The sequence below is a fragment of the Cyprinus carpio genome, chromosome A6 (genome assembly GCF_018340385.1).
Source record: "Cyprinus carpio isolate SPL01 chromosome A6, ASM1834038v1, whole genome shotgun sequence".
Classification (NCBI taxonomy): domain Eukaryota; kingdom Metazoa; phylum Chordata; class Actinopteri; order Cypriniformes; family Cyprinidae; genus Cyprinus; species Cyprinus carpio.
The window spans coordinates 16,423,051-16,483,998 of record NC_056577.1 but is presented as its reverse complement, the minus strand read 5'-3'; the positions used below and the strand labels follow the sequence as shown (position 1 = coordinate 16,483,998).

Sequence of the window (60,948 nt, the reverse complement as noted above, 5' to 3'; positions counted from 1 at the left end):
CCTTTGGATATCAGGGTCCCAGAGTCTGGAGGAAGAGAGGAGAGGCACACAATCCACGTTGCTTGAGGTCCAGTGTAAAGTTTCCACAATCTGTGATGGTTTGCGGTGCCATGTCATCTGCTGGTGTTGGTCCACTGTGTTTTCTGAGGTCCAAGGTCAACGCAGCCGTATACCAGGAAGTTTTTAGAGCACTTCATGCTTCCTGCTGCTGACCAACTTTATGGAGATGCAGATTTCATTTTCCAACAGGACTTGGCACCTGCACACAGTGCCAAAGCTACCAGTACCTGGTTTAAGGACCATGGTATCCCTGTTCTTAATTGGCCAGCAAACTCGCCTGACCTTAACCCCATAGAAAATTTATGGGGTATTGTGAAGAGGAAGATGCGATATGCCAGACCCAAGAATGCAGAAGAGCTGTAGGCCACTATCAGAGCAACCTGGGCTCTCATAACACCTGAGCAGTGCCACAGACTGATCGACTCCATGCCATGCCGCATTGCTGCAGTAATTCAGGCAAAAGGAGCCCCAACTAAGTATTGAGTGCTGTACATGCTCATACTTTTCATTTTTATACTTTTGAGTTGGCCAAGATTTCTAAAAATCCTTTCTTTGTATTGGTCTTAAGTTATATTCTAATTTTCTGAGATACTTAATTTGGGATTTTCCTTAGTTGTCAGTTATAATCATCAAAATTAAAAGAAATAAACATTTGAAATATATCAGTCTGTGTGTAATGAATGAATATAATATACAAGTTTCACTTTTTGAATGGAATTAATAAAATAAATCAAACTTTTTGATGATATTCTAATTATATGACCAGCACCTGTATATATATATATATATATATGTATTTAATATACAAGTTTCTATATATTATATATATATATATATATATATATATATATATATATATTTATATAAACTGATAAATGTAAATAAAAACTGTTAAATAAATGAACAATGGAGGTGAAAACCTTTGACAGTCTGTTTACTATGTTCCTCTGCCCTGGTGAGAGGTGTCTTCTGTCATTACCTCTAAGTTTATATGTTTGCAGTTATCTTGTTTAGCAGAACACTTCATAAGACAATCTTCAAGATCATACTGTGTGTGTACCAACAATGTACGGTGTGGACATCAACTAAACTGACTGATGTTGCTGCTTTAAGCATTGGTAAAGGTGAGCAATTTTTGGCTCAGTTACCCAAGCTCTTATCTACCTCTGGCCAAATATTCTCCATCTTATACAAGTGTTGTGGCTCACCATGGACTCCAAGAGCATTGTCAGGGGGCTAAACTGAACTGTTCAAAGTGAGGACACAAATGAAATTCAGTCAAGCTGCAGGGATCTGGACAGGAGATAGGATGGACAGGCCATACTAGCATTTATAGATCAGAAACTCCCATAGGCAGGATCTTTTGACCTAATGTGGGATGAGAGTACAGTGGTACTGCTGATGTAAAAAATGACTTTGCTTAAATATTTTGTCTACTAGACAAGTACAATACATTGTTCCTAAAGAAGCAAATATATTTTCAATGTTTCTGTTTGGTATCAATCTGAAATTCTAAGGGTCAAGTAGACATCCATGTTCAAAAATGCTGAAATTTTTTTTTAAACACACTCTTAAAACGGTAGATTCCAGATCCCAGCCTGCCACAGAAACCAGAAACTTACATAACAAGGTAAAATCAAAGAACTATCAAAGGATTCAATCAAAGGATTTTTAATCATTTTATTTTTTTTATAGAATTGGACAAAATCCTAAAATGAATCCTTACTCTGTAGGCCAGTTTTAGAAGTCATTCAACAGTGACACATGATAGTGCGTATCAGAAACAGAGGGGGAGAGTGTGGTAGAATAAAGTGTTAATAACGCCACAGTCATGAGTTTAACAGGAAAAGCACACATAATGATAAAATGTATGCCTTGAATGCACTGAAAGATGAAGTGAAAGGGATTGTTCACCCCAAAATAAAAATCTTACCCTCATGTTGTTCCAAACCTGTATGCCATTCTTTCTTTCTTTTTTCTATTTCTTTTTGTTTGTTTGGAACCATTAAGTTGTTTGGAGAAATAAAGACTGAGGCATTTTTCTAAATATATTTTATGTTCCACTGACAAAAGGTTGTTTAGATGTTGTTTGGATTGAATGAAGGTAAGTAAATAATGACCAAATTTTCTTTTTTGGGGGGTAAACTATAACTTTAAAAAGCATAAACCTTTAATATGGGCCTTAATTACCCAGATATAATGTATAGAGAGAGAGAGAGAGAGAGAGACTATATTTGGACATTCCCACCTGCAAGAAATATATCACCGTGAAACAACTATTTGGTGGGTCATGAATTATGTCCTTGACATGACACTTTGAAATGTCTGTGCATTTACAAGACTGTGCAGCTAATCAAGAACACAATGGCAATTTTATCACGCACACACACACACACACACAATCACTCACACCCACCCACCCACCCACACACACACACACACACACACACACACACACACACACACACACACACACACACACACTTGTTTAAAACATATTTTAGTCATGTACTGGAAAATGTTCTATTTAGAATTCTGTGCTTTAAATTGATTATTTCATGGCAGGAAATGTCTTTGATCTTGGATCACAAAAGTTTCCAGAAAAGCACAGAGTTCCACCACATATCAGTGTTCTAAATTATTTCCAAGGGAACCAGCTGTGGAGTCTTTCAGCAGAGCTGAAAGTGCCAGAGCCTTACAGTGAATAGGCTTTTAATTGAGGAAGACCTTCTAAAGTCTCTGCCGCCCAATGTCAAAGAGGGTTTCCGGAGAACATAGAGGGAGCGTGCAAGCAAGCGTGAGGCAGACAGTGCAGCCAATCAGACATGCTGTAATCATATGATCTAATACAGAGGCTATGGAGACAGTGGGATGACATACTCAAGTTAATGTCTGCTATGGCTGGTGTGGAGGAGGATGGCAGTAATGAATACCCTGTGTACACTGTCATGGATCATTGGCATTAGTTCCCATTCCTGATATCTTTTTAAAATAAATACTACAGAGACACCCTAAAGATACACACAGAGTTACAATACTCATCTTTTAGAACTTTTATTACATTTCTTGAATTGTTGTTCAATAGTTCCACTCTCTGTGTAGTTGGGTCATTTAACAATAAGCTAATATGGTCAGGAACCCTGTGTGAATTACAGTCTTTTATAATAAACCACTGCCCCGCATAATACATCATCTCTCCAGCTCATTATCCCATCTTTTTTTTTTTTTTTTTTTTTTTTTAAAGTTAAACAAGGACTGTAAACGGTTAAATCTATAATTAACTTTTGCGTGACGCATAGGAAATGGCTTTTTTTTAGTAGTTAAAATGCTGGGGATGTGGAGGATATGCCCCTGAGATTCGCTGTAACAATGAGGTTCTTATGGGTCATGGACAGATGTAGGCTATGTAACACGACAGAGTAACGCGCACAATCTAAACGGAAAGTGAAGAAGGCGGTTCTGGGAACGCTGTTGTCGTGAACTGAAGTCCCGCCCACGGCAGCTGGAGGACAGAACTGACTGAGAGCCGCAGCCACAAGGACATGCCACAGCGTCCGCTAGAATCTTCAGCTGTAGACGGAGAACGCGCCTTCAGTCCATTTAAAGGTGAGTCAAAACCGAGACCGTTTCCCTCGAGTTATCGGCGTTTGCGACCAGACATTAACATTGCTGATGTTTATTTTGAATAATTCATCTTCATGACGCAATTGTTGGGATAGTCGTTGAAATATTGAAACTCGCTCGGGGGCAGCGTTTAACTTTTCAAACCCCCTCAAGGAGAAAAAAATGTGGTAGCTACGTGGTAACGTTACAAACAAATTTGTTGAATTTACTAAAATAATTGAGACGAAAGAAAACAGAGGACCTCGGGGAAAGTGTCGATATAGCTCATAGAATAACAATATTTTTTATTGCGCCAGTAAAGTTATTAAATGTAAAAAAAAAAAAAAAAAATGTTTAGATTATATTATTTTACATTATGTACTTTATACCCATAGTGATCAGACAGACAGGCGTCTATTTAAAATACTTACCTTAATGTAGACTACAAGACATTCAAAACAAATGTGCAGTTTAAAATGAAATAAAAATCGCATGAGTGAACGTGCCTTGTTTTGTCCTGCGAGAGGGAATGTTGTTTATTTAGATTTCCGTTATTAGCAGTAGAGGAAATCGTCTTCACGTAACATTACAAAACGGCTGTCGAATGTTTTTACCGAGCCTTCTGGAAGTGAGCTCTTCATCCTGCTGACTGGATGTGAATCAGACGTACAAGGTTTTTTTTCCTTTTTTTTTCCTTCACGACTATATTTGAGAATCACCCCATTTCCTGGCAGGAAGAGCTGCTCCAGGAGATGATACAGATCTCTACTAAGCTGAGGTTAGTAGGATACTAGAGCTATTAGATTAAATAGCAGGTCTGCTGCAACATGCGTAGACCCCCCATCCATTTCTGCACTGCTTATTTCTTGTCTATCAGAACGCTTTGGATTTTTCCATTCAGTCTGCCAACATTTTAGTAGTTACCGTCTTGTAGCGTCTGAACATTGGATATATAGTGCAGTATTTATCTAAAATAAATGTCATGAAATTGTATCTTTTAACAATTATAATTTTTTTTTTTTTAAATGTGTTATGCTGCTGGAGGTGTAAAGGGATATGCATTTTATAAGTTTCAAATCTACGTGAGGAATATATCTTATGACAAAAGCAGCCAGTAATCAGGAGTTCAAGATACTTGAACTGCTGCAGCTGTTCACGAATGTCTAGATATTTTGCGCTGCCTGAAGAAGGCTGCCTGTTGAATGTTGCATATACAGCCAAGTTCTTTTACCTACTCATTTTGTGCATTGAATACAGGCAGATTGCATCTAAATATCCAAGCTTTGAAGTCTTTTTTCTTGAACAAAGAAAAAAATCTTATTTATAAAAGTACAAACTGTATGTGGATACTGGAGTAGGCTATATTTTAATCTGAATAAGACCGATTGTGTTTACTCTGGTGTAAGCACCACTGAACTGTTAACATTTCCAGCAAGTACACCACTTGAAGATGTATGATCAGCTGAGGTCAGGTTTGCCTAATGGATTTCTCAGCAGCGGAAGTCGTCATAGTTGGGTTAACTTGAAGAGCAGTGAATGGGAGAGTACCACAGATATATTTTTTGCATTCCCATTTGCTCAAATAGCAAAAGAAAACTCCCTGATAGTGTTTTTGTGAGTTTCAATAAAAGGGAAAAAATTGAGAGAGATTGATAACGGATGTCAAATTTACTGTCCCTCCTATAGACGCTGCATTAGAAACACCCTCGCATTAGCTTTTTTTTTTTTTTTTTTTAATTAGATGCAAAGGTAATATAAGACAAAGAATATTGTTATAAATGTGCATACATTTAAAAAAAAAAATGAAAAATAGTCAAGGATTTACGATGATGATGACTGTTAAACACATCACAGTCTTGTGAAAAGGGTCCATTCATTTGCTGACAAGTTTGTGATGATTAAGCTACTATAGTACTAATTGTGTACTTGTATACTTTTTTGTATATCTTATAAATGAGTGTATTTAATTGTTTATTATACACCATACTGTATTTTATTTTAGCGTTAATTTATTTTAGTGCATTCACATTTTGACTGTTGTTTTCACAGGCTGTGAAGTGTTATTTCTTTGGTTTGATCTTGCATGTAAAGTATATGGGGGGTGTTTTTGCTTATCTGATGTTTTGATCAGAGAGAGTAATTTAGGCTGTTTGACTGGATTTCAGGTGGAGTGTTGGCAATTTAGTAATTTTGTTGCTAGATTTAGCAACTTTTCAGATTACCCTAGCAACTTTTTCTTCCAATAGCACCTAGCAACAAATTTAGCTATTTTTTTTTTTTATTTATTTGGCAACTTTTGATAAGTGACTCAAACGATAAAAAGACACACATTTTCCATCTAAATTAGACAAAAAAAAAGAAAAAATAAATAAACCAAAGATGTGTAGCAGTACACACATCACATGAATTAAGTTAACTTCTATTTGCAATTGTTCAATAATTAGGTGTGTTCAACTTGAAGCGGTGCTGCACAGACCGATCGGTGTATGACATCAAAGTACTGTGAGAGCTAATAGATAGCAGATGGACATACATGATTTTGAATCGCTCTTGCGGTGCTTTGATGTCAAACACCGATTGAGAGACAGAGACACACAGAGAAAGAGAAGAAAACGGTGGTTTAAATGTTCTAGTACTACTCTACCCTTCCTCATGGAATTCTATTTAACTACTTTGTTGTGTCAATGCTCTCCATCTGTGCAGGACTTTTATAGGTACATACATACACACGCGGCCTGTCAAAAAATAGGCTAACACACACACACACACACACACACACACACACACACACACACACATATATATTTTTTGACTGGCTGACTGCTGCAAAGTGAAGCATATGCAGCAGTAATCTCAATAATTAATAAGAGCAGTGAAATATGCTTTGTGTATTATATGATGCAAAAAGTGCAGCACAATAGAGGTTAGAGGAAGCCTGGCAGACTGCCTACATTAGGAATCATTAGAATGTAAGGGTATATTATGCTGGTCTTCATAAGTGTTGTCCTGAATACTAAGTTGACCTAAATTCTTATCCAGTGTCTTTCAGGATTCATAGGTCATTTGTATTTGCACCTCAAGACATTTGTTTATTTATTTATTGCTATAAAATATCAAGGTATTGATATTGCAGTTCCCACACTAGAGTTTAAATTAAAGAAAGATTTTTGTTTTGCACTATTATATTTTATACTTTACCTGGATATTTGCCAAATAAATAGATGCATGGATTTGAATTTACATTTATTTCATTAGTTTACTTGTAGAGACTGTGAAGGGAAAGAATATATAATGTATGAGCAGCCCCATCCAGTTATACAGCGTTGATCTGGAAAATAGTGATTATTCAGAAATATTTTATTGCTCAATGTAGTAGTTAAATCAAGAATCAACCATTATATTAACCAATATTCCAGGTAGTCATTTAATAATAATAACAATAATAATAAGCAGATGATACATATGGTTGGATCATTGGATGTTTGATTTTCACACAGTGAAATGCATATTTAAATATTCAAATACAAATGTGTTGTTCCTGTGTAAACAAATGTTCCTTATTGAGGTTATAATTCTTTAGCTATTAAAAACCATTATTAGAACATTAAATACATTTGTGTTTATGGATTTGCCAATGGCTTTTAGTCCAGAGAATTTGGGATATACATTTTATCAGATCGTGCATTCCCTGGGAATTGAACCCATGTCCTTTCCATCATGCTATTCCAGTTCAGCTATAAGAACCAACTTATTTTTCTGACAGAACAAGAGGATAGTATTAAACAATAATTAGAAAAAAAATGTTTCAACCTGCTGCATACTATAATGCTGTTTGACTGTCGTACCATAGCTTATTTATTTTAAATGCCCATTAATTTATACAGTATTTAGTCTAGCGCAGTGTTGTCAAATGTACTATTATATACCATGTTTTTCAAATGCTCCCATGCACACAGCAGGCAAGTTGTGTGCTCAGCCTGTAAAGAGCATCAGATTTTTTTAGTTTACACTAACAGTATGTTTTCTGAAATGTTATGCATTGTTGCCAATTGAATTGCACACTGCAAAGTTTTGGGAGGAATAACTGATTTTGAATGCATGAATGAAATCAAAATTGTGATGATTGTGGAATGTTTCTTTTGTCTTTTTTTTTTTTTTACTTGCCCTTTTAAAAGAAATGTTATTAATTGAAAAAAAAAAATGATCAAAAACTACTGAAAGTTTGGTATTGTGACAACTCTAGCATATCAACTGTTTTTTTTTTTTTTGTTTGTTTTTGTTTTTGTCAGCATTTAATATATTTCTTCCAATTCATAATTCTTTATTGTGCCTTTACAGGAGTATGATTCCCGTGACCGAATTCCGGCAGTTCACGGAACAGCAGCCAGCGTTCCGGGTTCTGAAGCCATGGTGGGATGTGTTCACAGACTACCTCTCTGTGGTCATGCTCATGATAGGTGTGTTTGGATGCACTCTGCAGGTAAATATTACAATTCTTCTCCTTAAACCAAACACACGAATGAACACTATGGTCTTTCAAGGTTTTTTTTTTTTTTGCTGCTGAAAAACTAACATCTTAAGAAATACTAAGACATACAGTGTTCCTTGATCCACAGCAACAGAATAATGAATGACTTCACACCATAGATGGATTTCCTCTGTGCATGAACAGCCCACTGTTGGGCAGTGCATACTGCATTTATAGGTGGGAGTTTGTTAACGGAAAAAAGCTAAATTCCACTCACCCCACTTGAAAAGATTACTCCTTCCCCTCAGGTGGCCCCTCTATAAACACAAAATGACTCCTGCAGTAAAGCTACTCAGCCTCCTAAAATAGTGGGTGGAGCTTCAAGCAGCACGCATGCCCTTGACTTTCAATTCCTAGATAATCCTAATTATTTTTAGCCTCAACAAACATTAACAGGAACTCATTGTTAGGGTGGGAATATCCCCCACTGTCCCTGGAGGTGTGCATCAAAGAATGGCACAGTTGCATGGTGTATTGCAATTTGTGAATTGAGATTGGATGTTCATGATGATCCCAGTAAAGGCTGTATTAATTGACCTAATTAATGCTTTGACTAATGTCATGGCATAGTCCTGTGGTTCTGAGGGGTGAATAAATAGCCTCCTCTTTGTTAAATGACCATTTTTGACTGGGGGCACTTTGAGTGGCCATGTAGTGCACAATGCACATTTTATTAGGCACTTGGGGCTGCTGCACCTCACATACATTTTACTGCAGAGATGCCATGTTCAGAGCTGATGCTTCATTAGCAGGCTTTAGTCAGCAGCCTGCCTGTTGTGTTTGTGCTACACTATAGTGCTGTGTAGAGCTCTCACAATCTTTTCCCTTTCTTTTTAGCTGATTTTTCTTTTTTCTCATTACCTTTCCAGACAGAAACCACATGGTGTAATTACCAGACAAACTAAAACAGTTTTGCAGGAAAAGGGGGGAAGTGCACACATCTTGAATTGAATACAGAATGCTTTTGTTTACTGCTTTTCAATTCTAGTAAAAGTTTTTTTTTTTTTTTTTGCCTGTTGTGTTGAGTAGTCGTTGAGCACCTTTTCCTCCTAGCCCAAAGTTAATTCATCTCCCTCTTGAATTCAAATGGCCAGTGTAATGTAGGGCTGGGCGATATGACTATATATATCGGTTGGACGAAATAAAAAGTCTATTGTTTCATATTATGCTCTATCGTTTATTTCTGGTGGAGCAAAATACATTGTTTACTGCAATACTTTTTCATTGAATGATGGCAGTCTTACATGCATTACACGGGGATGCAGGCAGAAATTTGAAAAACAGCATGCGCGCTCATGTCACGTTGCTGTGCGCGTGGTAACGAAAATTTAATGTTTGCACACGTTTTTAAGCACTGCAGTTTAAAACAACTGATTTTAGGCCATTGAAACACAAACAACAGAGCTATATTAATGCGCTGTCTCAGTTTCTGTGTGAGAGGAGTGCATAAGCCATGCATCAGCTGCTAATAAAGTTTGTGAGCATTTTTGCCGCTTTATTGGCTTTGAACGATTGCATAAACACTTATATGCATCCAAATGCCAGGCTTTGCAAGTAGCCTATCCTCATACACATACTCCAACACAGCCATTTAGGTCTTAAGGGAACGTAAACAGTTGCGAGAGAAAGCTTCGGTCTTAAAGGGGAAGTTTTCAAATATTTATTCAATATGCCATTCATGTTAATCAAACAACAGTGAGAGAAAATGTCTCATTGCTCTTGACTAAATTATTTGTAACTAGAATAAGAAGAAAATAAATAAATAATGCTAATGCTAATAATTATGCCTATATATATATATATATATATATATATATATATATATATATATATATATATATATATATATATATATATATATTTATTTGGATAGATAGATAGAAGACTGATTTACACAATGTATTTCTTTTTTATAGTAGTTTTTGTCCTATTGCTTGTAATTAGTTTCTTATCCTTATTTCATCACTGACTGTTTATTTATCTCCAGTGAGCTTGAGTTTTTTTTTTTTATTATTATTATTATTTTCTTGTATTAGTTTGATATCGACCTTGGTGACAAGGATTATTAAAATTCTATGGTATCAAAGATTTTACTATCATAACAACCTTATTAAAAGAAAAAAAAAATAACTATATTGTAATATATCGTCATCGTGATATAAAATTACTCATATCGTGAAACAAGATTTTGGTCATATCGCCCACCCCTAGTGTAATGATTTCTCATTTCCTGTCTTAGTCACAACAATGATGTCAGAGGACCAAAATAGTTATCTTAAAAGAGATGCTTCTTGTCAGATAGTGTTACACTGTTCCTGGCAATCTATGGATGGTGTGGAATTGTAATTCAGTACATGAAATGGCCTAGTCTGCTCTCTTTTACACTCTTGATGTGTATTTATTTGCTCTCTGCATTTGAGGTTCATGAGCATTTATCTTTAATTTTTTTATATCCAGATAAAGTTACTTACATACTTGGGCATATTAATATAATTAGAATGGATAGTAGATGGGTTAGAATGGTAGAATTGATAGTTAGAATGTACATGGAAAGATGCTGGTTTAACTATCCCCCAACTATCTTAATGCAAATTTCTGTCTCTTCTCTTTCACTCTTCTGTCCTTTTAGGTGATGCAAGACAAAATCATATGCCTTCCTCAAAGGACATTCTCGCCAAACCAGACAGAGCTGATGTGCCCACCTCTTTCTACAAATCATGAATCAATAGTGCCTGTCCATGAGTTGAAAGGACTGAAGACGAACTTGGATATTCAGCAGTATAATTACATAAACCAAATGTGCTACGAAAAGGCACTGCATTGGTATGCTAAGTACTTCCCTTACCTGGTTCTCATACATACCGTCATTTTCATGGTGTGCAGCAATTTCTGGTTCAAGTTTCCTGGCTCCAGCTCTAAAATTGAGCACTTTATATCCATCCTGGGCAAGTGTTTTGACTCTCCGTGGACTACGAGGGCACTGTCAGAAGTATCTGGGGAGAATCGTGAGGAGAAGGACAAGAAGAAGAACAGTGCCAGTAGGTCAACCCTTGATATTCCAATTGGCGAGGGCAACCTGGAAAAGACTGAGTCTTTAAGATCCATTCCTGAAAAGATTGTTGTTGACAAGCCAGCAGCAAGTGTCCTTGACAAGAAGGAAGGAGAGCAGGCCAAGGCCTTGTTTGAGAAGGTCAAAAAATTTCGCCTGCATGTGGAGGAGGGTGATATATTATATATGATGTATGTCCGTCAGACTGTTGTAAAAGTGCTCAAGTTTATCCTTATAATTGCGTACAACAGTGCTCTGGTGTCAAAGGTTAGGTTTAGTGTTACCTGTACTGGGAACATGCAGGACATGACGGGGTACCGGTACTTCTGTTGCAATCATACTATGGCCCACTTGTTCTCTAAGCTCTCCTACTGTTATTTGTGTTTTGTTGGAGTTTACGGACTTACCTGCCTTTATACATCCTACTGGCTGTTCTATATTTCTCTCAAGGAATACTCTTTTGAATATGTCAGGCAAGAGACTGGAATTGATGACATCCCAGATGTGAAGAATGACTTTGCTTTCATGTTGCACATGATCGACCAGTATGATCCCCTATATTCCAAGAGATTTGCAGTGTTTCTCTCAGAGGTGAGTGAAAACAAGCTGAAACAGCTCAACCTCAACCACGAGTGGACAGCTGATAAGCTTCGGCAGAAGTTGCAGACCAACAGCAATAACAGGCTCGAACTTCAACTCTTCATGCTGTCTGGTCTCCCAGATACCATCTTTGAGGTGACAGAGCTGCAGTCTTTGAAGCTTGAGATTATTAATAACGTTACCATACCAGCAGCCATTGCCCAACTAGAGGATCTCCAGGAGCTTTCGCTTTACCAGTGCTCGCTCAAGATCCACAGTGCAGCCACCTCCTTCCTCAAGGAGAACTTGAAGGTGTTGCGAGTGAAGTTCGATGATGGTCGTGAACTTCCACAGTGGATGTATGTGTTGCGAAACTTGGAAGAGCTCCATCTGATTGGCTCTTTAGGTTCTGATGCATCAAAGAATGTAACCCTAGACTCTCTACGAGAGCTCAAAGCGCTGAAGACACTGATGCTCAAGAGCAACTTCACCAAGATCCCTCAATCCATTGTGGATGTGGCCAGCCATCTACAGCGCCTCTGTATTTGCAATGATGGCACCAAACTGGTCATGCTAAACAACCTGAAAAAGATGGTGAATCTTACAGAACTTGAGTTGGTGCACTGTGACCTGGAGCGCATACCACACGCCATTTTCAGCCTGTCTAATCTGCAGACATTGAATCTGAAAGAGAACAATCTACGCACCATTGAAGAGATTGTCAGCTTCCAGCACCTCTGTAAGCTGACCTGTCTGAAGCTTTGGCACAACAGCATCGCTTTTATACCTGAACACATCAAAAAACTCACCAGCTTGGAGCGCCTCTACTTCAGTCATAACAAGATCGAGATCCTACCTTCACATTTGTTCCTGTGCAACAAACTCCGTTACCTTGATCTTTCCAACAATGACATCCGTTTTATCCCACCGGAGATAGGCGTTCTCCAAAGCCTTCAGTACTTCTCTGTTAGTTGCAACAAAATCGAAAATATTCCTGATGAGCTCTTCTTCTGTAAGAAGCTGAAGACTCTGAAGCTTGGCAGAAACATGCTGTCTGTCCTCTCACCAAAGATTTCTTTCCTAGGCGTACTGACTCACTTGGAGTTAAAGGGTAATCACTTTGAGTTCTTACCGGCTGAACTTGGCTATTGTCGCGCCTTAAAGTGCAGTGGACTTGTCGTAGAAGACGTGCTGTTTGAAACGCTGCCTTCAGACATCAGGGAACAAATGCAAGCAGAGTGATGACTGCTTTGCTTTAATGCCAAATATTGTAATCTGACTCCTTAAGAGGCAAGGCTCCAGGTGTTTCGTCCTGTAGTATGTATAGTGATCTATATGGGTGAGTACTTGCAATTTCATGTTTAAAGCTGGACTTGTGCTTAATGGCCTTTTAATGCAAAAAAGAGAAATCTAGGGATGGATACCTTTTAATGCCTTACATTGTATATTATGAAAAAATATGCCATGTAAACATTCTAAGACTCTTTATTTAATTTTCTAAGATGTTAGATTTTTTTATTTTATTTAATTTTTTTACATGTAAATCATAAAAGTAGACAACTGACAGGGATGCATTTTACAGACAGTGGGATGCAATTTCATTGTAAGTTTTCACTGCATTTGACTGACATTTGCTTTCATAATCCATTAAGCTTTTGCAGGTCAAGTACTGTACAACATGTTTTGCACTGGAAATAGCGATATTAGAATTTGCACTAGAAACTTTAACATTCCTTTTATTTGACTTTTTATGTGTATATAGGACTTTGCAAGGATTTAAAGCATGTACAGTATGATAGGAAAATAGTTAATATAAACATATATACTAGTAGTATTTTTTTGTTTGTTTTGTTTTTGTATTTTTCTTCCTGCATATTTACTCTGATAATTCTAAAGCTTTTGGAAAGCAGGATCCTTATGCATGTGTTCTCGTGTAGATTTACATGTTTTTCTTAGCATTTCTGTTTTAATGATAAGTCTGTCTGTTGTTGGTAGTAGATCCTGGGCAGATAAATGCAACCACATTTCAGTATACCTCTTATGCACTAGATGTACCAGCTTCAAATGTCGTAATATGCATTTCTAAAGGGTTTTTTTCTGCTGTGGTTTGCTTAGTTTAAACAGTACTTGACTTCTCTGGTTGAAGACAGAATGCAAATGTAGAAGGCATTTTTCTTACCTTAACTAAGTATATACACATATTTTTTCTTATATACCAACAATGTACTATTAATAGACATTTAGATTTATTCATCATATTAGTCAACAGTATTTGTCATTTAAGCTCGCATTGTACACTGTTTCTATTTTATACAAACTAAAAGAAAACATTTGCCAGAAACAAAGCTCTAAGCATATATACAAAAGCATTTTACGAAATGGATTCTTCTATAATGTCTATAATATGGAAAAAAAAAAAAAGATCTCTCAAGGTGCACTAAGATAAATCAGGTAGGTAGTAGCCCTGTCACAATAACAACTTTTTGTAGTGCAATATATTGTTCCAGAAATAATTGCGATAAACAATATTATTGTTATTTTAATTTTATTTTGTGCGTTTTATTATATTGTATTTATTTAAATGTATTATAATGATAGTGGAAGTAGGCATTTTCAATTTAAAATGAACTTTAACTTCTAATTCTTATTTAGATCATGGAAAATAAGTCAAAATATTAGATACCTTAAAAAATTGAATAAATAGATTTTTTTTTTTTTTTACAAAAAGTGCAAATTAACAAATAGAAAATTTCACAAATAACATGTATAGAGATTTTTCCATCTACAGATTTTTCCCAGACCTTCTTTTCTCTGTAAATTAAGGGTGCATTGTATTGCTGAAAAAAACAAACAAACAAAAAAAATCTTACTTAGCAGTCAGATGTCCGTATGCACAAAGGCACAGTTCCCTAAACAAGGCCATATCTGGAGATTAAACTTTTTTTTGTAGAAGCAGTTTTTAAATTTGAACTAGCACTACACCAGGTTATGTTTGAGAAGCTGCAAAAGACACTGGCGCAAGTGGAATATAAAAACATGGTGACATTAATTTTTAAGTAAATATAATGGGCAATATATTGTCACCAAATATTATTGAGGTCATGTACATACATTGTGCGATAAGTCGATATATTGATTATTGCAACAGGCCTATCCGGTAGACTTAGTTCCCATAGTATTTTCTCTCAGCTAGACAGTGGCGATAGATTATGAGTGTGTGTCTTTTCTTGAGGTCATGTACTTGGCAATTACCTTGTCTCTGATCTGATCTTGCCTTGTGGGAGGTGACTCGTCTGATGTACTGAGATCAGCATGTGGCCTTTTTTTAATAGACTCCTGTTACATCGCCATCATTAACAAGTGTCATTGAATCAGTGTTTCATGTATGAATTCCAAGACACTGGTAATACACATCTTTAGTTGCTTTAAGAAAGGGTTAAAACTGAATACTTGAGCAGTTTAGATCACTAGACCTTTGTGTGTTTTGCATGTAGTCCTCTAGTAAAATATTCACAAATGACTTTGGTGCATTTGAAGTGATTTTTTTTTTTTTTTTTGACAGTAGACCTGACTAGGAAGGTCAGTTCCTGTTCTGGTCTTCTGTCTGGTCTGCATGTTAAAGGTTATAGATGTGAATGCCAAAGGTTTTTTTTTTTTCTTTTTTTTTATCAGTGCATAAAATGAAGGATTTGTTTTCCATTAGATAAAAGTGCTGACATAATATAGCCAAGTCACCTTTATTTATATAGCCTAGTGCTTTATACAATACAGATTGTGTCAAAGCAGCTATATAGTGCCACCATATGCCTTATTTTATGCCTTAGTTTTGTATTATTTTCATTCTACCAAAGTGTTTTTGATTTGTAAAACAGCATAAATAAAATGCATTTTTTGTCCCTTGTGTTGAGTTCAGTTGATGTTCTGAAATTCTCAAGGGAGAGTTGTCACCCAGGTGGCAGTATTGTGCTGTAAATGCAACAGAGTCTATGCAATATTTAGGGATAATTTGCTGATTTCCTAAATGCATTCATACACCAGAAAGTTTAACACATTGCTGCTATTAAAAATGCAACTGCAAACAAGATTTTATTTATTTCTTTTGTGGGATGACAATATGATGGTGAAGATTATTCAGATATGTCTCAGTCATATTTGTTAAAATGTTGAAAATGAAATGGACACAAAAATTAGCACAGTTTACATAATTTAATTGTGTAACAGTATGCCTTAAATGGGAACTATAATTTCCAATTTTACTTTTATAAACTGCCACCGAGGACACAGTGGATTCATTTTATTCATGAAGGGAATGTTTGTGCAAATTATCACAAACTTTGCAAACAAGGGCCAACAAAAGTTGATTCTCAAAGATGGATCAATACCAGCTGATCGTGATCCAACTTCATATACAGGACATGCAAATACCTAACATTTTATTTTGCGAATGTTTGCAAACCTTTCTGAATGTGCTTCTTAGCACGTTGTATCTGTATTCACAGAGAGCAGAGCTATGTTATTTTTATTTTTAACCCGAAAACGCTCACCATCTGTATAATTCATAAACACATCGATTGATTCTTAAAAATAAATAACGACATAAGTTAGCTCTGGTCTCATTGAGTACTGTCAGAGATAATGGTAACTTTAGCCACATTAGCCATTCAGCGTGCTAACAAACACGTTCAGAAAGTAGGGATGGCTGAGGCGAAAGTAACGTTTCGACACAGTGCCACGCAAGTGACCACTAGGTGTCACAGTAGAGATGGGTGTCAGTTTGTTTCGAAGACTCGACACAATTCGGCACATTTGCCTTAACTGTTTCACTAAACATCCCCAAAATATAAAGTGCGGTACTTAAGTGTTCTGGATATGAAGTTGGATCATGAACAGTCGGTTTTGATCATAGACTATAAAAACAGGTATTGATACATCTTCGTGAATTCTATTCGCTGTGCAACTTTTATTACTGGAGAGTATCCGAAGCACAACTGTAAAGGCTCCGCCCTCTTCTGGAAGGAGGGCTTGGAGCAGAAGCTCATTTGCATTTAAAGAGACACACGAAAATGGCGTGTTTCTGCTCACACCCAAAAAGGGACATTTTGGGCATGGTATAGTAAATGATATGTGGGGTATTTTTACCTGAAACTTCACAGACACATTCTGGGGACACCTGAGACTTTACATCTTATAAAAATGGGCATAATAGGTCCCCATTAAAGCCAACAATTTAATCTGTATAGCATGATTCAATGTTTTGTTTAATTTTAAGACGACATAAATTTTAAGTTTAATTGTTTAATATTAAATATGTTCAATATTTGTTTTTCAAGCGCAAAAAAAAAAGCATTGTGTTCAAATTGACTTTATTTTCATATGGTCATTAAGAGAATGTTAGTAAATGCTGATGCTGTAATAGAGCAGTTATAGGCCTAATTCAGAGGTGGCGAACGTCGGTCCTGGAGAGCCGCAGCCCTGCAGAGTTTTGCTTCAACCCTAATCAAACACACCTGAACAAGCTAATCAAGGTTTGAAGGGTTGTTAGAAAGCTACAGGCAGGTGAGTTTTAATTAGGGTTGGAGCTGAACTCTGCAGGGCTACGGCTCTCCAGGACCGGAGTTCACCACCCCCGGCCTAATTTATGTGAAAGAGTATTATTAATTTCCGATAGAGCAATCCTCTGTCTAATGGAGTTATGTGCGTGTTGTCTCCCATCTCATCTCATGTTCCAGCACCAAGTAGGGATCAGAGAGTGTATGCTTGGTCACATGATCAGCTGTGATGGACATGGCTATTGATAGCTGAATCATGGTCTGGTCTACAGTAAAAAGCAGAGAGGGAAAATGCTATAGCTTCAGCCACTTTCAAAAGCATTACCTCTGCCTTGCATATGGTTATTTAATGTTAATTATGTTACATTTGAAGGTAAAATTTGTATTTTATTTATTTATTTATTTTTTAATCAGGAAATGAGAATATTTCCTCTATCTACCTCTACCTGTACAATACTCCAAATGAGATGGAAGAAAATATTTTGTTACAGTTTTGCTCTGTATAGTGGCATGTCATCTAACTTTGACTAAAGTGGACAGCCAATGCCTTTATATAGAACATAGCTTGGTTAATTAAGATCCTGAAACACAACACCAGGTCTAGATCTGAGGCAGGCAAGTACTTGCACCCTAAAATAGAAAGTACAAGTACACTATTTTGTCAACAAGATGGAGATGTTTAACTCGTGCCTGATCCCTTGTCACCACTAAGTCTAAAACATTCCATATACCAAATGTAGTATGGCTGACTCAGTACAAATAAGAGCTTCAACAGATGGTCCACGAAACTTACAGGGACCACATTTGCACTCCATGGGGTGCAACAATTATTATTATTAATAGGATAGTTCACACAAAATTGAAAATTTTGTCATTAATTACTTACCCTCATGTTGTTCCAAACCTGTTAGACCTTCGATCATCTTTGGAACACAAATTAAGATATTTTTGATGAAATCCGAAAGCTTTCTGAACCTGTATAGACAGCAACACAACTGACACGTTCAAGGCCCAGAAAGGTACTAAGGACATCGTTAAATTATTCCATGGTTCAACTTTAATTTTATGAAGCAACGAGAATACTTTTTGTGCACAAAGTAAACAAAAATAACAAATTTATTCAAAAATTTCTTCTCTTCAGTGTCAGTCTATGACGCGCGTTCAGGAGAGTACCACGAGAGTACCACGCATGAGTGGTGCTGCTGATGCTGATGGCATTCTGATATACGTGGAGCGTCCATCTCTTTTAGTTCATTGTCTGAATATTCTGGTTCGAGTAAGCCTGGGCAAAAAATTGCAAGTCATCCTCTCTGTCAAAATCTTCAGTAATGTTTCCGAATGTTTTATGTACAGCATGCATCTTCTTCTACTTGTAAACAAGGGGAAGAGCATCCAGGTTCTGTGTCAGAATGCCGGCTCCTGCATCAGCAGCAACACACGCATGCATCGTGGTACTCTCATGAACGTGTGGCGAAGACTGAGACACAAGAGAAGAAATTGTTGAATAAAGTCATTATTTGTATTTTCTTTGCACACAAAAAGAATTCTCATAGCTTTATAACATTACGGTTGAACCACTGAAGTTTTTCCACAGTGTTTTCTTTAGATCAGCCTATTATAGCTGAAGAGCTTGAGTGCCAAGAAATGTCCTCATAAAAGAATTTGCCTGCGGCACGAATTGGAATGTGAGATTCACCTTGTCACCCTTTGTTTCAATCAAACTCTGAGATTTTTCGGTGTGGTGTTCTGATATCTGTCCTTTGTCTCCCTCTGTGTGTGCAGGTGGCTGGTCACATAAAATAACCACACCAATGACACACAAAAAATCGTTCATGTGGCAGTTAAATACCCAACGCTTCTCAACACAAGCGAACCCACAGGACCTGGTTGTCCAGTGGGGTGGGGAAGGCAAAGTCTGTTTAATCTTATTTGCAACCATATGTTTCGCTTGTAAAAAAAAAAAAGGATTTCGTTTACATTTAAACAAGACAGAAAGCTTGCAAAGGCATGCATTTACGATGAAAACTGACATAAGGTGAGTTTTGCTCCATATTATTTTATGGTGTCCAGTAATAACTATGCTTTGTATTTGCATGTTGTTATGATTTTAACAACAGTAATTGTATATTTTAAATAGTACTTGCCTTTATGCATTTCAGGTGACAAACTAAACAAGTACAGAGTTTAACATTTAGCTGGTTTACCATAGAATTCATGAGTATAGAGTTCAGCCAACTTTATTTTAGAACTGCGTGCTGTAAAATAATCACTGATGCTAATTTTATGTTAATTTCTTCTGTTTTAGTACTGACTGCATTCATCGGCCTCAATCATTCAGCCCTGTTACACAAGCACTATACAAAATAATTGACAAAAATACATAGCCTATAATAATAAATCGATTAAAAAAAAATAAAAAAAATCAGCAGTAATTACAAACCAATATTTGTAGCAAACCCCTTCTGAGTGACAGCTTAATTTTGGCTGAATTTGCAACTGTGTTACTCATTTTATCATAGGTTTTTATTTGATTAATTTTTACATTTTATAAAGTGTCTACTTTATTTGTAATCTATATAATCCTATAGAAAATGCTAAAAATTATCTAAAATGGAACGTTTTCTGATGGTTCAGACCCAATTTTGTACCCTATTCAAACGTGTAATAATTCATGTATAACAAACGGGGTTTGGTTGCTTAGTAACCTCAAGACACCGGTCAGGTGTTTCGCGCGTAAATCCTCCCGTAAACTTTAGCTCCTCCCACATGCACTTCCTCTATTTGACAGTACATTTCTGTTTATTAGACACATTTCTCATTCATCATTTCGTACGCATGGATATCGTGGAAGCGTTGACGGTTTTAAAATGACAGCTTTGTTTTGAGGTATGTATCAGCGTGTAAATGTGTGTTTGTGCGGGTTTAAAGGTGGCGGATATGCAGTGCAGAGAACTGGTGCAGACTGGTTGACTCTGCTGCTGTGCGCGCAGCTCTGAATGTACCATAATAATGAGATGAGCGGGGACCCTTACATGTGCATAAAGCCCTCTCGGGTAAATGATTAGTAAGTTGTCCTTTTGTACCGACACTTTTACCTCTTTAACACAACAGTGTCATCAGACTTCCAACGGTTTCCTCCCTGAGCGGCGTTAATCTGCACAGAACCGCGAAGACATGACAAGTCAGCGTTCATAGGTAATATTCCAGTCCGTTCCTGTAAATCGCGTTCTGCTCGCTGTTTACGCGTTATTGGGAAGCAAACCATTGTCGTATATATGGCGTGACCCGGTATAGAAACACAATGGCGATCAAAATGACGTATCCCACGCGAGTGGACCGCATATTTGTCTACAACTGTGTCCCCATTACTGCAAGGACAAGTGGATAAAATGTGTTTCAGATTCTCAGGAATTAAAGTGCTGCGTGGTGACGTTTGATGACGTTTATATGAGACAGTAAGTATATACGTTATGTTATGCATTCATTTCTGAAATATTACAAAAGGTCGAGTATCTTTTCTGAGGTTGTGTTTATGAAGACTATCAGAGTAATTAAGTGCAGTCAAAGCAAGATGGTTTGGGCACTTTTTGAAGGAGACTGTACAAACTATATTGACTGTTCAAACAGTTGCACAGGCTAATATATAACAAGTGATATGAATTTCAGGTCTCTTATAAGAAGTTACTGATTGATCTAATTTTAGGTAATGCATATTACATAATTTGTTTTATAATATTGTACACTATTGCCCATCATCAAAATTAAATCCAGCAGGACTACAGTTGTTGTTGACACAGCCACCACAGTCAAGTTAATGTAAAGTGTTAATTTCAAAAAGTGTGAATTTGGGTTTAGATTTACCAGTTTATTTTGCTGTCTTTTTCGAGACACATTTGGTGATGTTGGATTATGTGCAGAAGATATTAAACGTTTTTGGTTGACCTTAATATTATTCTTGATTTCCTGATTTTGATTTCTTACACTTGACTTGGCAGATATTGTTCAGTTTCAGTTTCAGCCTTTATTCTGTTTTCCCCCAACACATATACATACATGTTCATACACATAATAACACTTTATTTTAAATCACTGACCTACAGCAACCTGTATATCGGATATACAGTATATGTATATGTAAATAACCTTTATATGGGACACAAATGGTTGCACCTACATGTGCAGTATAACATGAAAAGACATGATTGGTCAACAGCATTGTCATTTTAAAATTTCAGTTTGAGACAGCAAATGAGAATAACAGATGCAGCCGTGACCTAGTTATGGGGTAAAAGCCCAGACTGAGGTTAAATAAGGCTAGCTGTGATGGTAATTGTGTTTTTTGTGGGTTAAGGTTGTGTTACCTAGGTGATGTTAAAAACTAAGGCTCCTCATCACCATAGACTGGTAAAAAGTGAGTGAAAAGACCAGAATTAATTTTGCAGCTCTGATTTCAGCTATTCTCTCAAAGTTATATTAAATATATATATATATATATATATATAGAAATAAGAAATTAAGACAACCTATTTCCAAATAAGTAAATTAAATTGTTTTACCATCTTTTTGTTTAAGGAAACAGCAATTAAATTGATTTCAGACAAAAATATTTGTTTACCTCAAAAATAAAGTAAATAATTTTTGTGTAACTAGCAGCTTAAGATAAAATGGCAAATCCTTTCCAAACAGCTTTTCTAGACACTCCAACATACTGTTATTTGGACAAACAGGTTGTCTTATCCAGAATTCAGGACAGAGGTTGACATATCAGACTGCTTAACAATGCAACCAAAGCTGCAAGGTTTTTTTTTTTTTTTTTTTTTTTCAAGTGCAACAGAGCCTTTAGTCTTTCCTAAGTCAACTTAAGACTTTTAGTTTTTGTTTTATAGTATTTAACACCTTGCACCTCTTTCTACACCTGTCTAGAAATGATACAACTAGTGGAACAAAAAATCAAAGGCAAATTATATGTTAAAATGCATAACACATACAATGCTACATAAACATATAGCATATAAAAAGTATAAAGAAGTGAGCCATGTGGCAGACCTGTCGGTGGGGCTGTTGCTAAATTCAGAAAGTGTTCAAACAATTGTTACTCGCTTAATGAGTGATGTCAGCTCATCAGATGTAGCCTATATAAAGTGCACTGTTATGTGGAGCCTGTTAAATGATGAGAGTAGTTGAGGAAATGGATAAAGGCTTGTTGGATCTATACCAGTGATAAGGTAATTACCAGGAGTTGTTTGTACAAGCATTTCCTGTCTGTGAATGCTATAAATGCAAGGGTACATTAGTTTGAGAATCCGGATTATGTCATATCCTATCAATCCATATACTTTATTTATTGCTTGTAGTGAAATTTCTGTTGTAGACTCTTCAAAACATTTGCAAACTAGCCTGCTTAACACCTCCGCTCATAGGGTAAGTGTGTGTAGATCTTGGGAACTGATGTCTACGAAATTATTTTGGGTAGGCAGTGGGGAAAGCAATTCTCAGGCATTCTCTGATGTCTTGTTGAGTCCTACTTTACCAGTCTTTGAGAATTACATTTATTAGGTGACTTAATATTATTCACAGTCTTGCTGGTGGCTGTGTGCTCAATTTCCACTTTATGTAATAGGCTGGTATTAATTTTTACTTTAAAGGACTGACTTTTCTTGTTTCACAGTGAAGTACCATCAAAGAAGTGACGAGCTCTGCAGATGTTCATACTTGTAAAATGACAGATCTACCAAAATAGATCACCCTGTTGGAATATCTGGCCAGGATCTAGGTTTTTGATTTTAACAAACTATGTGCTTTCATGTAAAATTCATCTGTACATAATTATGTGCCTTTTGAGAAATCACGAGTGCTTTTCTAACCCCATGGCAACACACTAAGAAAGTACTAATTGTTGTTTATGGCATTCTAAATTGGCTAAATAAGCTATTGTGTAATTGCACTAAATTAGAGACTAATTAATGCAGAGGAAGGACTTCTGCATATACAGCTACTACTGTAACTAATGCTAATCTTGAACCGGATTACACCACTTTAAAGATGTTCATCTGTGACACAGACTATATTTTTTTTTACATTTATTGACCGAAATACAAAATTGTATATATTTTTAACTTCAACATTTTCCGTAAGCTTCCTTACAGTTGACATGTTAACATCAAAGGCGTAAGATTTGAACGAAAGATCTGTAGGACAGGCAAAGCACAAGAACAAAGTGCTTGTGACTTGGATGGAATGTGGTTGTCTTGTGAAGCAAGTCTAGACTTTGTTTTATTAGTAGATCCTAGAGGCAGTAAATTATGGGTGAAAGGCCTCATGGAAAAATTACAAGTATTAAGTAATAGTACATGTAATCTGATAACACATTGTTTTAAGGAGAATAACTTAATTATCCAAAAATGAATTCATGTTAAAATATTTATGATTTATGTAAATAACAGCTTTATTAGCCAAGTAAAATACAAGATAATTAATCATTATAAAATTGAGTCAGTTGTTTCTTGCTAGTGAGAAGGTCTTTCAGTTTGGCCTGTTGGATGTTTATGGATAGGTCTTAGCAATGTGAAAGTTGAGCTTCTCACATCAATAGAACCCCTGCAAAATGCCTGAATATTAGTGCAGGGACTTGCAATTTGATATGAAAGACAATATTGTCTTTGGCCAGGTTCGCCACTGCAGCACTTTTGTCTTCATGCAGTACAGTATGGGCCAACTAAGGCTGATAATCTAATAAGAAAGTCTGATGCAGTGCTTTAGTGCCTGAGCAGTGATCAAGCTCTGTGCTGTGAAAATTGATATAGGACAAAGACACTAGGATGTCTCCCCAAGCGATGGGACCATTTGTTATCTTTAGTGGTGTATTAGGCCACTCCTTGCATTTGTAGATTGATTTAATGGAATATGAGAATGAGATTTATGTTATGTCAAGCCTGTATTTCACATAGCAGTGAGTGTAACATTGAGGCACTTGATCTGTTTATTAGCTTAAAGAACAAGCAAAAATGAAACTTTTTACAATTGTTGTATATTCAAGTCATTATATAGCATTATGCATTTTATTATATTAAGGTATAGATATGATTTTAATAGATGTTAAATATCAGATGAATTTGACCTCTTTGACAAGACAAGGTTAAGTGATGTAAAATGTGGTGTGACTTTCCAAAAAAAAAAAAAAAAAAAAAAAAAAAAAAAATATATATATATATATATATATATATACACTTATAAAATTGATATTAAATTGAAAAAGATTAGTTTTCCAAAGCCATGTAAAATCAACATTAATACAGAGTACATATGTAAGTTGTTGCATGTATTTTAAATGTTTTTTTTTTCCTCGGACAATTTTATTTGTCATTGATAATACTAAATACATGTTTTTGTTTTTTATGTCTTCATGTAGGAATGTTTACCCTCACAGAAGTTGCCTCTCTAAATGACATCCAGCCAACTTATCGGATATTGAAACCATGGTGGGACGTCTTTATGGATTACCTGGGTGTGGTCATGCTTATGCTGGCCATATTTGCTGGGACCATGCAGTTAACCAAAGATCAGGTGGTTTGCCTTCCCGTTCTGGAATCGTTGGAGGACCAAACCCCTGTGGCCATGGAAAGGCCCCGAGAGAAAGCTCTTGGCTCAGGGACAGGAGGAGGCCATGTGACATTGGCAGCTGCACCTTTAGCAAGCAAAGAACAAACCGATAGTGTTGTCCAACACTTCCCACAGTCGTCTGCTGTCAGGCAACCTCTGCCTACGGGTTTACGAACAAATCTGGATTTTCAGCAGTATGTCTTTGTTAATCAGATGTGCTACCATGTTGCCCTTCCATGGTATTCAAAATACTTTCCATATCTAGCTCTCATTCACACTATTGTTCTCATGGTAAGCAGTAACTTTTGGTTCAAGTATCCAAAGACCAGTTCCAAAATTGAGCATTTTGTGTCTATTTTGGGAAAGTGTTTTGAGTCCCCTTGGACAACCAAGGCATTGTCTGAGACAGCCTGTGAAGACTCCGAAGAGAATAAGCAGAGATTGACTGGAGCCTCTACATTACCAAAGCATCTTTCAACCAGCAGTGAGGAGGGAAGTCCAAATCCGTCCACACCCATGCTTGCAAAATCTAGCATTAAGTTTTCTGCAGAGAAGCCAGTCATTGAAGTTCCAAGTATGACTATACTTGACAAGAAAGATGGAGAGCAAGCTAAAGCACTTTTTGAGAAAGTGAGGAAGTTCCGCACACATGTAGAAGACAGCGACATGATCTACAAATTCTATGTAGCTCAAACAATAATAAAAACGGTCAAATTCATTCTGATTCTGTGTTACACCATGACATTTGTCACCTCCATTAAATTTGACCATGATTGTGAGCCTGAAATTAAGCATTTAACTGGATACGCAAAATTTAAATGCACTCATAACATGGCTTTCATGTTGAAAAAACTCCTTGTCAGCTACATTGTCCTCATTTTTGTTTATGGCTTGGTTTGCATTTACACACTTTTTTGGCTATTTAGACGGCCTCTTAAAGAGTACTCATTTGAGAAAGTTCGAGAAGAAAGCAGTTTTAGTGATATCCCAGATGTGAAGAATGACTTTGCTTTCCTCCTACACATGGTGGACCAGTATGACCAATTGTACTCGAAACGTTTCGGTGTCTTTCTCTCAGAGGTAAGTGAGAACAAATTGCGGGAAATCAGCTTAAACCACGAGTGGACCTTTGAGAAACTACGTCAACACGTGACTCGCAATGCACAGGACAAGCTTGAGCTGCATCTTTTTATGCTGTCAGGTGTTCCTGATGCGGTCTTTGACCTCACTGATTTAGAGGTCCTAAAACTAGAACTCATCCCAGAGGCACGCATCACAGCGAAAATTTCTCAGATGATCAACCTCCACGAATTGCACTTTTATCACTGCCCCGCCAAAGTTGAACAGACTGCATTCAGTTTCCTCCGCGATCACCTCCGGTGCCTTCATGTCAAGTTTACGGATGTAGGAGAGATTCCCACTTGGGTTTACATGCTAAAGAACTTGAGAGAGCTCTACTTGGTGGGAAACTTGAACTCCGAGAATAACAAAATGATAGGATTAGAGTCCCTCAGGGACTTGAGGCATCTAAAGATCCTACATTTGAAGAGCAACCTTACCAAGATCCCGACTAACATTACGGACTTATCACCCCACCTGATCAAACTTGTGGTTCACAATGATGGTACTAAACTCTTGGTGTTAAATAGCTTGAAAAAGATGATGAACCTTACTGAACTGGAGCTGCACAATTGTGAACTGGAGCGGATACCGCATGCAATTTTTAGTTTGACCAACCTGCAGGAGTTGGACTTGAAATCGAACAATATCCATACCATTGAAGAGGTCATCAGCTTCCAGCACCTGAAGCGGCTTAACTGCCTCAAACTGTGGCACAATAAAATAATTTCCATTCCATTGTCCATAAATCATGTAAAAAACCTAGAGTTCCTCTATCTGTCACATAACAAACTAGAGACCTTGCCTACCACTCTGTTCAGTCTTCTTAAACTTAGATTCCTGGATGTTAGTCACAACTCCATCGTAGTGATTCCTCCAGAGGTGGGGTTTCTCCAGAATCTACAGCACTTTGCCATCACAGGAAATAAGGTGGAAGTGGTACCTAAGCAGGTGTTCAAATGCACAAAGCTGCGTACCCTATCCCTTGGGCACAACTGCATCTCGTCGCTGCCAGAAAAAATCGGGCAGTTGCTGCAGCTGACTCATCTTGAGCTGAAGGGGAACTGCCTGGATCGCCTGCCTGCACAGCTTGGCCAGTGCCGACTCTTGCGCCGAAATGGCCTCATTGTGGAGGACCACCTTTTTGATTCACTGCCCCTAGAGGTCAAAGAGAGCATAAGTCAGGAAACCAGTGCTAATTTTGCTAATGGAGTGTGATTGTTGATCTGGAAAAAAAAAACAGTTAGATGGTTTTCTGAGTGAACAGAATTAGAGAGCGCAAAAGGCAGTGTTTCAGTACTTCTTTTTTTTGTTGTCATTTTAATTTTTGTCCAGATGTTTTATCCGGGACTGTTGGCATGAATGGATGTTCCATGCGTAAGGAATGAGTCCAGTATCAAAGCTTATGTTAACATTCGTAACAGTTTTTAATTTTTTTTTTTTTTACATTTTTTTTATTTTTTATTTTTTTTGTTTTTTTGCACCAGTAACCTGTTTGTGGTTACTGGTACTTCTTAAGAAGTATTCATATGTTTGAGATTATTATGATCGTTATATTTTGTTCTTTTAAAAAATGTTTTGTTAGTTTTTATGATTTGCCCATGTTACAGTGGAAATATAATTCAGATAATTTATGTTAACATTTTCACAAGCTGTTATCCGCACAGTCTGCATCACATGCATTGTGTATCGTGGTGCCATTAATGATTGTATTTATTATTTGGGAGAACCCAGAACAACTGACATTTTATTATAAAGTTAATCACAACTATTGTACTTGATTATAAGGGGTAAAAAAAACAACAACAACAAAAAAAAACAAGTGAAAAGGTCTCCCTGGAATTCCTCAAAAAGGAATTCTCATTTGGGTTTAGTGAAAAGTGCACTAAAGCAATTTAACAACATGTGCACTGCAAAGTATTTAAGAAACGGATTGTTTGCATTGATATAAAGTTACCATATCCATACGAGATTCAATCAAACTGTATATTTTATACCTCAGTTAATATCTGTTTGATCTTTTTTTTAATGAGATTGTTCACCTATTCGATGTCTATTAACTAAAATACTTGGAACTGAATAACAGTGTTTGTTGATGCAGTGCATTGCACATGATACCTTTAGTCCGTGCAAGTTTTGGCAATAAAATAGTCTTTCCTTTTCTAACATCATCTTTTTATGTGGGTTACAGAAGTAATGCATAAGTTATGGTGACCTCATTTGACTTGTGCATGTTTTGTATATAACACCATATGATGGGACAGACCTGTAATGTGCATACACTGCATGGTCCTTCATGCTCAAAAACTCCAGTAGACATAGTTAAATTGCCCTGATATATATATATATTCTAACATCATTTGTCAGCCTGTAACTGTGTATGAATACCATCTGCTTTAATGTTAGCCATTACTGGCTAGTAAAAGTAATGAAAATGCTTGCATTGTGTGAATCACTTTTAAGTTACCTTGCTCTTGACATACTCTGCGCTGTGCATGCCCATGCAGTCAGCTTTTGAGGCAAATGCACAAAAAAGTGACTTGCCAGATGTTAGGTATCGATATTCATGCAAATGCTGGGATTACATGTTATATAACTATAACCTGAACCTTTGTTGTTTCAGTTTGCTTGACAAAGTAACAAATCTGTCATAGACAAATTAATGAAACGTGGTCAAGATTTAATAGTTGTTTTATAGTTGAACCGAAAATAAAGATTGTCATCATTTACTCATCCTAATGCCATCTAGACAACCTGTAATAAAGAATGAAAGTGGTTTGGATCATATTTACTTTTACATTTAATATAATATTTTATTTATTATTATTATTTCAGTTTATGTTGTGTGTTTGTGTGTAATCTATAGAAGAAAGTCATACAGGTTTGAGACAACATGAGGGTGAGTAAATGAAGACAGAATTTAACTTTTTTTTTGGTTAACAGGATTAATAGTAATTGAATCATTTTGGATAACATCCATTGTATTTTTTTTTTTTTTTTTTTTTTTTTTTTTAAACCATTGACATTTCGAAACGAAAAAGAGATCAAAAGGACACCAACCTCACATTGTTGTTTTTGACCTATTTCCATTTCACAGAAGAGTTGTCTAATCATTTTGTGGAATTAAACTTCCCACACTGTGTTATATTTGTCCTTCTGAAATGCTGCAGGGTCTGATCTGTAATTGGTATCTTTGTGACCCCTCAAGAATCTTTAGACTTGATGTCGTGCCAGATGAGGCTTGAAAATCATTTTTGATACATGTGTGTCTAACAATAATTATAACCACATGTGTATCTAAAGATGAGTTTCAATGTTTTGAGTGATTTTGACTTAGATTACTATATAGGTTCTGTAAAAAGTTCTGTTGGTTCTGTTTGATGTTTAAAATTAAGGTTTGTTTGTTCATTTATGTGGAGATTTATTAATTTATGTTCTATAATCTACTAATAGTTTTACTATAATGTACCTGATTTGAAATGATTCCAAAAAAATACTTTGTGTCCATTCAGGTACATAAAACGTACATGTTCATTCTGACAGAGTACTATATGTTTTATTTTTCAGCAAGCTACTTTAAGGTGTATTGCTCTTCAGTCTTGAATGTAGCCTGATACTGTAGCCTTTCCATTTTGGATGGAAAGGAGAATGAATTTAGTAGGCTTTGCTTCTAATCACGTTTTGTTTGAAAGGATGTTAAATTTGCAACTTGCAATTTTTAATATAATAAATACATTGAAAATAAATATCTTGGTGTCTGTGTTGTTTGAAATGTTAAAATGTAAACTACAGCAGTGGCTCTTAATCCTGGTCTATGTATGTCTCACTTATCTGACACACTCAGTTCAGTTCATGGAGTCTCTCCTAACGAGCTGATCGGCAGAAAATGTGCAGATCTGGGTCTCCAGGTCCCGGATGATGAATAAGGAACTAACAGCTAACTATATATTGAGAAGGTAAAGGAGATACAATAATTTATAAGAGTAATAATGTGCAATACGACTTTTAATATAGTTATATTAGTAGAGTATTTCAAAACAAGACCCTTTAATAAATCAAATCTCAATATCAAAACATAGCGAAACAATTTTTGCCACGAAATGTCCTAATTCTGGACTATTAAAAGGGTCATGAACTGGAAATTAAAATCCCCTTGTTCTTTTGACATATAAAAGGTCATACTATAAAAATGTGCTGTAAGTTTCAGAACACAAAACTTTCTTGTTAGTCTAGAAACAGCTTTGAAGTCAATCTTCCAAAACTACACCTCCTCAGAAGATCAACACCTGTTTCTACGTCACTGCCTGTTTAGCCCCGCCCACCGATTCGCACATGGAGTGTAATGAAGACGGCTCCGAAGACAAGACGCTGTACAGTGCCAAGCTGTGGAAAAAAACATCTGATCCCAACATTAGGAAAGAGTGGATGAACTTTATTTTTAATGAAACTGATTTATTATTTTTGATGTAAAAACATGATAACATTAAGTGGACCTCAGAGAACAATACAAAATAAAAAAGGCAGTTCATGACCTCTTTAAGTGGAATCCTTGCACAGTGGTTTAGGTTTGCGCCCCCTCTAGTGGTGAAGGAAAATAATACTTTGCACTTCTGAATGAATGAATGAATGAATGAATAACAACATGATATGGTCTCCTTTCCCACATACTGCCAAAGCGGAAGCATTTAGCGCTTTGCCTAAAAGTCGCAGACTTCATTCCAGTGGCTTCGGTGCTGAACAGGACAGACCAAACACAGCTGTTTGTGATTACTGGAAAAGTCGTGTATGTAATAATTTATTTTAGATTTATGACATTGTAAGGCTGTCCTGTTCAATCCGATTATAAAGACCTATTTTATAGTACAAATGCCTCCAGTGAGACCAGAAGTATCAGCGGATTTGAATGAGCCCGGGCTGGGGTCTGAGTGTAAGTTCGGTTTGTGAGCCACGAGCGTCCTCTGGAGGAAGACAAATTCAATTAGCATGAAGCATGTTGTTGCAAACATCCCTAAAGTTTCCTAACACCGTTGCTTAGTTTGTTTCCAGGGGGGAAATGATTTCAGTGACACCTGCTTTAATTTAACGCGGTAGGACTGATTGACTCGTTTATGTGGTAAGTGAGGCTGCCTTTATATTGCATTTCGAAATAACGTTACTTTTGTTTGAAAAAGAATCAGTGTAAAAAAAACAAATAAATAAATAAATAAATAGGTTCGGTTTAAATGAGGGCCAAATTCAGTATTTACAATGCCATGCAAAGGTTTTATACCTTTAGCTAGTTGTATTTTAATCACTAAATGCTATGTTTTTGGTTTGCATAATTATGCATAATACTTTACGAAAAAAAAAAAAGAAATAAAAAAAGCCATTGTTCAAAAAGGTTTAAATGACAGCATGCCTGGAGTTGGCAGGCAATGTAACATTTCCCACACCACAAAACACACATTTTGCTTAAATAAAAGTGAGAATTGATGGTGCAAAATGGATGTAAATACAGCAAGGTGGTCTGTTTCAATCTGACACTTAAATCTTGAACAGGGAAATAAACATAAGGGCAAAATTAACACTGGAGTGTTAATGGACTTACAAAGGCCCATTCACAATCTGAATCATAGAGTAGTTTATAAGTAATTTTTTTGTGCTGTCTACAAGTGTTTAATGACAAACCTGAACAACTTCACTGGTGTGAAACTAGCCCATGCCCCGAATGCTGCTGGCATTGCTGAAAAAGGTGACCGTTCAAACAATTATTGTGGATTAGAACTAAATTTTCACACATTATTTTGTATTTTCTTACATAAAAGCTATCATGTCAAACAGGTTTTCCCTTCTGAAAACATGGACCTTTTTGCACATACTGTGGTGATGCATTTCTGTAAATTTTGCAGTGTTTTTTTATTTTATTTATTAATTTATTTTTTGATCTTTGGTTTTATTTATGGCATGACATTGTTTGTAAAATGAATGGTTTCCTGCTTGATCATTATATATCGGCCATTTAAAGAAAAAGAAAAAGAAACATTGGTTGACCCCCAAATTCAAAATCCTTTATGAAGTACCATAGAAAAGCTTAACAAGGAAACTGCTTAATTATATAATAATATATAATAATAATTATACCTGCTAGTAATATTTTAGATTTAATCAGGGCTTTAATTGTGACAATATATAATCTGTTTTAAAGGACTAATGATAAGGATGAAATGTTCCCATCATCAGCTGAAAATTCAGGTAAAGAAATTACATTAACACTCCCTCTTATTTTGCTATAATGTTGTGTACAGCTGTCTTGTACTTGTTGTTTCTGAATGAGGTAAATTCCCATAGCACTCTCAAATGATCACTTTCACTTGTCAAATGTCCAGGGAAATGCTACAGTCAGCCATTATTTGGATCGTTTGCATCCTCTGAGTCCTTTGAGACTAATGGCTCTGACAGGTAAGAACTGTCAGAGGATCTTTCTTGTGCTTTTCTGAAGAGGCAACAGAAATAGCTCTCCTTTATAAAATGTATGAGACATTTTTATTTTAAAAGTAATCTGTTTGGTTATATTTTACAATAAGTTTTGGAAAAGGAAAAAATAAATGTTTAAAAATAGATAAATATAAAAAAATATATAAATTGCAAATGAAATTAAGATTTTTAAATATGTATTTCTTAATTATATAAATTGTATTATATATGTTACTTTTTAATAAAAAAAAAAAAGGAGTCTTATTGTAAAGTGCTACCATTTATTTTTCAACAGATATGGTGCCTATGAATCTTTTGGACTTGGGCCTTTGAACACTGAAGATGCAGATAGCATTTTTGATAATTCTAATGGAGGGTACAGTGACACTTGTTCATCCTGGGGTGCAGACGTCTTGTCAAATTGCATCAGGCCCTTCGTCATGTCTTCCCAAAGGTCCAGGTCTCCGTTTTCGGACAGTGGCAGAGAGAGTTCATACTCAACATCCAACCTCTCCGATTCCTCCAGCCTGTACTCTCCTTCACACTCTTGGTCAGCATCGATTGGCTCACGGGGCAGAGACATGCACCCACATGTGCACAGAAACTACCAGGGAATAGGTGCTGTTGTACCCGAGGCCAAAGGACAAGATGTAGGGGTATGTCTGGTGTCTAGATTATCTATTGAGCAAAAGCAATGACTTTTAGTGTTGATCTCTTCTCTTTCACAGTGCTCTAGTCAGAACCCGTCTATTTGCATAGAAAGATACTACTCAAAATCAGCTGCTTTGGTTATTCGAGGGACCAAGAGGAAGATGATGGAACCAGTACCTCCTTGCAAGATGGTTAAAAAAAAGAGGATAGTCAGAGCAACTCCCAGCGTAAGCACCATTGTGGGTATGTGATGTGCTGCTTTGATAGACCAAACAGTTTCCATTGTTGCCTTGCGTTGATGCTTACAATGCTTTTTTTGTTCTTTTTTTTAGGACCACACAGTTCAAAGGTAAGAATTCACAATCAAAGATGCCTCAAAATCAGTCCTGTGATACTAGAGTTTTTCTTTTCTGCAGGACAGTTGTATTTCTTCCCATACCAAGGAAATAAATAAAGAGCATGGTATGTAATGGCTTTTATATTTCTATTGTTTATTAAATGTGAAAAAATATATTAACCACACTGAAAAAAATATATATTTTTTTAACTGAATGAATGAAACACTTTTTTCAGTGCACCATACTTTAGTGCAAGCATGGTTTAAAGGGTTAGTTAATTCAAAAATGAAAATTTTGTCATTAATTACTCACCCTCATGTCATTCTAAACCTGTAAGACCTTTGTACGTCTTTGGAACACAAATTGAGATATTTTTGATGAAATCTGAGAGCTTTCTGAGCTTCCATAGACAGCAACTCAACTGATACATTCAAGACACAGGAAAGTAGTAAGGACATTGCTAAAATAGTCAATGTGACATCAGTGGTTAAACCTTCATTTTATGGAGCTACAAGAATACTTCTTGTGCAAAAAGATAACAAAAATAATGACTTTATTCAACACTTTCTTCTCTTCCGTGTCAATCTTCGACACGCATTCACGAGAGTACCACAACATAAGTGTGGTGCTGCTGATGCAGGAGCCGGCATTCTGATGAAGAACGTCCATCTTTCTTAGTTCATCCTCTGTATATTCTGGTTCAAATAAGTAAGGCTGGGCAAAAATTGTGAATCATCCTCCCTAAAAATCTTCAGACATGTTTACAAAGACTGTTTTATGTAGGCTACACCATGCATTTTCCTCTGTTTGTAAACTCTCCTGAACGCATGGTGAAGACTGACACGGAAGAGAAGAAAGTGTTGAATAAAGTCATTATTTTTGTAATCTTTGTGCACAAAAAGTATTCTTGTAGCTCCATAAAATGAAGGTTTAACCACTGATGTCACATGGACTATTTTAGCAATGTCCTTACTACTTTCCTGTGCCTTGAATGTGTCAGTTGTGTTGCTGTCTATGCAGGGTCAGAAAGCTCTCGGATTTCATCAAAAATATATTAATTTGTGTTCAGAAGTAGAACAAAGGTCTTTTGGAATGACATGAGGGTGAGTAATAGTGACAGAATTTTAATTTTTGATGAACTAACCCTTTAATATTTGAGTGCAGAGCTTGGAAAAAAAGTTCGAGCCAGAGAGAAGCGCAGAAGACGACGCAAGAAGAATCATGAAAAATATGGAGACAAGCACAGGTGAAATTCAGCATCGCGTTAGTTCAGTCAGGCCACATTAGTCACGCTTGCATCAGCTGACAGTCAGCTGTTCCTGACGTGTACCAATCCAGTCTTGACACCTATCACATGCGGTCTATTTAAATTCCCATTCTTCAGAGTCTCTTCCATCGTATCGCTGCTTGCAATTAATTCCCTCCTCCAATCCCAACTCCACCAACTGAACCTGTAATCCAATCTAACTTTGTTCTTTCTTTACAGTCTCTTCATTGGAAGCAGTCTCTATCACATTTCGTTTACAACTCATGTAATTGTGATTTGTAATTATGTATGCATATAATGGTACCCCAGGGGGATTGTCTTGCTGCTCTCCCCGCTCTGTCCAAGCATGGCTCCATGGACAGGTATGTGGAGTGTTGCCCAGAACATAACCATACCGCCAACACTAACTGAATGCAATATAATTGTCATAAATATACTTGACGGAAGTGGTCCTGATTGAACAATGAAATTTCAACTGACTCATCACTTGTGTTTTTAAACCATATTTAGATTGATTTGCTGGATATCAATTTATTATTTAAATCTATTATTATTATTTTTTTAATTTGAATTATTATTTGAGGAAGAAATTTCAGCTGTATTTATTTTAGAAGCAGTGAAATGTTAACTTGTGATACGTAGAAAGGCCATAGAATTTAAATTGCAACTACAAAATATTTAAAATTAGGGATTTGCATCAGTTATTCAAAAACATTCAGCAATAAATGTCAAGTTAAATGCAGATCTCTGTCACTTTAGTATTCATAGCGTGTTATTTATTTATTTTTTAGGTGGGCTTTTACATGTGCTTTTTGTAAATTCCACACATTTGAAGACAAAGACATTGAGAAACACTTTGGAAGCACATATCACAGAGAGACTCTTGACTATATACGACGACAAGCCAAATTTGATGACAAGGTCATCAGTTTTTTGCATGTAAGACTTTTGAAATCATTTTCTTATCTTGATATTTTAGTCTAGATTTGTATTATTTTTGTTCATGTACATTTACCCCATTCTAATATTGCACAGGATTGCATGGTTCACAAGTTTCATAAAACTGTCTCTACCCTACACAAACTAAAGTTTTCCTGTGGACGAAGCAAAGATGAATGGGCAAAAATAATGGAAGGTATGAGTCTGCTTAAGCCAACATCACATTATAAATATGCATTATATGATAAATAAATACATTGATGTATTGTAACGCGTTTCCCATCATTCTACATACTACAAAGACAAATATTGACATACTCTAAACTTCTTGTTCTTACAGGCGTGACAGAAGATGATTACATGAGAAGGATGGAGGTTGTCTACTGTGTTGCATGTGACATTCACATTCCTGTGGTTTTCAGCTCTGTACAGCAACATCTTCATTCACTCACCCACCTCAAGAGCAAAGTGGTAACATGACTCTGTCCTCTCTCCTCTAAATATCGTGAACTGTCATTTTCATCTTATATATAGGGGCTTTTTCTCATTTTGCTTGTATATCTTGTCTTTTTCCCTCCTCTCAAAGGCTTATAAGGAGCAGTTAAAAAGAGACAGCGTGGTCACAGCTAAAGCCATAATAAATAATGATAATGTGAAGGTGCGCTATGAGAAGTACATGAAGGTAATGACATTTGTGGTATATTACAACACATTTAAAAAAAAAAAAGTTTTTTTGAAAGAATATTTAAAGGTATTTCTCTTTCTGTTTTACAGGGAGAAGACCCATTTGCAATCGATGCCAGTGACACAAGTTCTGATTCTCAGGATCCTGAGAGATCTGATGAGGCGGAGGAAGACGAAGAAAACTGCCTCATAATAATGGACAAAAGGAGTATTGAATGAAGAAAAAGAGACAAGAGGAAAGGACTCTTTGTACTGTACTTTTCTGTAACTTCATATGTACAGGCATCTATACATCTCACATGACCTTGCAATGTCCTCTGATGAAGTGTAGGCATTTTCCTCCATTTTTTTATTGTTGTATTCACAGTGCATACTGAGATGAATTCTGTCTACCTGGGTCAGGTTGTACTGTGTTTGTAGTATCTGTGCGGGTTTGTAATAATATTTTGCCACTGTTCTGAATGCCTTTAAACTTTACAGCTTCATATTTAAATGGAGATGTTACATTTTGTTCCCTATAATATTTGGGATTGGAAATTTGCCCTTTCACTGTTTGTTCTGAGATGCGATGGTGTGTTGACCATTAAATTTTCACTTTAAACTAGACGTGTTTGTTCTGAAAATATGTTTAACAGCTTTAGCATTCATTTTACCCATTACAACTTTATGTAGGACCGTTCTGTAAGAATACTTGCAACAGCTGCACTGGAAGACCCTCTACTGGAGGAAACAAATAATGACAGCTCTGAGCAATTTATGTTTAACACGTGTATATATGTATGTATGTATGTGTATAATGTGTGTGTGTGTGTGTGTGTGTGTGTGTATATACACATCTCAATCACCAAAAAATCAGTCTATTCTTGGGCTACTTTTAGACTTTTAGACGATTCAGACCTGACAAACCTGCTTGTAATGGTCTGCTTGTGAAGGTTATGATACTAGTCTGAAATCTTTTTGTCTTTGCCAGTGTTTTAAGGGGCCTCTGCCTGACACTTATCAGATCTGACAGAGAGGCCTGTTATGGCAATCCCATCATACTTAGTTAATAGTTTACTTTATAAAAAGAAACATTTGTTTCTTTGCATCATGCTACAATAGTCAATTTAAAATTCCATGTGTCTGCTGGAGATAGATCCCATCTTTATAGAATAAAGATGTAAAATGTTTTTGAGATTGCCTTCCCTGTAATGTCAGGTGGGTACAGTAGTAGGAATGTTCAAAAAGTGACAAATCATTATTTTTATTATGATTGTTCACATTGAAGAATCATGACAGAAATTAACACTGGAATCAAATTTGCCTTACAATAGAAAAGAAAAATGCAATAAAATTCCTATAACTATCACTGTGCTGCACTGTACAAATAACCCCCCCTCCCCCCCTCCTGCCCGACATTGTAAATGTAAACAAACATTATTGGCTTATGTTTAACAAGAAAGTTTTTCTACTTCAAAATTTCATGTTTGATTCAATGTTACTTGTCTCTTATTTGTAATTGTTTGTGAAATTTGCTTGCAGTTTCTGAGTGAAAATTGTTTCTACATCAAATGTGTATGCAGACAAGTGACAGATTGTACAATAAATGCTTGTTGATATTCCATTAGACAAGACCAAAAAGAGCTACTTTTGATATATAAAGATGTTAAATGTTGCTTTTGAGTCGAGGGCAAGTGTTTTCTGTTCTAGATGCTGAAGCTTCCATTTTAATTGGGCATTAAACCCAGTGAGAGATTGATTGTAAAACTTTTATCTAGGGTATGGCCTTGGATTTATTTGTGTCTGTGTGAATGTTTGTGTGCGTGTATGTGTTGCCCAAGGGAAAAGAGCACAAATCCAGAACTGGCACTTTGTAAGCACTTGCACAGATGATGAGCAGTAATTATGCTTTAATGATTTCTTCAGGGCATCTCCCCTCCCTCCCTCACTAGCTCTCTCTCTCTCAGTGTCTTTCTTCTTACTCACTCCCCCTAAATTAAGACTTATTTTGAAAACATTTGGTGATGAAATGCAGTTTAAGTCCTCTAATTGCCACACAAACCTCATGCGGGCATTTTTGCTTGGCATCTTTGATGTCACATGCCCCTGTCTGGGTAGCGATTGGTGCTTATTGGCTGTAATTGGGACAAGTTGTTTTAAAAAGGGCATCCGCTGCATGACTTTGATGGCTGCAGTGGCCTCGCCATTGCTCAGAGTGGAGGAACCCTCCCCCAGTATGGACCCATGAGCACTAAGGCCATGTCACTTATTAAAGGATGTTGTCACCACAAAGTGACAGATGTCCTGATAGGATCTGGCCGAGTCTTTGGCCCCCGCCTGGCTTGTTAGTACACATGGTTCAAGGGAAGAGAACTGCTGGTTGTTTTAATAACTGTTACTTGTATTCTTCGGAGGCCTCAATCTTTCCCACCCTCTGTTACTTGCTCATTCTTCACCGTATATCCATCTCCGTCTCTTTCTCTCTCCTGCTAGAAAGTGTTTTAAACCCCTCATAGCTGCTCTCAGATTCTGAGCTCTGTTCTTGTTCTCTCCCTGAGGTGCTGGCCTTGTCATGTCAAGGGTTCAGTGCCATCCGAATGTTTTTAAAGCTCCTTTTTTGCTCTGTGCTGCCCCACTGCTTGTCACATGAAGATGAGGCACCTGGCACTCTCAGTCCCTCACTATCCCCCATCAACCCTAAGCAGCCCTCTGGAGAGCGGCCCGTCCTTTTAGGTTTTTTCCACAGGTAAAATTGTGAAAAACCTTGCAAGGCCCCTGGTTCCCCCGGAGGTAAAATCTATAATGGAGTTTTGATTCAAGCTACAAGAGCCTTGAAAATGGACTGTTTTAACCACACAGCTGCCTTTCAGAAGGTCAGTATTGCACCAAGACGAGAGAAAATCATTGGCCCAAACAAGGCTGGAAAAGGCCAGAACCGCACACCACAAATTACACACCCGAAGAATGCCATGCAGAAATGCATTTTTTTCCCCTAGCAGTAACTTTTATTTGTGCAGTATGGCTTCTTAAACTTTCACATTTTTCAACATAAATTATTCAAAATGTTAACTTATTGAATTACCAAACTAATGACAGTTTTCATACATGCATTGCTCCACTCTCAAGGATACAAAGTTGTGGGTCTGCACATGTTTGATATCCTTTGATGATTGTGTGAGGTCAGAAAGCTGGAGTAGCTATAAAGAGAATATTTTTATTGGTCTCCAAATGTGACTTGTAATATACTTGGGTCTCTATTAGTTGAACATATTTTGTACTAGTAGCAAAAGACAGAGGGCGCTATAGTACAGCGTTGCAGTAACATACTTCAACAACATATTCAAAGATTTATTTCAGTGTCAGTCAAGGTTTTTATCATTTGATGTCGACTGACACATAACTGTTCTCTTTTGTAAAGCTCTTGTTATATTCCATCATATGTCACACTGTCATAGCAGGAGGGAATTCTATCCATTTATCCAGATAATCACTAAATCCAAACATCAAACAAGCACAATGTTGGTTTTTAATCAATTAAATTGAATCTTTTTCATTTTCAAATTGCTATATTAGAACCCAAATGATACATCTGCATGTGAAACCCTAAATTACAGTACATTATACTTCAAATTAATTTTCCCAAACTAGATGGCAACTAGATGGCATGTTTGTTAGAAGAAACAACAACAACAACAACAACAATAATAATAATAATAATAATAATAATAATAATAAAACACCTGCCAAGAGTAGTCATTACTTCCTCTCAGGACCCTTTGAGAATAAAGCTACCTGACAGTTAAATTCAGCTTCTGACAGAACCAAACTTGTTGAATTCCCACAGAAGTTAATACTCTAAATACTCGTTGTTGCAATCAGTTAAACATCCCCTGGAGGCTCAACAGAGTTTCCCTTTGAACAAATACCCGAGGGAGGCCAGCCTGGGACAGTGCCAGAACCTACAGGTCTTAATGGCAGGTGCTTCTGGGAGTTTATGTAATGAAGCAATTGGTAATTTCTCCTGCGACTGTTGGGAGAAAAGATGTAGAAAAAGAGAGGCGAGAAAGAGTTGAGAGTGTGTTTTAAGTAAGAATCTTTATCTGGGCTTAATTTCCCATGCTTGAGCAGAGTGGAGGATTTTTTTCCCTCCTTACAGATCTTTTTGTCAGATCCTGCCTACCCAAGATAGACCCAGGGGCACTCTAAGAACATACACATCACCTAGATTTGCCTTCCAGCCCACTTCCCTCTCCAGCGATCATTCCCGCGATCCCCAATGGCTTCTTTGTGCAGCAAAGACGAGAGAATGTTTTAGAAATCAAATTTCACTTTGTCTGGGGAACCTGGAACAGACTCTAATTTGAATAGATTTAATAGAGCATAATTGTTGCAAATACATAATCACAAATCTCCCCAGATTACTAAAAGCTCACACAAAAGAAAGCTTTAAAATGTCTAAATGACATCTCCTGTTAATGCTGTGCCAGTGGAATAGTGTTTTGTAGAATTACAGAACAATTTCCCACAGAAATGTGAAGTAGTCGTAGACTTGCTTTAAATGTATAGATTTCTTATGACCACACCTCCACTTAATCTAGTCATATTCCCAGTGGTCAATGAATGACATGGCACTTTGTTTTTCATCTACAGTGACTTTAATGCACTTTTTCTTTAACCAGTAATAATTAAGTAATAAGTAATTATGATAATGATAGAAAAACTCATTCATCTGGAAAAGAAAACATTATTTATTAATTAATAAGATTAAAACTAGTCTTTTAGTATTATTTAATTAGTATTATGCTAAATGCATTTGTTTTTTTTAAACCTGGTGTGACTATTTATTAAAAAATTACAATAATTAACTAACACATGTAAACTAGATTTATTTATTTTAATTTTATTTTCTTAATCATGGATAGTCTTATGTAATTGCCCTCTCTTTGTATTCTGAGCTGTCATTGTAAATTCTGGTAGGTTCATTTATTTTTTCTTGATTGTTCCTCTCATGAACACCTCAACGGCTCTATTCTTTTGAAAGCATTCCTCTTGTTTGTCACACTAGCATGCTGACAGACTTGTGGCCCATTGGGGGATTTAATAGTGGACAGGTTATCATAAGGATGAGTCAGTCTACTGAGACACAAGGGATGTAGAAGTGGTCTACAGAGAATGATGTGGGCTGGGGGAGGGAGTGTTGGTGTGGGGGTTCAGAGGAGACACACGTAGGTAGTGTATTCCTCCATCCCTCAGCACCTTGCCTTCGTTGACCAGAGTGTCCATCAGTGTGGTCTCTCGAGTGCTGTAGGAACAGCAGTGCTGGCAAAAATAAAAAACACACCCCAAGAAAGTGCTTAATTTTTTTTTTTCGTGGTAGGGGTGGTGGTTTTGGTTTGGGTTAGCATGAGCACACAATGCATTTGTTACAGAAAGAAAGAGAAAACAAGGTCTGGCAGAAAAACCCTCCACTGGCAGTTGGCACTGAAATATGCAAGATGTAATATGTACTGAAATATGTAATGGCTCTGAAATATGTAATTATAAACAAGAATTGGTTGGATATTTGGATTTTAATATTTAAGATTTCATGATGTATCTCATTTATTTTCATTATCAGCATATGTTTGACTTTTTCGATAACAGATGGGTTGTTTGTCCAGTGTCCTTGAATTGATATCTGATTTAACATGGCCCTCTGTGTTTTGCATGCGTCTTCTGACCTTCTTCGCGCATGAAATGTAATTATTTGTGGTTACTGATAGATGTGAAACATGAGATCTCCTGAGATTTGTGTAAAGGCAGGCTACACCTGCCAATTTGACGGGAGCGATTCTGAGAGCATAAAATATGAAACACCTTTCTGTGCAATAATTGTCCCAATTTCCTTTGAAGAAGGCAATCATCCTGGATGTTCACCAAGAGCTTATTTAGGGATATACTTTTTTTCCATCTAGGTTATATTAATTAATGCATGCCTTAGCTCAAATTAGCCCTCTGAGGAGCAATAACTCAAATTCTTGTATTTATGTAAGTAATAGGTCAAAAAAAAAAAAAAAACATGCTAAACTGAAATAATTATGCATTCCAATACTTTGCTTTGAGAATAAACTGCTTGAAAAACCTGATAAAATATGAATGTGTTTAGGGTGCAAATGTGTAAAATATTTACAGGCTAGTATTTGTGGGGTACAGCAGTTAAGTCGGCAGTCTACTTCAATAATTACCAATAAATTAAACTTTTTCACTGACTTTATTGTTACTCACCTATTTGTGAATTGTGTCAATGTTTATAACAATAATTATTGATCTGGAAGGTAATCTTGGGAATGCTGGAAGTGCAGAATTCTGTTTCAAAACACAGTGCTTAGTTGTGATGTGAGAACTCAAGGAGACTGCATGAGACTCAGCAAGAAGCCCCCATGGGGACTGATCTTATGTCAGGAGATTGCAGATTTTTACGCTAAAGAAACTACTCAATCTCTCCAAAGACTGAATTATTAAAGGCCCTGTATGTTTTTCAAAGGCTGGGTTTAGCTTTTAGATGAGAGTGGGGGGTGGGTGAGTGTTTCATTCTGGATCATATCTGTCCCACCCCCACCTCTACAATTCTCTCTATACTTGCTCAAATGGCCCTTTACTTTCTAAGCATGCTTTTACTGCCTTTGAAGACTTATTTTTGTTGATGAAAAGGATATACCGGCTTGGTAAAGTGAACTGCGGCGATTCGTTTGCTCGTTTAATACTCCTCCCTCCTAGGTTTGGTTCATAAATTTATTATCAGTAAAGTATACGAGCAGTCTCATGCCTTAGCGAGGCCTGGAAGCTAAGTGTTGCTGATGTGAAAAGATTGAGAGCCAGACAGAACAAGAGAGAGAGCAAAGAGGCGAAGAGAGGGAAAGAAGAAGGAGTGTTCTTTGACTGAGTGATGGCCGGGTGTGAATTATTGAGCCCTGGCTTCATCTACGACTCTCTTCATTGTGAGCTGTAGAAGAGAAGCCTGACTTCATTCCTGTTCATTAACTGAATGCTGTAGCTGATTAATTTGCATTGGACATACACATTCTCATAACACTTTAAAGTTAACAAGTTTATCTGCCTGAATAGAAAACTTTAACCGTTTTTTAATACATAAATAATATTTCACCCCAAAATGAAAATTCTTTCCTTTTTTTGCATTGCGTTAAATTCTCATTAGGGATGGGCATTTTTCAAAAATATTGTATTTGAATATTTAGGCTTATAAAAAAATGAATATTCAAATATTTGTTTATTTAAATGACGTTTAAGGAGAAAGACGTCATTTTTTAATAATCCAATTTTTGTCACTATTTCTGAACAAGTTTATGAATAGGCCTTGTACACAAAGTCTTCAACAATGTTATATTATATCTCAAGGTTCTCTTTTAGTTGAAAATGTGTGTAAAAAAAAACCCTATACATATATATATTTAACCCTCTGGCCCTCTTCATTTAAGGGTCACAATTGGCTCATTCGCAGTCAAAAGCCTTGAAATTAAACTTTTTTTTTTCAGGAAAATCAATGTAATACATTTTTGCTCAATAATATTTGTTATTGTTATTTAGAATTTTGAAGGGATTTTATAACACTATGAAAAATTAATACTATTTTAGTTAGCTATTTCTTCCATTAAAATCAATATATTTTTATTTATTTATTTATTATTTTTCAATCAATGCAATGTTTAACATTAAAATAGAGTGAAGGCATTTAAAATCCATTAAGTGAGAATTGTGCCATATGGTAGCATTAAAAAAAATGTGATGCAACCTCCAACATAATTTCTTCATTTTATTAGGTTTTGCATTTAGATATACAGGTCCTTCTCAAAAAAATTAGCATATTGTGATAAAAGTTCATTATTTTCCATAATGTAATGATAAAAATTAAACTTTCATATATTTTAGATTCATTGCACACCAACTGAAATATTTCAGGTCTTTTATTGTTTTAATACTGATGATTTTGGCATACAGCTCATGAAAACCATAAATTCCTATCTCATGAAAATTAGCATATCATGAAAAGGTTCTCTAAACGAGCTATTAACCTAATCATCTGAATCAACTAATTAACTCTAAACACCTGCAAAAGATTCCTGAGGCTTTTAAAAACTCCCAGCCTGGTTCATTACTCAAAAACCGCAATCATGGGTAAGAGGTTAACCCAGAAGGACATCATTGACACCCTCAAGCGAGAGGGTAAGACACAGAAAGAAATTTCTGAACGAATAGGCTGTTCCCAGAGTGCTGTATCAAGGCACCTCAGTGGGAAGTCTGTGGGAAGGAAAAAGTGTGGCAAAAAACGCTGCACAACGAGAAGAGGTGACCAGACCCTGAGGAAGATTGTGGAGAAGGACAGATTCCAGACCTTGGGGGACCTGCGGAAGCAGTGGACTGAGTCTGGAGTAAAAACATCCAGAGCCACCGTGCACAGGCGTGTGCTTTTGAACCAGAAACAGCGGCAGAAGCGCCTGACCTGGGCTACAGAGAAGCAGCACTGGACTGTTGCTCAGTGGGACTGTTCGGCTCATTTTGTGTCCAAAGTACTTTTTGGAGGAAGACTGGGGAGAATGAAAGCCAAAATTTTGCATGTCAGTGATTTGGGAAATCAAGGTGCCAGACTTCTTCATGGCCGCGGAAGACTGGGCGACGAAGGGAAATGCCGAAAATGCCTGAAGTCCAGTTGTCACGTTAAGAGTACCGGTGAATGCGTGTTTACAGTCAGTGATGGTCTGGGCGTTGCCATGGTCAGCCTACGAAATAGCTCAACTCGAGAGCCGTGCAAACGCAATGTTGGTAAAAACCACATGTATTAAAGAAGAGTGGCTTGATTTTTATCAAGGGCAAAGGGTCAAAAATGCAGCTAGCTATCAGGGATTTTAGATAGCTTTGGACGTTCACTTATATTGCTTCCATAAATGCAGTTTGAAAAGCTTTATGGAGATGATATTATTTCTATATTTTCAGCACGACCTGGCACCTGCTCACAGGTGCCAAAACCACTGGTAAATGGAAACATTACTGACCATTGGTATTACTGTGCTCAATTGGAGCAAAGCTGAATTTTCTGCCCAACTCTCATGTGTCTGATCCTGAATCATTCCCTAATTTATTATCATAGAGAATCTGTGGGATATTGTGAAGAGAAAGTTGAGAGACGTTTTATTCAAAATAGAAATCTTTTTCTAAAAATATGTCAAGACCCAACTGAATAAAAGTATTAATTTCTTTAAAAAAAGCAAAAAAAAATATTGGTATGAGTAACACAAAATTTCTTAAGTCCCTTTTTAAACTTTTTTATTTATCGAAGCATCCTGGGCCTCCATAAACAGCCTCAGCATGTGCCACATTCTGAAAATTGCTTTGCTTCTGATTTTAAAGCCTAGAAAACCATGCCACGCCGCACCTTGAAGCAGTCATTTCTGCAAAAGGATTCCCGACCAAGTATTGAGTGCATAATATATATGAACATAATTATTTGAAGGTTGACTTTTTTTGTATTAAAAACACTTTTCTTTTATTGGTTCGAATGAAATATGCTAATTTTTTGAGATAGGAATTTTGGGTTTTCATGAGCTGTATGCCAAAATCATCAGTATTAAAACAATAAAAAGACCTGAAATATTTCAGTTGGTGTGCATCAAGGGCAGGGGTAATGGATCTGAAAATATATGAAAGTTTAATTTTTTTTATCATTACATGCTATGCCAAAACCACTGGTGAAAATAATGAACTTTTATCACAATATGCTAATTTTTTTGAGAAGGACCTGTATATATACTTAGACATTCTAAAATACTACTTTTTGTCAAAGTTTAGATGTTTTTGGTTAGATAAATATCAGGTTTTGCAATTATGATTACAATCAAATCAAATCACATTTTTTTTTTTTTTGAAAGGGAACACACGGGAAGCATTTTTTTTTACTCAGATATCAGGAAGACCTGTTAGACTAAAATAAGAACAAACACAATTATCAAACAGTAAATTGAAGAAAAAGAATACACATTGAAATAACCATAAATACATATAATTGTACTTAAATACATGCAAACATTTTATGCATTGCTGCACATGCAACAGATAGTAATTAATTTTCTCTTGCACACTGGAAGTTTGCACTTTTTACAAAAACTGCCGGCTTTAACATCCTTTAAGCAAGTACATTTGGCACCCTTTTCTTGAGTGACTGGTCATAGAGGGATGAGCCGTTGAGGGACCAGCTGTGGAGGCACCAGCTTTGCAGGGTTCAGCTGTGAAGGGACCAACTCTGGAGGGACCAGCCTTGAAGGGACTAGCTGTGGAGGAATCAGCTGTGGAGGAACCAGCCTTGAAGGGACTAACCATGAAGGTACCAGCTCTAGAGGCACCAGCCGTGGAGGGACCTGCTGTGAAGGGACCAGTTCTGGAGGCTCCAGGCTTAAAGGGACTAGCCGTGGATGTACCAACTCAGGAGGTACCAGCTGTGAAGGGAACAGCTCTGGAAGGACCAGCTGTGGAGGTACGAGCTCTGGAGGCACCAGCTGTGGAGGGACCAGTTATGGAGCCACCAGCTGTGGCATACATGTCAACACTGGGATTTGAAAATAAGGGATTTATTGGTAAAATGAGGGTTTTCTTGGAAGAAACAGAAAGCTCTGCATTTTTTTGATGAATTCCTTCATCTTTTCTCTAATGAAGAGGTTTTTATCTGCCAACTGATGTCCCTCTCCATAGTTCACCTCCCTGAGAGGCACATCCAAGATGGCCCTGGCTAGTATGAGGTAGCCTGATCAGCCTGCACATCTTCTCTTCAAGCCTATGAGTCTGTACTCCCTCTGACTGTAGACTGTAGTACATGTAGCCACAATAAAATAATTGAAATAACACATATTATCATATGTGATTATTAACCCATTATTCTGATATTATCCCTAGAGGTCATGACATCTGCCTGAAAGGCAATATTAAATTCAGGTAAAGGCTTAAGGACAACACTCAAGAACATAAAGTATGTCTTCATAACTGGATCATGGAGGATCATACTGGTTCAATACCCTCTGTATGCATGTAAGCAGACTGAGCCATCTGGTATTGCAGTACCTCAGCAGCTTCAGGTTGTCAGAGTGGTCTCAGATTGCTCATAGTGTAATTATTAGATATAGAGTTATGTGTGTGTGAGAGAGCACTTTTATATCCCTACCAAAATGTCCTCTATACTGGAAGTTTAGTTGCTTTGATGCCCCAACCAGTGGCAAGCTGGACAAACCAAGGAGGCACTGGCTCTAGAGGCACCAGCCATGGAGGGACCAGTTGTGGAGGGACCGGCTCTGAAGGGACCAGCCATCAAAGGACCAGCTTTGGAGGCACCAGCTGTGAAGGAGCCAGTTCTGGAGGGACCAGCTTCCTCATCCATGGAATCCTGCAGTTTTCTTAGGAAGTTAAGAGATGCTGGTATGTGAGGAATGTTCTGTCTTCTTTTCATTAATAGGTACAGTCTTACCAGTTCATTTCTCTCTCTCTCTCTCTCTCTCTCTCTCTCTCTCTCTCTCTCTAGCCTCTTTAGTATTTTTTTTTCATTTATTCATTTTATTTCACATATTCCCAAAAATAGCTCCGTTGCAGTCTTACCAGTTCATTGTTCTCTGTGTGAACATGCGTGTGTCTATTTTGCACTCTTGATATTTGAGAGTGTCACCCATCGATTGCTTTGTGCTTTTTTATGCACAGTGGCTGTTTTGTAGTTTGTACCACCAAAAGATTCTCAGAGTTTTCATATTTTTTCATTTTCCCATTCATTTCTTATGTTCGTCATTTTTGACCTCAAAGGAGCTAAGTGTGATTTTTTTTGACCCTTTAAAATATCCAAATCATATCCATGATTTTTGTGTGTGTTCACATAACTAATGTGACAAAAGTCACCAAGTGTCATCTAATTCAGATGAAGCTACAAAAAGTTTTTGGTCAAAAATGACCAAAGACGCCCAGAGAGATTCAAGCTCAAGCAGAGCAAACGTAAAAAATAAAGCAGACCGTACCAATTACAGTACAGAACGTACATACACTTTAGTCGGCCTATGTTTATCCTGTTTATATGTTTTCACATGTTAATGTTGAGAAAAACAATAATAGCACATGCTTGGGTGAAAGTTGGCTCCTCAGTCTGATAACAAAATGAACGTGTGGTGACACAGACGTTCCAGAGACACAAAAATAACAGTGTACTAAGCAAAGTTTTTTACAGCGCTTTGTGTTTTCTGTTCTTATACCACCATGACCGATCATTTCGTTAGATAAGACCCTTATTACTCAGCTGGGATCATATAGAGCCCTTTGAAGCTGCTTTTAAATTGTAGTTTGGACCTTTAGCCTGTTGGCCACCATTGAAGTCCATTATATGGAGAAAAATCTTGGAATGTTTTCCTCAAAAACCTTAATTTCTTTGCGACTGAAGATGGAAACACAAGAACATCTTGGATGACATGGGGGGTGGACAAATTATCAGGCAATTTTTATTCTGGAAGTGAACTAATCCTTTAGGAAGCATAGTCTCAAGATCATTTCGCTGTCAGATAAGCTCTCTTCTCGGCTCACTCGGCTTGAATGCAGTGATGGACAGGTATCTTTCCTCAGTCCACTGGTATTTGGATTTCATGTGTTGGATTTTTTTTTTTTTTTTTTTTTCATTGTGGTGGTGGTATTATGATAATAGTTTTACTGATTCATTTAATCAAAAGTAATTTGATTTGTTGAAGAAACCTGTTGAAAAAAACAGCATATGCTGGTTAGGTATTGAAGTATGGCTGCTGGTTTGAGCTGGTTAAAGCTGGTCCTTAGCTGGTTATGAGCTGGTTAGAGCTGGCCCTAAGCAACTAGCTCCTGCTCAAGACCAGATTAGGACCAGTTTAATCCAGCCCAAACCAGTTTATAACCAGCTAAGGACCAGTTTAAACCAGATCAAACACACCTAACCAGGGGTCCACCAGAGGTCCAAAAGCAATTATGGTTGCAAGTTCCATCGTTACCAATAGAGTTCAGTGGAACTAACAACCATGGTTAGCTAACAATGCTTTTATGAAAAGCACCCCAGCATGCTGTTTTTTTTGGAACAGGGATACTTTGGAGACTTTGGAAACTTTGTGAGGCAGACGACAACATTCTGTGATCAAATACAATCAACTTGTTAACATGTTCCACAGCACCACCCAGTGCATTTAGTTACAACTGACTTTAACTTTGTGTGCTTACCAAAACAAAAGTATCAAAAATAAACCAGATTATCAAAGTTTATCACAGCTTCGATTTAAATATATTTATTTAAAAATTAGATTCTGAAAAATGAAGTATTGCCGAAATTGAATCTTATCTTTCACCAAATTCTCTGTGATTTTCTTATAAAATAGCATTTTTTTTTTTTTTGTCAACTCCAAATAGAAAACGTTTGCTAATTACTGCACAGTATATGGCTGCTGTGAGCTGATACAGTGACCGGTCCACCGTTCTATCCAACGTTACATAACCAATTATATTCATCTTTACATTCTTAACTTTAATGCAGATTTTAGATTGGTTAATATTAGTCATCAATCACTCTCTTTCACTGACACACTGCTCGGTTGTCACTTGACAGGGAGCTAACTCAGAATCAGATGTTTTTTGTTTTATTTCCTCCGATCTCTGCTTCAGATTTGTACAAACTGCCTTGCAATCATTTTCCAAAATGTCATTTGTGTGGAAATAATATGAATTCTGTAAACAGCCTGAGACGCTGAAGACAAATGCAAAGAGGGGAAAATACTGTAGCATGGAGAGGAATCTGACTGATTACAATGGACAAAATATTGGAAGAAAATCTTAAATATTAAATTGGGGTGGAGGTTTATATGGTATTTTCTTTTCATCTTGCCTCTACAATGCATATTAAAGGAGTGTTTATTAGCATAGTGCTGCTTTGTTTACAGCGGTAACCAAGAAAATGTTATATAGCTGGTGTTCCATAAGCACAAAATTTTCTCCGCACACAATACATTTGTTCTTTTGTCCTGCACCTGAGCCCTGTGTGGGTTTGTTGGATGTGCACAACTTTTTTATACTTTGGTTTTTGCTGTTCCATAAGTGCCACCTGTCAGAGAATGAATTTGCGTTCTCATTCAGCCCTCCTGCTGTTGTTTCGTGCAGATGTTTTATGTAGCATAATTTCACAAAGCTAAAGTCAGACTATACTGTTTTTGCTTCAGATTTTGAAATTATACAGTTTAATTTAAATCAGAAACTGCTCATATATGTAATCTTTCTTTGGATTGTGATTAAAATGCAGTGGTTGCCTCTAATTTTAAATTTTAAATGTCAATTTTACAGAGAGTTTAGCCTGTAATGGAGAAATGAAACATCTTGTTCATGTACTCATATTTTCATTCTTTCATGTCTCTTGCATAAAAAATAAAGCTTTTAAAATGACTAAACTTATTTGCTTTCTTTTGAGCTCTTTGTGAAACTATATAAATTATAAAATTTAGTTGATTCATTTGCATAGTCATATATTTTCTTTCTCAAACATTTGCTGCAGCAACCACCACTGCATACTGGGAAAATGATTCATTCTAACACTTTTCTGAAATGAACCATTTTAGGGGTCGTCAGTTAGGCTTGTCAGTAAATGGCCACTGTTATGATGTGGCTAATGTCATTTCATATGAAAACATGTAAACATCCCAGAGAGATGAAACGCACACTAAAACAGATACTATATTAACCAGTGTTTTTAATATTGGTATATTGTAACACTTCTTCTGTATTTTGTATATGGAAAACTATAAAAACGGTCATACCATATTGTAAATTGTTTGAGTACATTGATATATACCATGTCATACAAAAGAAAAATATTTGTTGTCTATTTATTTTTAGCTTTAAAAAAATTGTCTTTAGCTGGTAATATATATGGGTCCTGGATTTTCAAGAAACATCCTTTACCGCTCACTTGTCTGTAAAAATCAAAATCACACGTAGTCCATGCACTAATGTGACCGGTGATCACCAGTACCCTGTCATGCTCCTGTCAAGGTAAATGTCAGTTTTCTTTGTTTAGATGTAAAACATATAGGGGCAGTTTCCCAGACAGGGTTTAAATTAAGCCAGTAGTAGGCTTACTGCAGATCAAGGAAATACTGTATTCAGTTTTTATTTTTATTCATTTATTTTTTTGATTTGTTTTGAAACATGGAATTGCACAAAATGAGCATTGATTAGTTAGCTGCCATGTATTTGATGTTTGTCACCCAAAGTTACTTAAGAGTTCTCTATTTCAAAGGACAGTCCCCACTGATTGCTGTACTCAGAGGTATTCTATCAGGATTGTGGTCCCCGATACATTCTACTTCCTATGTCATCATTTCTTGCCTTGCCATAACCATGGACTTTTGTTGTAACAACTCATATCCTGATGCACAAGCAGAATTGTATCCATTAGAACGATGGTGTATGATGCCGCCACATCATCCTAAAGTCAAAAGAATCAATGGTGGTAATTCAAAAAAAGAGATGGCCTGTAACAGGGGTTTTCATATGCTGTTTTTTAAAGCCAAAAATCTCCCATATTAAATTTAGCAAAATTAAATAATTAGCTGTTTAAAAATAAATCAAAAATGATAAATAATAAAGCAAATTATTAACATATTAACAGCATTAAATTTTTTACTTTGTATTAAAATTAAATGTATTTCTTCCTACCCAATATTATATTAAAATTAATTATATAAAATAGAAAAACAGATCATTCAATTCAAATTTATTTGTATAGTGCTTTTAACATTTGACTATTATTCCAAAGCAGTTTTACAGTTAACTTAGACAGCCCTAAAAATACATTTTATACACAAACCCAAGAATCCTCTGAGACCTTCTGGGAGCCCAATCTGAAAACCCCTAACCTATAGTACTGCATTTCACCAGTTACATTAATTAATTATGCTTTAAATAGGACCATACTGGTCTAAACCTGGCACTAGCTTGCCAAGGCATGTTTACTCACCCTACCTTCAGTCTGATCCTTGAAATGTAATCTCAAACCATACATAAATGCCAAAAATGGAAAATGGTCTGACATCTGAACAGAAAAAAGACCAATGTCATACAGTAGAAATGCTTTGATTTGTGGCTAAAAACAACTATTATTACTTGGTTGGCTATCACAACACATGGTATACAGATTGAATCAATGCTGCAGGAGGAAGTGTGACAGTGTGTCATCACTAACAATGGGTAATAAGCGAATTATGCTTTGTCAAGGCATCGCTGACTATTGGTGTTATTGTTTGCAAGCTCCGGCATGTGTTTGGTAATTTAAACTGCTGGTTGGGGGACTGAAAGGCATCTAATGGATTGTGTAGATTAGATCCCAGGTGTGATACTGTTGCGGTGTCGTCCTTGTGCCAGATGTTTTTCTCCTGAATTGCTCTGGCCTCAGCCCAGAATGAAAAATGAGTAAATATAATCTGATTTAGGCACAAGGACACAAGCTGTGCTCACATAACGTACTGAATATTAACTCTTTAACTCTAATCATGTTTAAAAGGAACACAAGGGCCATTTTTTAAAATGAATAAATACTGTACTATTCTTTTCTGCATCTAAAACAACAAAGATGATGAGTTCTTTCTCTTTACAGCATTGTTTCCTTTTTTCCTCTCCCTATTATAAACAGCATGGGTTTAGACTTCAACATTAGAAGCAAATCCTGTATAAATTGACATCCTGAGCACCTCCTGTCTGACCGGCCCATGGATCTGCTCTCCCTCCTCTTCCCTGTCCTGATAATGAGAGACTGGGCCTGTGACAAACTAAAGGGTAATTACAGCAATAAGACATAGAGGATGTCACTGAAAAAGATTGGAGGTGAGGGTCCTCTCTGCTTTGTGCCAGAAGCTCGATTGCTGATGTCCCCCTGATCCTACCATTCCCTCTTTCATCTCCTCTGCTCACCCATTAAAAATTCATTCAAGACCTCCAGACATATTTATGGGCAAATGCTTTGGTAGAAGTGGTAGTACTAAAAAATTCATGGTTACACTGGCTTCTAACAGTCCTGAAAACCTGTAATTAATTTGATTGCTCACATTATACAATAAATTAATTTATACAATATTTATTTAGCTTTCTATTTTGTCATCTTGACAAGTGCCAAACAAATAAAGTTTGCAGAGATGAACCAGTGTGTTTCTGTCTCATGTCTGTAACTAGATCTTTATCTGTTAGAAAGAGGTGCCTTTCTCCTCAGGGACAGTTTCCAGAGTTCAGGAGCAAATTTTATATTAAAATTCATTTCCTATACAGACACTGGGGTAGTGTGCATTTTTACACTGTTTACTAAATCGCTTCATGCTTTACATGGAATAACAATCACATCTGTGCCCACAGGTTCAGATTTGATAGTGCATGACATGGAGAGGATTAAAGTTCCCCATAGCCCATGTTAAAAAATGAGGTTTAACAAAACCTTGCCACAAGGCCCTGTTAGAGGGAGCTCAGTGCATGGGATCCGTGCCTGTGAGGACCTCATTTAATACTATCATGGCTTCAGCTCTTCAATGTCAAAGCACATCAGCCTGGAACACCATGATGCATGTTTGCTGATGATGGATGCCGATTTTTCATTTCAACAATTTGAAGCTATACTTTAATGCTAATTTCATAACATTTGTTTTCACACAATGAAAATGAATGCAGACTTGGCAAGTAAGAGCAGTGTCGCCCGGTTGAGGGAAGGGTCAAACATACCGGCAGTTATGTGACAACATTAATATTAAGTCATAAATATTAATTTACTTATTTGGAAATATTTTAATTATATCTTTTGCTGTTTTGATAAATGGTCTATGTGAGGTATTGAAGATCTGATCTGTAGTCAGGGATGTGCAGATTGTTTCTCAGGGGCAGGGGCCTGTATAAGGTGTGTAGGTGGCACTTGGGCTTTGTTTAACCAACTAAGATAGTTTCAAATGGTAATCAATGTGCAGTACGTAAATAAAAGTAAATTAAACACTACTTATCATTAATACAACTTCTGGTGCTTCATGGTTTTGTGTAGTGCTTTGTTAACATGCATTTTTTCAAAGCGATGCAGTCCTGTAAAATGAGACAAACCAAAGACCCAGATCATCTCAAAAATGCAAAACTTGTCTGTTCATTCTGACTGTAAATAATGATACTCATAATTTTTATTTTAACCATTTCATGTCTATAAAAACTTGATTGGTTGGTGGATTACACATGACAAACAGCCACTGATGAATTATGTAATATTTTAAAAACCGTAATATGTGTATTATTATTATTTTTTTACTTAAATCAACACACTAGCTTTGATTAAATACTGTGATTGATTCATTTATGTTTTCCTGTCACTGAGGAAAAAAATAAAAAATACAGAAATTGCTGCAGATACTGAAAGAGCCATATGTGGCTTCTGAGCCAAGGTTCCTAACCTCTGTTGTAAACATAATTGTGGTTACAATAATAAATATGGGAATACTGATATAAACTTGTATTTTACTTTTACAATAAGCAGAATACTTAAAAAATAGTGGAGATAAGGTAAGCAAGCAACCTAATGGTGTCAGAATGCCAGTCTGTCAGTGAAATACGAAGCAAGATGCATGCAACTCTAGCAAGGCATTATGGCAGTGACGTCTTAGAGACTGACAGATGTGTTAAAATAAATGGGAATCTTGATCCTACTTTTGAGTGATTCATTACTGTTTTGTACACATTGTCATATTTATAGTAAGTAGTAGTATGCTTTAAACTATTTGTTCAATTCCTTGTCAGCTGAATTAACATTAAATGATCTAAACATCATACATTACTTCAATATGTATGCAGGGCAGGGCTTGATTTCATCCTTCGTCCTTCGTCCTTCGTCCTTGTGTTCCATGAGAGAAGGTTTTGGAACAATATGACCTATTAATAACCTATTGAAATAAGTCTCTTTTTAATTTAGTTTACTAAATAAAAAATAAAAAACTGGGTGGTGAACCTTAGCCATGACCACTACAGTTTTTTAATCAAGCTACTCGTTTTATGTTGTTTGTTTAAAATTAATGGCCAATTTAAATGTATTTTATTGCTAGAGAGGGTGTACTGATCTTGAATTGTGAATGTATATTGGAAACGAGTTTGAGTGTAATTGGCATTCAGCTCTCTACCTCTGTTAATATAGCAACTTGGCACTGACACAGTCATACCCAATCTGTCCCAGCATGCCTTGGTAAAGAAGGGCATTGCCCACTGAGAGTTGGTACTAGTCCAGTTCTGTGCCAGATGTGTGGTGGAGGGGAGGGCAGCGCAGGGTTAATGTTCATGCAATAGAGACTGCTTAGCACTGTTAAGGTCCGTCCACGCTTTCGCCCTATCACAAGCCCTGTCAGAGGCTCAACTGGGGTCAGCAGTAACATTAGTCTGACTTCTGTTTGTCATTAGCTCTGTTAAACACGGGGGCTTCTCTTTAGGGATTGCTTACTAATTGGTCATTTGCAGTATTGATCTATACTGCAGCCAGCCACCAGGGGGCGATATAATTTTTTTGGCTTAAATTTTCAGGACATGCGAGGCACAGTTGATGTTTGTTGTAGTGGCATTTAATGTCCTCAACCTCCACCTCTGTAGTCCCATTTAGTCACTTGTTAGCAACTGCCGTTATCAAGACAATTAAAAGCTTTAAAAATCACAAGGGGTTATTACTGTTGTGTCAAAATATCTTGAGCTTGTTAACCTCAGACCTTATTTTAGGCCTTTAATCCAAAAAACACTAACAAACCCAATGAAACGATGAAACCGCTAACTTGTTTCTGGGTTTTGGTCAACAAATATACATACTCTTCTGCCACAATATAGTGCTGTAGGGATGAATTCATTAAATAGACAATTCAACCTTTTCGACTCAAAAGCACCGAATTAACAGTAGTTACTGGGGGATCTTGTGAGTATATAGCCAGTTATTTTATATTTTTTGACTGTACACTTTAGCTGTAAATTGACTGAAAAGCTGAAAATCCCAAAATGAAAGTATAATCAAAATAGTTAAAAATAAATAGATTAAATATAAACACTAACCACAGGAAATGGCGTAGCCTGCAGGAAAAACATTTTTTAACCCCTTAATCAGTCCACAATAATCACTGTAATTAGCAAATTCTTTTTTTTCACACATTTACCCTGAGTTCATGTCAGTTGTCAGGGGTGTCTGAATCCATGACTTCTCCATCTGTGCAGTGTGACATCATTGCTGCTCTGAGACTGAGCCACTGTCTGATGAAAGGTACCACAAGCTGAGCAGGAAGGTGTTAGAATGATGATTGCCTCCTGACCTGCTTGTACCCTCCATTCCATCCACACTGAAAGGCTATTTCCCACTCACCTGTCTCTAAATGGGTAAAGGCGTCTAACCATGCTATGTTCCCTTTGGTTTCACATCTTTGCTGTCATTTGATCCCTAACTAACCTAAGTGCAGCAGCCCACCATTCTTCCAGCTAAGAGGACTTGTCATAGCACAGCACCCAAACCACCCCCTCTAGTGCAGCCACCATCTGTCCTTCCCAGTGGCTTGTTTGATCAAGACCTTTGACAAGATGAGAGACAAACATTTCACAGACCTTTCTGAAGAAGCCTTTTTGCTGTTGATGCTGCAGATGACCTTAATGTGAAAAAGGTAACCCACCCAGTTCAAACTTTCTGTTACATTGCACCAGCACATCCTCCCATACACACAATTTAATATGACAAAGAAATGCCATCACTAGAAGATATCAAGGCAGGTCATGCAACACAATCATGGGGAAGACTGCTGATCTGACAGTTGTCCAGAAGACTATCGTTGACACCCTTCACAAGGAGGGTAAGCCACAAACATTCATTGCCAAAGAAGCTGGCTGTTCACAGAATGCTGTATCCAAGCATGTTAACAGAAAGTTGAGTGGAAGGAAAAAGTGTGGAAGAAAAAGATGCATGACCACCTGAGAGAACCGCAGCCTTATGAGGATTGTCAAGCAGAATCGATTCGAGTGAACTTCACAAGGAATGGACTGAGGCTGGGGTCAAGGCATCAAGAGCCACCAGACACAGACGTGTCAAGGAATGTGTCTACAGTTGTTGAATTCCTCTTGTTAAGCCACTCCTGAACCACAGACAACGTCAGAGGCGTCTTACCTGGGCTAAGGAGAAGAAGAACTGGACTGTTGCCCAGTGGTCCAAAGTACTCTTTTCAGATGAGAGCAAGTTTTGTATTTCATTTGGAAACCAAGGTCATAGAGTCTGGAGGAAGGGTGGAGAAGCTCATAGCCCAAGTTGCTTGAAGTCCAGTGTTAAGTTTCCATAGCCTGTGATGATTTGGGGTGAAATAAATGAACTTTTCCACGACATTCTAATTTACTGAAATGCACCTGTATATATAAAGTATGATATGGTTGAAAATTAGCAGTACAGAGATTTTTGTATGGATTTATATATATATATATATATATATATATATATGTATGTGTGTATATATATATATATATATATATATATATATATATATGTATATATATATATATATATATATTGGGTATTCCGTATGTGTATATATATATATATATATATATATATATATATATATATATATATATATATATATATATATATATATATATATATATATAAATGCAATTGATACAAAGACTTTATACTTCTATTATGATGGGCATGGTTTTAATTGCTAAATTGAAATTGATTTTTATATATTTTGGCAAAATTAGAAGAAATATATTTGTGCTTTTTTGTCAATTACCTTTTAACTAGGATTGATTTTATGTGTGCTGCTGCTTTGACCTATTTCAGTTAAGGATGGATGGGTAGATAGATTTGACAATGATTATTGCCTTTTCTGAGATGCATATTAAGCAAATCTTACAAGAAAACGATAGATAACCAATGTCTCAAGTGGGGGTTCATGCACCACTTTACATGTGTGGCCATTGATAAGATGATGCACTGCAATTCAATTTACACCAGTTAAAGATCAGTATAAACATTCTGCAAGGATATGTGTGAAAGGAGGAAAAAAAGAAAAAGAAGTGGCAAACCTCAGGAGCAGCACATCTCAAACCAAGACAGTACGTCGTGTGATTACTCTAAACTAAACAAGTGAAGATTAGTGTTTAAAGAATAGATAGCTCTCTGCAGGGCTTTGAACTGGTAAAGCTCTTTGTTTGACTTTCTTGCTTTAGAGTTCTTAGCACTTTGAGAATGCAATCGCTATCCAAACAAGGAACAAAACTAATTACACTTTTCTTTCAAAGTAACAGAAATGTAAAGAAGATGGGAGTAAGCTGTGGCCATTTTTACTTTGACTAATATTTAGAGTAAAACTTAAATGTCTAATTATATTTCAATATCTGATATGATAAAAATTCCAGTCATAGCAGTAAAGTATATTGTTTAGGTTTCTAAACAAGGCAGTAATCTGAAACCCCATCCCTTTGGAAAACTATAGAACAGGGCACACAGCATTTAGGGTTTGGGTGAGAAAGAGTTTTTCTTGATGGAGATCGATCCCCATGGAGTCCTGCCAGAAGGATTCCCAGATGATACTAATCTAATGATACTAAGGGTGAAGGAATCCCTCTTGCTATTGTTACTAATGAACATGCATAAATGTTCGAGTCCAAAAATGCTGGTTAAGCAGTTTTATAGACGATTGTCCTTTCTAATATTTCAAACAAACATGTTTTTTTCCATATGACAATGTTTGACCAAAAATACGTAAAGAAAATATTGGAACAGTAAGCATTGTCTTACTGGACATCAGAACACCTACAGTACAGTGCCTGTACAACATGCTATGGCCAATTCAGTTAATTTAATTGACAATTTAGCACATCATGAAATTAAAAACAGACATGATCTCTGTAATAGCACTTTGAAATATCACTGGTGGGAAACATGAAACCAGATGCTTGCTCTAATTAATGCATTTCACCAGCATTGAGCTGTTTGCTGACAGTCATCGGTTTTTATGTTGCGTCATAAAAAAAAAAAAAAAAAATCAAACAGTGGGATTATTGTGTTTGATGTGAACAGATTAAACCATTAAAGATTTTAATTGTATTTAAAATGCTTTCGGATCCTCTAAATTCCTATTTGCTTCCATGTGCCTCCCAAATGTGATGTGAGAAAGGGATCTTACCACTTAAGCCTGCACGTAGGATTGTAAAACCTCTGGGACTTAGACTGGGGCAGGTCAATTGGGCAGTTTTTCTTGGTTTTAAACTAGCTTCCCAAAGTGAAGGCAAAGGTGAAACACAATTTACACAGAAACAAAGGTAAATCTATAGTTGTTCCCGCAGGTCTAGCGACGAAGGTCTTCACATCCAAGGAATACTGTCACCTGAGGTGAGGTATGCTTTAAGCAAACTATTTTTTTAGTTTGTTTGAATGGTCTCTCTATTCTGAGATTTGGACACAATTATCCTGTGTCCTTCCACAACAGCAGAGTGAAAGAGGATTTCTTTTTCAAGAGTGAGTGTTGAAAGTTTTTTCTGTGATGGAAGAAGCAGCAGAACTTGTGGTCTCTGGCAGAGTAATCTCTTCTTCATAGTCAGTCGTGGCCCCTGATTCAACCTCTATGCTTTTATCTTCCTTTGTCAAGGTGACTGCACTGCTTCTTGCGATTCCCTCCTCCTCTCCTCTTTCTAGCCTTTTCCCTTCGACTGTGACTTTGAGAAAGATGATTGCCTTTTGGTAAAGCCATTTCTCCGTTCACCTCCATTTCGCTACCCCATTTGTGTGTGTACTTTTTACCACTGTCTTGCTCTCTGCCTTTCTTTCCCTCCTTTTCTCACTGTCCTTACTCTCCTGCACCCAGGCATTGTGCATAGCAAACATCAAAGAAGCCCATCACACACCAATGGTTTCAATCTTTAAACAGCCAGAGAACATCCAGACCTCTTCCATCCCTTGGTCACCGTGTCACCATGTGTTTCAGAAGCAGTGGTGGGAGCGGAGGACTGCTGGGACTCGTGGACTCACCCGCCGAAAAGATCTGGAGTTGTTATAATGCCTTTTCTCTCAACGGGACTTACAAAAGAGGGCCCTGACGCTGTGATCAGGGGCTGGGTGATATTCTGTTTGAAATGAGAAAAGGATTCATTTTCAACAGCCTTCCTCGCACAGGGGCCAGTCCCAAGTGCCACAGCATGCCAAGGGTCATCATTAGAATATGACTGCCTTCAAAAAATCCCTGCTAACTGCGATGTCTCGTGGCAATGTTATAACCCTCTCTCTTTGTTAAGTGCATAAAGATTAATGAAGAAAATTTCACGGCCCACGCTTCTGCTCCTGCAATGCTCCTGAGCTCTATCCCTCCCTCCTTCTCTGTTCATTTTTCTTTTTCATCTTTATTTCTATCATTATTTTACTCTTTCTCCTCTCTAGCTAATTCTGGCAATGGGTCTTGTGTAGTAAACAAACAAAGTAGTCGCAGCAAGGGAGGAGAGAGCAAAGCAACAAAGACAGAGAC

At 36.7% G+C, this 60,948-nt stretch overlaps 3 protein-coding genes across 8 annotated transcripts; all 3 read left to right on the top strand.

The window, feature by feature from the left end:
- Positions 1-3,460: 3,460 nt before the first annotated feature.
- On the top strand, positions 3,461-14,369 carry LOC109091768 (volume-regulated anion channel subunit LRRC8C-like). Its single transcript, XM_019105554.2, has 3 exons — positions 3,461-3,666; positions 8,002-8,143; positions 10,821-14,369. Exons 2-3 carry the CDS (start codon positions 8,006-8,008, stop codon positions 13,059-13,061), a joined length of 2,379 nt encoding a protein of 792 aa, XP_018961099.2. The 5' UTR covers positions 3,461-3,666; positions 8,002-8,005; the 3' UTR covers positions 13,062-14,369.
- Positions 14,370-18,923: 4,554 nt separating this feature from the next.
- LOC109091767 (volume-regulated anion channel subunit LRRC8D-like) lies at positions 18,924-29,832 on the top strand. Of its 3 annotated transcripts, none has more exons than XM_042758203.1 (2): positions 18,924-20,254; positions 24,777-29,832. In XM_042758203.1, the coding sequence occupies exon 2, from the start codon at positions 24,779-24,781 to the stop codon at positions 27,302-27,304; it is 2,526 nt and encodes an 841-aa protein (XP_042614137.1). In that variant the 5' UTR covers positions 18,924-20,254; positions 24,777-24,778; the 3' UTR covers positions 27,305-29,832. The 3 variants fall into 3 exon arrangements, with proteins under 3 accessions (XP_042614137.1, XP_042614140.1, XP_042614138.1); XM_042758206.1 differs by lacking the exon at positions 18,924-20,254 and adding an exon at positions 20,277-20,563; XM_042758204.1 differs by lacking the exon at positions 18,924-20,254 and adding an exon at positions 20,277-20,823.
- A 922-nt stretch (positions 29,833-30,754) lies between these two features.
- Positions 30,755-37,023, top strand: LOC109091769 (DBIRD complex subunit ZNF326-like). Of its 4 annotated transcripts, XM_042758209.1 has the most exons (15): positions 30,807-30,869; positions 30,948-31,013; positions 31,122-31,199; positions 32,271-32,317; positions 32,452-32,524; positions 32,835-33,195; positions 33,268-33,433; positions 33,523-33,539; positions 33,607-33,652; positions 34,693-34,774; positions 35,587-35,734; positions 35,831-35,930; positions 36,075-36,205; positions 36,321-36,416; positions 36,509-37,021. In XM_042758209.1, exons 3-15 carry the CDS (start codon positions 31,195-31,197, stop codon positions 36,635-36,637), a joined length of 1,401 nt encoding a protein of 466 aa, XP_042614143.1. In that variant the 5' UTR covers positions 30,807-30,869; positions 30,948-31,013; positions 31,122-31,194; the 3' UTR covers positions 36,638-37,021. The 4 variants fall into 4 exon arrangements, with proteins under 4 accessions (XP_042614144.1, XP_042614142.1, XP_042614141.1 ...); XM_042758208.1 differs by having other exon boundaries at positions 30,756-31,013; XM_042758210.1 differs by having other exon boundaries at positions 30,755-31,199; positions 32,835-33,189; positions 36,509-37,023.
- The last annotated feature ends 23,925 nt before the right edge of the window (positions 37,024-60,948 follow it).

Excerpts from the sequence above, each read along its gene's own strand:
- LOC109091768 (XM_019105554.2), top strand. The coding sequence starts at position 8,006 with ATGATTCCCGTGACCGAATTCCGGCAGTTCACGGAACAGCAGCCAGCG. Across the intron at positions 8,144-10,820 it reads TGTTTGGATGCACTCTGCAG|GTGATGCAAGACAAAATCAT; the intron begins GTAAATATTACA and ends CTGTCCTTTTAG.
- LOC109091767 (XM_042758203.1), top strand. The coding sequence starts at position 24,779 with ATGTTTACCCTCACAGAAGTTGCCTCTCTAAATGACATCCAGCCAACT.
- LOC109091769 (XM_042758208.1), top strand. Across the intron at positions 32,525-32,834 it reads GAGACTAATGGCTCTGACAG|ATATGGTGCCTATGAATCTT; the intron begins GTAAGAACTGTC and ends ATTTTTCAACAG. Across the intron at positions 36,206-36,320 it reads CCCACCTCAAGAGCAAAGTG|GCTTATAAGGAGCAGTTAAA; the intron begins GTAACATGACTC and ends CTCCTCTCAAAG.